This window comes from Lampetra planeri, chromosome 26 (genome assembly GCF_965212315.1).
Source record: "Lampetra planeri chromosome 26, kcLamPlan1.2.h2, whole genome shotgun sequence".
Classification (NCBI taxonomy): Eukaryota; Metazoa; Chordata; class Hyperoartia; order Petromyzontiformes; family Petromyzontidae; genus Lampetra; species Lampetra planeri.
Genome location: NC_136132.1, coordinates 7,472,261 through 7,544,349, shown reverse-complemented (window position 1 = coordinate 7,544,349; position 72,089 = coordinate 7,472,261). Strand labels below are relative to the sequence as shown.

The 72,089-nt window shown below is 49.1% G+C and overlaps 1 protein-coding gene across 1 annotated transcript; it reads left to right on the top strand.

The window, feature by feature from the left end:
• The first annotated feature begins 17,038 nt into the window (after positions 1 to 17,038).
• On the top strand, positions 17,039 to 59,909 carry LOC144727646 (uncharacterized). The gene is made up of 7 exons (XM_078606613.1): positions 17,039 to 18,401; positions 38,455 to 38,706; positions 42,215 to 42,419; positions 42,627 to 43,766; positions 45,039 to 45,143; positions 51,800 to 51,860; positions 57,238 to 59,909. The coding sequence occupies exons 1-6, from the start codon at positions 17,994 to 17,996 to the stop codon at positions 51,832 to 51,834; spliced, it is 2,145 nt and encodes a 714-aa protein (XP_078462739.1). The 5' UTR covers positions 17,039 to 17,993; the 3' UTR covers positions 51,835 to 51,860; positions 57,238 to 59,909.
• The last annotated feature ends 12,180 nt before the right edge of the window (positions 59,910 to 72,089 follow it).

The window sequence follows — 72,089 nt, the reverse complement described above, 5'->3', positions numbered from 1 at the left end:
ATGGACTGTTTAAACTTGTACGACCATTAAAATGCACAGCCACATTAAATAGAGATGATAAACATCTGCAAATTGCAGAATTAATTGGCTCCGCAAACTCCTGCATATATGTTTCTTAAGCAAAGATATTAATCCGTTTTTAGCAGGCTACATTAGGCAAACATTAGCATTAGCCCACAAGGGATAATTACAGTCGAGACCACACAAATATAGTTGTGGGTAGCATTTACTTTGTGAGATATATTACCCAACATTAATAACCTTAAATGGCAATAATTTAGGAGCTGGTAGACTCTACAAAGCACTTACACTTATTAAAATGTAACACACAGCACTGGACACAATGAGGCTTTATAGAAATCAGATTTCTCTTAATAAACTACAATGCAAGAGAGAGAGAGAGAGATTGTATGCGGCCAGGTGGCACTGCGATTAAAATGTTTGGTGCGCATACGGAATTTGCAAGGTCATATTTTGGTCATGGTTCGGCTGAGCCTACCTATATAATCATTCCTACCACTGTGGGAAGGCGACAGTGATCGTTATGTGGAGAGACCAGCCCCAGGCATGATGACGTGGAATTTCTAACAGTAACACAGGGCCGCCACTAGAGTTGACCACCACTGCGTTGCTCATTCTTGACTTTGGCACAGACATACAAAGACAAGCCTCAACCGACTTTTTTGACAAACGCTGTTAGCGAGCACCTATTAAGGCTCACACAGAACATAAAGAGGTGGTCAGCATCCACGCCTGGCCGTATTTGTCTCCCCAGTGCTGATGTTAAACACTGCATCAGTGTCATTATTTATGGCTGAGTTGACCTCGGGGAAGGCCAAGACAATTTCAGACGTGATTTTTTCCCCCTAAAGTTGAGCATTATGGATGGGATTTCAACCTAGATCTCTCAGATCGTAGCACAGAATACGAACCACTGCTCCACGACTCCAAAGACAAATATCCCGCCATATAAGCTACATAGGCTGATGGGGCAAGTGCTGCCAGCAAGCCCCTACAAAGGCCCGCACGAAGGGGTATTGTAGCCAGAAATATGCCCTGCCGCCTTTGTCTCCCCAGCGCCAGCCTTAACAGACTGTGGGGGAAATGCTTGTTAGCGAGCACCTATGAAGGCCAGAGCGGTACACGAGGGAGTGGGTGGTCAGAACCTCGCCCGACCGCATTTTTCTCCCCAGTGGCGATGTTTACACACCGCACCAGGTACTCATTTCATGCTGAGTCGACCTAGGGGAGGCCCAGGACCGGTTCAGGTCATCGTCACCGGTGTTGGCCGTGAGCGGGAATCGAACCCGGGTCGCCAGGTTCACAGCGCAGCGTGCTAACCGCTACACCACCGCTCACCACTACCCACACGCACACACAAACACGTGCACAAGGCAAGAGAGAGAGGCGAGTCACAATATGCCAGCGAAACAAAGACACTCGTTAATAAAAAAAAATCCTGAAATTGTGCATTTGCTCAAATTATTGGGCTCTGTTGATATCTGAAACAATGAACCCTCTGTGATGACCGACGACCGGGCGCTTCAATTCAAAGCACGGGGGAGCTGGCAACTTCGCTCACGTTTCCACGTGTCCACAGTATCACGAAGCTCGATCGTCTGAGGTCACAATGTGGGGAGCAAAACAAAAAGGCTGGGAAGAAAAATAAATCCGGGTCAGGTAACAAGTGGGGACTGGAAGGGCTTATAAGGCTGGGGTCTTCAATAATACTATTATTATAATGTATAGCACAATTTACTTTTGTCAAAATCATGAAAGGAAGGATGCTGATGTTTGATGATGATGCCATTTTAGGCCTTTGGGATTGTTCTCAGCAACTTTTTTCAGTAAAAAAATCGTCATCAGCAGCCACGGACAATCCACTGCTAGATGAAAGCCTCCCCAAGCCATCTGCATCTCTCACGATCCATCATCGTCAGTCGCTTGCCTCTGGCAGTGCCCCACGAGGTGCCATCAGAGCGAGTGGTTGGTATTTGTCGTCAGCATCGACGGTGGCGGTGCGTCCAGGTCAGCCGTGGCCTGCTCCGAGGTCGGCTGCAGTCCCGCCGGTAGCCCCGTCGCCGCGATCGATGGTGGTGTTGTTGGTGGTGTTGGTGGTGTTGGTCGTATTGGTGGTGGTGCGGGTGGTCGTGGTGTAGTTGGTGGTGATGTTGGTGGTGGTGTGGGTGGTGGTATTGGTGGTGGTGTGGGCGGTCGTGGTGTTGTTGGTGGTATTGGTGGTGGTGTTGGCGGTGTTGTTGGTGGTGTTGGTGGTGTTGGCGGTGTTGGTGGTGGTGGTGTTGGTGGTGTTGGTGGTGTGGGTGTTGGTGGTGTGGGTGGTGGTGGTGTTGGTGGTGGTGTTGGTGGTGGTGGCGTTGGTGTTGCATCTACCAGTCATCTCAGTCAGCCAACCCATGGCACCTGGGACACTCCACACACAAACAAATCCGTGTACAAGCCCATGCACTAGCACTAGGAGCATTAATTATGCAATTGATTTATACAGTATATAACGTTGTATTTATATATGTTTCAAACATACACGAATTAACCTATACGCTTATGCACGTCAAATTGCGTGTATTCGTGCACTCCACGTGGCCTTAACGTGCACATAGCCTGGCACAAGCGCCGTGGTGACGTCTCCGCCACTTAGTGGCGAATGGCGCCTGGAGATCGAACCGGTGACCTCTGGGTTGCAAGTCCGGAGCACAGTAGGTGCAGTGTGTTGTTGGACGTGCGATAATCCTTGTTGACAGTTGTTGTCGAGCAGTCGCCTCTGCTCTCCCCTGAACCAGCAGTGGAAATTCCACATTTCCATGGCAGGGTAACGCGATATCAAAAACGGACCACTACTGACTTCCGAAAAAGTGGTACCTATTTTATAGGCCTGAGAATTATGATAGGCTGGGTCGACCAAAAATCCGGAATGGTAATTTTAAATAATCAGAGTGTGGGTATATATCGCTCTAACCGTACAATTAGGGGTTAATAAAGTGACAAATTGCGCAAATTGTAACAGAAGTGAGAATTGAGAGCCCATTGTCAATCCACTGCTGGATTAAAATCTCCCTCCCCACGCCGTGTCGTTCATGGAGGTTGTTTGATCATACTTCACTACGCCGATTATGCGCGCATTGGTGAGGTAGGGGTGGAAGGGGTCGCTCCGGACCGATATCACTCGCCATTGATGTGAGCCGTGGCTTGCGCGTTCACAGCGCACTGAGCTCACAACATCGTCACGGCTCCCTGATGTGGTCAACCATTAATTTGAAAGACGTGACGTATGTGCATTTACGTGGCCTAACGATCAGTTATCGTCTGTTGCCAATGTTTACACGCATTGTATCATCTGTCCACGTCGAATTGTGTTGTTTTGATGAGAGCGTGATAATGAGAAGATTGTCCCGTGTCGGCCTTCTGCGGTCCTCGCTGGCAGCACTTGCCCCAACAGTCTGCTAAGGCTATACGGGCGATATTTGCCTTTGTGCATATGTACGTGTGTGTGCATGAAGTATGTATGAATAAGTAGGTGCGTAAATATCCACTGATGTATTTTCATGCATATACGTGTGCGCAGATGTATCCACGTGTGTGTACACACTCGCGTGTGTGCATTTGTATAATATCGATCATGATTGTACAACAACAACAACAAAACCTGAGGTTTATTTGCAAGTCTGATGATCGTTAATTAAACACGGTAAAAATCGGTTAGCCGTTTGGCGCACGTATATGTCTGAAGAAATAAAAATTTTAAAAAATATAATGTAACCTTCTAAACTCAGAAGCGAATGGAGTTGCCGTGGTGTAGCGGCTCGCACACTGTGACTTGCAATGGTGGCCTGTTCCAAAGTGTAGCAAATTCGAAATCGCGATCGATTTAAAGGTTCGGGAAAAAACCCACCAACCGGACATCGTTTCCAGCGGAATTGTCGAAATGAACGTCCCGAACGTACAAACGGCACGGCGGCCCGAGTCACCGCGTGGTTACATCTTGCCCTCGTTTCTCAGTTTAAAAGGGTGGAGATGTGCAAGCCCTGCTATTGCTCACGCCGCTGCTGGCAGAAGGGTCCTCCGCTGGGGCGAGGGTACTTGGTCTACTCTTTCACGCTGACCAGACGTTTTCGATAGGGAGGGCCGTTCTCACACTTTACCACGCCACACGCAACCTGCCGATATAATTACTGTGGCATATCCAATGTATCCTGCTGAATGGAACACGGGCGGGTGGGATTTAACACACTGGCTATACTGTTTCAACCGCTGCGCCGGGCGATAGGACCGAACTGGGGTCCTTTCATAGGTGCTCGCTAACAGCACTTGCCCCAACAGTCTGCTAAGGCTATATCGGGGTGAGATCTTTGTCTTTGTACTATAGTGTAGTGGTGAGCGCACTGCGCTACGAACCCCGGCGATCAGAGTCCACCTCGCGCTCTCAACCCACATCGGTGACGAATATTTGAACCTGTCGTGGGCCTCCCCTATGTCGACTCGGCCCTAAATAAAAACTGCACCTGGCGCGGTGTGTAGACATCGTCATTGGGCAGGCGAAGGCCACCCACACCAGCGCGTGCCACGCGCGCGCGCGCGCCGACCTTAAGAGGTGCTCGCTAACTAACACCCCCCCCCGCCCACCAAGCAACAGTCTGTAAAAAAACAAGGCTATACGGGGGATCTTTGTCTTTGTAATACATGGCGAGGTGGCTATAGGTGGTGGTGGTGGGGGGGGGGTCACACGAGAATAAATATCACGAGGGCGCTTTGGCTGGCGTGCAGCGTCACCTTTGGGTCACGCATCGAACACTGCCGCGAGCGCTGCACTGGGCGCGAGAGACAGACCCCCTCTACCTCCTCCTCCCATCGCAGTGCCTCTCCCCCACAACGACACAAAGATCCCCCGTATAACCCACGCAAGGCTGCTGGGTCAAGTGCTGTTAGCGCGCGCGCACCTATGAAGGTCGGAACGGCGCACGAGCGGGGTTGTGATCTCAAGCACGCCCGACCGCCTTTGTCTCCCCAGTGCTGGTATTTGCACCGGGTGCCACACGCGTTTAGCTATACGGACATCAGCGCAACCATCCGGCTCGCACGCGTGTGTGCTATGTTTGTGTGTATGCGTGTGCGTCTCACGTGTGTACGTGCGTGTACGTGTGCATCGTGGGGAGCGGTGGTGTAGTGGTTAGCGCACTGCGCTACGAACCCGGCGAACTTAGTTCAATTTATGCGAGTTAGATTCTGAGGTGCGTTCTATATGGACGTGTCTGTGGGCGCAGTATTGTGTACGTGTGTATGTGTACGTATGAGTGGGGAGCGGTGGCGTAGTGGTTCGCGCATTGCGCTACACCGGTGACGATTATCTGAACCGGTTCTGGGCCTCCACTAGGTCGACTCAGCCTCAACTTAGTACCTGGTGCGACGTGTGAACATCGCTACTGAGGAGACAAAGGAGGCCGGGCGTGCTGGCCACCCACCCCCTCGTGTACCGTTACGGCCTTCACAGGTGCTCGTTAACAGTACTTGCCCCTACAGTCTGTTAATGCTATACGGGGGATCTTTATCTTTGTATGTATATGAGACCCAAGTTCCATTCCCGCTCACGGCGAACATCAGTGTCAAATGTCTGAATTTGTCCTGGGACTCCTCTAGGTTAACTCAGCCTCAAAAAGAGTACCGGGTACGGTGTGTAAACATCAGCTTACAGCACTTGCCCCAACAGTCCGTGAAGGCTACATGGGGGATGGGGGGGTATTTGTCTTTGTGTATTTGTGGACGCATCCGTATGAAAAGTATTGCATGCGCATGGCCGTATATGTCTGTGCTTGTACGCAGTTCTTTTCATATCGAACGACAATATTGCCGTGTTTACGTTCCATGTACATACCTGCTATGTAACTTGCATGCCAAGAGGTCATCGCTAACAACGCTTGCCCCAACAACGCTCTATGGGGGATCTTTGGCTGGCTGCCTTGCATACATATGTGTTTGCGGCGGTGCAGCTATTGGTACCAAACGAGTTGTGGGTTTCTCGAGACGAGGTAGACTCAGCCTTAAATCAACATCTGGTTCGCTGTGTGAACATCGACACTGGGGAGACAAATTCGGCCGGCGGTTGGGTGCCGACCACACCACATCGTCGCGTCCTGTCAGCCCTAATAGGTGCTCGCTAACAAAAAAAGCAATTGCACTTACAGTGTATCAGGATAATCCGATACGAAGGTTAACGTGCACGTGGGTCTTGGAGCGGTGGCGCTGTGGTTTGCGCACTGCTCTATGAGTCAATGTAGCTGACCGAGTTAGATTCTCGGATGTGTCTTGAACTGGGAATAAACAAAGCCTCACTCACCAGCGTGGTGAAGTATGTTCAATCACCCCCCCCATTACCAATTTGGCACGGGGATGCCTTCATCCAGCAGTGGATCGATAAAGGGCCGTACGTGATTACGTGATTGTGTGCAGGTGTAGTTATACATACGTGTTTATGTATACGTAGTGAATATGCACGTGTGGATGTGTGCATACACATGTGGTACACAAAGATCCCCCGTGTAGCCTTAGCAGACTGTAGGGGCAAGTGCTGTTATCCAGCACCGATGAAGCCGACAAGACGAACGGGGGGTGTGTGGCTAGCACCACTCCCGGCCGCCTTTGTCTCCCCAGTGGCGATGTTTACACAACGCACCAGGTACTCATTCGATGCCCAGTAACCGTTTCAGATAATGGCCAATGGTGTTGGTGGAATCGAACTCGGGTCTCCGGGTTCGAAGCCCATTGCACTACCACACACACACTTACAAGCAAACGTGAACGTACACGCACGTCGAACATTTACTCAAAAGAGATGATCCATTGAGCCATTTAAACCGGATGAGAAAACGTGTGTTAGCGAGCATCTATTTGGGCGGACGTGACGCACACTACACAAGGTAATTAGTTCAGGCCGAGTCAGCCTAAAGGCGGCCCAAGTGGCCTGGAATCGTAGCGCATTGCGGCGTCCCACTGGACACACAACACGCGCGCACGCGCACATATCAGCCACACGGATTGAAGACTGCATGTGTGATGCTGCTGTTTATTAGATGACAAAGATCTTCCGTATAGCCTTAACAGACTGTTGGGGCAAGTGCCGTTAGCGAGCACCTATGAAGGCCAGAACGGCACAAGAGGGGGTGGGTGGCTAGCACCACGCCCGGCCGCCTTTGTATCCCTAGTGGCGATGTTTTTACACACTGCACCAGGTAGTCATTTGAGGCTGAGTCGACCTAGGAGAGGCCCAGAACCGGTTCAGACAATCGTCACTGGTGTTGGCCGTGAGCGGGAATCGAACCCAGGCCGCCAGGTTCATAGCGCAGCGCGCTAACCGCTACACCACCGCTCCCCACTACACACACGTACACACGCGCATGTAAATATGTGCACACGTGCCCTTGCATGTGTGATGCAGGTGTTAGGTGGATTATTGCATCGCGGGATCGTCAGAAGTGGCGTCGTCTTGGCGAGTGTTTCATCCAGCAGTGAATTGATCATGGCTGATGGTAATGATGACGGTGCGCGCTTACTACATGTGCACGTATAGCTTCACAGCGTATCGGATTCCTCCATCCTCAATGAAGATTCCGTATCTGTACGTGAGTCAAATCCACAGCTGAACGCGTCTCCCGCTGTTCGCTGACGCCGGGGTGCGTGTGTGAAGCAACTCTCATCGCCGGTTGGCGGTGACAAACCAGCGATGGCAACTCCACGTTCCCCTGACATTGAGCAATATAATGTACCTACAGTATACACAGGCGCTTGAATTGCAGTGCTGTGCCGTTTGCCCAATATCGCGTGGGTCGTCATTACGGCGGTCTTTGACATACATGGAGATGACGCGCTCGACATAGCAATGTGGAATTTCCAACCGCTGGCTCAGCGCTTTGACCTTTGACGCCGCATACACGCCTACACGGCAGATGCCACAATCCCGCTTAGCCAGAGGCTGCACGACTGTTGTGGGAAAAGCGTTGTTTGCGAGCACCTGTTACAACCTAACGATGGCGCGATCACCACCATCGTCATCACGACTACCACCAACCACCACGCCAGCAAGTCACTTGACATCTGAACCTGCGCCCACCACCCTCTACCTCGACTCGGACTGAAGTGAGTACAGGTACCTTCGTTGTGTTGTGCCAACATCGACACTGGGGATACAAAGGCGGCGAGGGCGTGATGCTAGCCGCAACAGTCCCGCCCGTGCCCGCCTGCCCGCTTTCATCGGTTGCTTGCGAACAGCGACTTGGCCCAAAAGAACCCTGCAATGTCTATGCGCCGACACACGTCGCGTGCTGTAGGTGCTTGCTCAAAGCACCTCTTGCGATGCGGCGGGCAGTATATTAGGCGGCTCGCTCTGTATGCTCGCTATTCAAGAAGGCGCCCCATTATTGTGACTTATGAGCCTAAATGCCAGGCGAGGCTATACTTAACAAGGGCGAGTTTGTGTCCCAAAATTATAGCTCTCTCTCTCTCTCTTTCCCCACTGCCGTCCCCGTGCGATCGATTAAGGACGAGGGGATTAGTGAGGGGCGGAGCGGAGAGCGTGTTACTGCACAGGGGTGAGACACGAATTTGCCCTGAAGACATTTGAACACAGACACACGCACTACACACATTACATTCTGACACACACGCACACTCACACCTGCGGCCACGCACATATATATACACAAGACAAATGTCCCCCGTATAGCCTGCGCAGACTGTTGGGGCAAGTGCTGTTAGCAAGCTCCTCTTCACACGAGGCGGTGGTTGACCAGTACTATGTCCGGCTCCATTTGTCTCCCGTGTGGCGATGTTTACACTCAGCACTAGGAACTCGTTTGAGGCTGAGTCAACCTAGGGGAGGTCCAGGATCGGTTAAGATAATCGTCACTGGTATCGGCCGTGTGCGAACCGGGTTCGTAACGCAGTGCGTTAACCACTGCACCACCGCTCCCCAAAGACAAAGATCACCCGTATAGCTTTCAGTAGACTGTGGGGGCAAGTGCTGTTAGCGAGAAGTATCGCTCACCACAAAGACAAAGATCCCCCGTATAGCCTTAACAGACTGTGGGGGCAAGTGCTGTTAGCGAGCACCTATGAAGGCTGGAACGGTACACGAGGGGGTGTGTGGCCAGCACCACGCCCGACCGCCTTTGTCTCCCCAGTGGCGATGTTTAAACACCGCACCAGGTTCTCATTTCAGGCTGATTCGACCTAGGGAAGACCCAGGACTGGATCAGATAATCGTCACCGGTGTTGGCCGTGAGCGGGAATCGAATCCGGGTCGCCAGGTTCATAGCGCAGTGCGCTAACCGCTACACTACCGCTCCCCACACACACTTGCATTCAAACACGCACACACACACAGCCACGCACACTTATACACAAAGACAACGATGTTTCCACAGCCTTTGACAGACTATAACTATTGGGGCGAGTGCTGTTAGCGAGCACCTATTAAGGGGGGGGGGGAGGTGTAAGCTGGCTACACACCCGACCGCCTTTGTCTCCTCAGCTCTGACCTTCAGCTATTCACACAGCACCACGTACTAATTTAAGTCTGAGTCGACCTACGGAAATGCGTTGACTCAGATATCAATTTCATCTGATAAAACACACATACGCACACACATAAAGCAATAAATAAATCTGTACTAGTAAAAGTGTATAAATATCGTTTATATAGAGTCAACGTGTCCCGGTGCCTCAACCAGCATCGGAATTTGCTCATATCTGTTACGCATTCACAGCTTCCTGGACATTCCACGTTTCCTATATGATGACTCGTACATCCATACACGTATTGACTGCCCTCCTGCATCAAGTGAAACAGTATCGCCAGTTAGTTGATACTCATCTTACCGACCGCTGATGGATTACAATAATTATTATTTGAAAGATGCGTTGACCATTGCTGTGGGTTTGAACTCATGTTTTCAGTCGTGGACGGTCAATTTACTCGGGAAGAGCTGACACATACACTGCATAGGCCGCCGCGGTGGCGAGATGTTAACTACCTCGCCTGGTATACAGGAGGTCGTGGGTTCGATCCCGACCCTGGCGCCTGTATATTTTGAGTTTGCATTTCTCTCTCCCCGTGGTCGCGTGGATTGTTCTCCGGTTTTTCCCTCCACATTTATAAACATGCCTTTAGAGTATTTGGCTACTATAACTTTCCACATGATAAGGCAGGCACATCGTTGTGGCTATCATTTGCGGCCAGGTCGCTTCTGAAAGAAAATCGATATAGCTCAGCGAGCCTTACCTAGTAAAATAGTTTATAATAATACACACACGCAAGACATCCCCATCTCCTGGTTCCAGTCCTAAGCCAGGAATGGAAATTCATCGTTCCTATGGTGGGGGCGAGTCCATCTATGAAGCAACCACTGTCGACTTCCCTCGCAAAGTAGTAGGTGTTTTAGCGACCCCTGGAAAGATCGATGGGCTGAGTGAACCCTCAATCAGGATTTGAACTGCTCACTCTATTGAGTCACCTCGCCGGCTATTAGCCCAGTAGACGTTGTTTAGTAGCGACGATTGTGTGACTTGTAAACTATGTTTACACTGGTAAGTATTTCACACGACATATACTATATAGACTGTATAGCACGAAGTCAATATCGCACACAGTCTATACAGTATATAGATTAATGTCTACTGTACTGCATACACAAACAATAATGTATATTGTATATGCAATGCCGTACATTAACAGTACTGTGTACTGTATTAAATATGCAATCATCTTAACACATGTGCACACATACTGACAGCTCCGTTAACGACACTGAGCCCAGTGATGTCAATTCCACGTTCTTATGCTGGGGTGCAGTACTATCCATTGGACGACCACTGTCGCCCAATTTCACGTAGATAAATCACACATTGAAGCGCTGATAAAAAAAAAAACATGTAAAAATGAATATGCACGCAGAGCGGTGGCGCAGTGGTTAGCGTCACCGCACTGTGAACACAGCGACCGTGAGTTTCTGCTCCCCAGTTCGGCAGCGAACATCAACAACGGCGGGGAGATGTCTAACGCCAAGTCAGCAAGCCGCGCAGGCCAGCGTGGTGAAGTATGGTCAGACAACGCACGTGATCGACACGTCGCTACGGAGCAAAGGTCAATAAATCACGCGAATTTATTTGTACACCCATCGAGAATACAACAAAAAACCTTGCATACACCATTCTGTACTAACGCCGTCTGTGTGTTATTGCATTTCAATTACGCGCAGACGACACAACTCACACACGGTGTAGGCAGTGTATTATGCAATCTTCATATTAATATCCTGTATACCCCCGCCATAGGAATGTGGAATGTTTCTCATTGGATGATGGCATGCCACGCAGCGCGTCTGCACGCTAAACATTTAGCGATAAGCGGGGCAGTCTCCTGCACACCCCCCTCCCCTCCCCCCAAGCCGACCACTGCTGATTTACCGCAATGAGATAGTGCGTGAAAGGTTCCACTAAGCGGCGCAGTGCGTGAGTTGGTGGACTACACAGCAGCAGCAGCAGCAACAGAGGGTGGCAGAAGATACCCATTGGCATTTAGCAGACGCTGTCGTACGCCGCAGGATCGCGTTCGCAGGCTCGATCTCCTGGTGCGGCAGTTGAAGCGATAGTAATACGATAAAAAAAAAGTTCTGCCCGTAAGTCGATCGGTATGCGGATGTGGTATGTCGTGTGTGGTGGGGTACAGTTTGTGTGTGTGTGTGTACTTTCACTCGTTCCGAGTCGTATTGGCTGGAGTTGAAGAGTAGGCCGAATACCAATCCGGAGGGTGCTCTATGGAATAATGAATAAGGCAGAGGCAGCCAAGGAGTGGCACGTGGACGGGAACACGTGCACCCGAGGAGATGGAACGGGTGAGATCAGCTCGACATTTGTGCATAACAGCACAACAAAACGACGCGATAGCTATGACAGTACTACGTAGTCACATACAACAGCATAAAACATGCCGTGTAAACAAAGCGTTTATTTATTAGAAGGTTAAACAAAACAGAATCGGCCATTGGTTAAAAAAATAACCCGTTACAAATACAAAACAACCACGACAGGAACTGGCTACAAGAATGCAGGACCGCCTAAAAAAAACATTGCCTTAAGACTTAGTGAAACTCTTCTAGATGAGCGAATATGAACGCGTTACGATACACCGTATAGATTACATTTCGCTGTCGTCTGCTGACCTAACATAACGTCGTCATTCCAGGGTCGATACAATTAGTACCAATTTGTGGAGAAATCAAGAGTTCCCGGAGACGACCTTACTGCTTCCGCCTCGAGAATGTGAAATATCATCCCACAACTGGCTCATGCAAAGTTCGTAACAAGCATGAGCGCTGAATAAGCTCTATAACTAGACCGCATTGCATAGCTTTTCGATAAAAGCCTTAACATAATCTTGATTTGAATCTTTACATAATCTCAAGCGGCCGTGCTGTATTGCGGGGAGCGTTGGCGTCGTGGTTAGCGCACTACGGAATCCTGAGTTAATTTCCTTCTTCAGCGATGATTACCTTAACCGATTTAACAACAGCAACACACGAGGATTCAGCACGTACCAAGAGCTCTGGGCCTTATCCAGACCATCATCTCAATAGAACTGGATGTGTGGTCGCGTTATTGTTTAGAACCCCAACTCAAAGGCTTGACACAACGTGGCCATCCAATGAGTTGCTGTTCTGCTACATATTTGTATGGTAATCTTAACCGCATACTCGGTCGACTCAGCCTCAAGTGAGAACCCATAATGCGGTTTGCAAACATCAGCACTGGGGAGAGGGTAGTTTCTGACCACGCCACTCACTCGTGCGCCTTAATAGGCTCTCGCTTACAGCACTCGCCCCAACAGCCCGTGTAGGGGGAGGGGATCTTCATCCTCATTGTTCGCGATGTACTGAAGCCGGCACACTCTCCTACGTAAGCTTGAAACACCTCAGAGCTTGTGTGTCTTAATCTTGATTTGTCTTGTCGCACACGTTTGAAGGGCGCGCGCGCGCGCGCGAGCAGGAAATACAATCACATCTGGTTGTCTCTCCTCGAGCATGCATTTCTCACGGAACATGATCGCGGAACGCTGGCAGACTGGAGTAGACACGTGACTGGTTGCTGGGAGCCACAGCCCTAACTCGACGTGGTGGGCCGGGTGCGGAATCTTCCCCCCCTCACTCCAGGCTCGCCAACCCGGACTGACTCGGAAGTCCCTGCCTTCAGTTTAGGTGGTTTATATAAGTTGCAATAACAGGTTACAGAGCACAGCAAGGCATACGGCTTGCTGTTCATACATTGCACGAGGCTTAGAATAGCGTTGCACACTTTTACCTGTGGAGTAGATAGATGCTATGGAATAACATAATCCAACCTGGGGCATTGCTTTGTTGTATGTGTATATATATATATATTTTGTATAACACGTAATTAATGAGTCCCAGGATTAACGTTTCAGGAGGTTCCTACATTGGCGACATCACTTTTGCAAAGGTCTTTTGTATATTATTAATTCGTAACTGTACATGGGTACAAGTATTCATTTATCAGCGCTTAGGTACGCGAGTGTGCATTTGCACTAATAGCAATCCCGCCATTCGCCACCACTAAGTGGCGGAGACGTCACCATGGCGCTTGTGCCAGGCTATGTGCCCGTTAAGGCCACGTGGAGTGCACAAAAACACGCACTTCAACGTACATAAGCATATAGGTTGATTCGTGTATAATTGAAACATAACAACGTAAAAACTGTAAAACTCAATTGCATAATTAATGCTCCTATGGCATGGCATTACACACGTACATGTTTGTGTATGAACGGAATATGCTTAAAATGTACAATATTACACATTATATCTGTATACATTGGGTATATATGAATGTGCGATATACTCAATTGGCATGACGTGCACCGATCATCGCCCCTACTGGAAGATTGCTGCCCACTTGGAGACCATGGGGGTGCTCTTTGAATGTTTGACATGGGATGCGATCTCAGGCGATGGGTTGCTGTGGCATGGTATTCGCATCGTCCGTGTACATATTCATGAAGTACATATGCTGTGCGCGGCTGTGACACATTGCCCGTTAATCAAGTATACATCCGTGTGTATGTGCCGTGAGTATCGATGGAAGGTATGATTGCCAACGGCCACGAATAATCACAGGGGGAGCAAGCCACGGAACGGAACGCGCCCGAGAGGGGACATCAAGGGGGGAGATGGAGCGATGGAATATGCAGGTGCTGGTATCGCAGGACTGTGAGAGATGGTGACGGAACGAGGAGGACCTAAACCAGCAGTGGATTGACAATGGTTCATGATTATGTCATTCCCATGCACACGTGTGCATATTCATACATACGCAATGTCCCATATCTCACGCACACGTCATCTCGTTTTCACGGCTGTGACTATCACAGCCGTCAGTTTCGATGCATACCAAACCAGCAACGTGTACATGCTCGCATATAACAACAGCAGACGCTACGCGCAGAGGTGTATAATGATATATAACGTGGGGATAATTATCTATTCATCATTTTAATCCTCTGGCACACAGAGTCAATGATCCATATACAATGCGATGCCTGTAGTTAAAACACGTTACATTCACACCAACATACTTCAACACGCTTTAAAATAAAATACATGATACGTATTATATCAACAGCACACGCGCGCGCGCACGCACAAAAGGGCAAAGAGCCCCATATAGCCTTACAGATTGTTGGGGCAAGTGCTGGGAGCGAGTACTTCTGAGGATCGGCACGGCGCGCCGGTAGCACGCCCACTGGCATTTGTCTCCCCAGTGCTGATGGTTTAACACAACGCAGCAGGTACTCATTTCAGGCTGAGCGAACCTACGGGGAGGCCTCCGTTGACGTTATGCATCGCCGGGAATGGAACTCGGCGACAAGGAACACACACACACAGATCACAAGTGGAGCTTAAAGACGGTTGGGGTAGAGTGCTGCTAGCGAGCGAAGCTCTCATGAAGACAGGATGACACACATGCACGAAGGTCCCTCAATCAACCCAACAGACAGTCGTGGAGAGGGTAGTTAGCGAGCACCCATTCATTTAGGTCGCTACATATATGTGTGTGTGTTTATTGGGGTGGAGCTGCGGGACAGCGGTTAGCACGAGTTCGATTCTGGGCCACATGCGGAACACTGGTCCAGGCCAGCCACTAGACGAGCGTGGTGAAGTATGGTTACACAACACGTCCTCGTCCAGCTGTGGATTGCTCTATGTATGTTGAACTTCTTTCGCACCGTACGTTTTCTTACCGCGCTCATCGGAGGTGCAGGCGAGTGAAAACAATTACAAACTTGCACACCCAACCGCCTTTGTCTCCCCGGTAATGTTGTTGAAATGCACACCACGCCACCAGGCAGTAACCTACTCGATATTCAGCCGACATTGAGCCCGGGGACTTTGAATTGTGATTGGCCCACTGGTGATCTTGATGATGTGCCATGCAATGCACGTCACTGGCAGGGGTCGAACTCAGTTTTCTGGGATTTGTAGTTGAATGCAAATGTGCTCGCAGCTGCACACATTCTTACACGAATCGTAACCTACGCTTAACCCTGCAGACCACAGGAGGCAATGCTGTTAGCGAGCTCCTATTATAACAGACATGGCACACTTCGCGGTGGTGTGGCTATCACCACGCCCGGCCGCATTTGTCTCCCCGTTTAAGGCTGGACTCACCTAAAGGTTGCCCAAGACGGGTTCGCTTGACACTGATATGTGCATGGTCAGGAATTGAACTCAGTTTGCCAGACACACACACATAACGTACACGCAAAAGCAAAGGATTCAGCATTTATCGTTGGAACCTCAGGGCAAATGCTGATTACACACGCACACATGCTCACGCCCATGTGCATTCATGCTTATACACACACTTACACACTGGTACATGCACACGCATCACACATGTATTTACACATGCAAATACAAAGACACACATACTTACACATATACACCATATATGCAGGCACTATACTAATACACACGCGCATACCCACGTACGTACACACGCATACTTGCACGTACATTATGTGCGTATGTGTACATACGGTGCATATATGCACAAAGACACACTTACGCACATACCGTATACACAAATGCATTCTGACACACGCGTACACACTTGTATACACGGGCACATACAAAGACAAAGATCCCCCGTATAGCCTTAACACACTGTAGGGGCAAGTGCTGTTAGCGAGCACCTATGAAGGCCGGAACGGTACACGAGGGGGTGGGTGGCTAGCACCACGCCCGACCGCCTTTGTCTCCCTAGTGACGATGGTTACACACCGCACCAGGTACTTATTTGAGGCTGAGTCGACCTAGGGGAGGCCCAGGACCGGTTCGGATAATCGTCACTGGTGTTGGCCGTGAGCGGGAATCGAAGCCGGGTCGCCGGGTGCATAGCGCAGCGTAGCGCTAACTACTACACTACCGCACCCCCAAAGGTATCTATACATACACGCCAATGCGTTCACACATACACACTAACGCGCACTTACACGTCTACACACGTGTGTGCGTGTGTATATGTATGGGCCAATATACCGTACGTACATACACACATTCGCATTTAGACACAAACGCATTCTCCAAAAAACGATAGCACTCACGTGCACACAATGACAAAGATCCCCTGTATAGCCTTAACAGACTTTTGGTTACAAGTGTTGTTAGCGAGCACCTATGAAGGCCGACACGGGAGCGCGGGGGGGTTGTCATGCACCACGCCCGACCGCCTTTGTCTCCCCAGTGGCGACGTTTGACACACCGCGACAGGTACTCATTTGAGGCTGAGTCGACCTTGGGGAGCCTCAGGACCGGTTCAGAACCTCGTCACTGGTGCTGTTGGTGGCCGCTCTAACCGATCCACGACGTGACACGCGCGCGCGCATACTTGCACACACCCACACGCGCAAGCCAGAAATACAAGCTAAACCGTCTCCACCCATCCCAGCACTAGAGGCGGAGCTGGTTTGTAGTAAAAAAAACCCGACGAGACCCCCATGGGCAATGAGACGCACACACACACAGAGAGAGACCACAGCAGTTTGCGCTGCATGCACAGTGCAGAGAGTAAGGGACGCGCGCTTAGAGCACACAGGCAGTGTAGCCCCACGCCGTACGCATCGTGTACACACGCGGAGTAGAACGCACGGGGACACGGGCGAGCTAGAGGAGGTTGGCGGTGTTGGTGGTGGACGGGAGCGAAGGGAGGAGAGGGAGAGAGAGAGAGAGGGGGGAGAGAGAGAGAGAGGGGGGAGGAAGGAGCGAGGCTGGATGAAGTCATACCGAGCCAGCAAGGCTGCGTGCGTGTTGTGTCAGACTGTACAATAGCCTGCACGGCAGCGAGGGAAGAGAGGACGCTGTTAAGGAGGGGCAGGAGGACAGGCGAGTAGGTGAGTGAGTGAGTGGCTAGGGAGGGTTATGTGTGCGTGCAGCCCTTTCTTTGCTCATAACAACAACACCGGGTCAAGTTGTCAGCGCACGACGCTAGCACGTTGCGAATAATCGCTACAGCGGTGAATCTACCAAATTGCAATTACAATAGCTATTAAGGACTCAATAGCCGGGCCGCGTTAGCACATCGGGGAGGCATAGCAGGGGCCCCCCCGACGCAGTGACAGCGCTCGCCACGCCGGGCAAGCGGTGCAGCACAGCAAGTAGCGCGGCTCGTTTTAAAGAGACTCTCTCTCTCAGTGCTGCTCAACGCCAGCCGCTCTGAGTGTACACACAGAGTGAGCGGGGGCCACACATGCGCACGCCGTAGCCGTGGGTTGTTACCCTGCCGTGCCCCCCCCCAGCCCCAACCCGCCCAGTCGGCCGCACGCCACTGTGCATGCTGTGCGCGTGTGGCTCGAGCCGTCTATGTAGTCGGAGCCACCCCTCTCGTTGCCCGCGAGCGCAGCAGATCGTCCGCCAGACATGTCTTACCAGCACGCCTTCTTGTACCAGTCTCCCGCCGCATCGCTCGCTGCGCTCTACCCATCCGGATCGTCGTCGTCGTCTTCGGCGGCCGCCGCGGCTGCTGTTGCAGCGGCGGCCGCGGCTGCTGCGGCCGCGGCTGGAGGCGCGGGGCCAGGGGGGGGAGGAGGAGGAGCGGCCGCGGCCGCGGGGCTCCTGATCGGCTCCGCAGCCGGCGGCGTGGGATCCGTGAGCGCCGGAGTTGGTGGTGGTGGTGGAGGGCCAAGCGGAATGCTTCACGCGGGACGAGGAGCCGAACTTGGACGTTCAGGGTCTGCGTTCAGCCCCTACCCCGGGCTAAGAGCCTCCCTCTACGCAGGCCCTTTCCAGTACGCGGCCGCCGATGGCCCCCCCTATGCGGCGTACATGGTGAGTGAGCAACCTTTACGCTCTTTTACACACGAGGGACATTGCCCGAAACGTCGACTGTTATATTTATATTTGGGGGGGGGGGGTCACAGTGTTATTGTGTTTTTTTTGTGCATGTACATAATTTACAACGCAGTATCATGCTACAATACACATTCTCGTTGTGTCATACAGGGCGATCCATTCGTAGATACCCCATCAAAATAAACAGGGGGGGGGAAACTAGAGAGAACAAGATATTATATTTCAAAGCCTCCGCATGACACCCGCCCAATCGCAATGCGTGTGTTCAATATTCCAACACCCTTCCGAAACACTTTGACCAACATCACACGGCTGCGTTTGGCCCAACGTGTTTAGAAGTAACAGGGGTCATGCGGGGGGGGGGAATCAGTGGGGTGTCCACAAATGGATCGCCCTGTACGCGGACACGCAAGTCGCGCAACATTATATCGATGGTCCCTTCCGAGGCCATCGATATCATTTAAACCCGTCTATCGTAGAGATCTGCAATGTTGCGCGAACACAGTCGCCGACGCTCATAATTTGGAGCAATCTGAAAAGGCAACGTTCAATTAAGGAACTTACAAAAACATTTTGCGAGCTCCCAGATATTGATGAGGGGGGGGGGTCTCGGGAGGTTGATCGGTGGCACTGACTCCCCCCGCCACAGCGTCAGAGTCTAGAACAGCGATCATTTGCGTTGCGTCTCGCCACACATCGACGCACCGTACGATTCAACTCGCCACGCATCGACGCCTCACCGTCGGCGAGCCGAGCCGTCTTTATCCGCCTCTTCGCGGAGCGTGCAGAGGGGGGGGGGGGAGTTGCGATCGGAGAGCGGCGCGGTGATTCGCGCACGTGCCGCTACGAAGCCGGCAACACAAACAAAAACAAACGAACCTGGGATCGAATCCTGGCAAATGTGCGCATGTTCCGTTAACGATTATCAGCGGTGCATGCCGAGGGCCACCTCTAGGTCGACTCGGCCCCGATACGCATTTGGTGAACCGTAAACATCGCCGGGCGTGCGTTGTTCCTCGCCACCAACCACCTCCTCGTGCCCGTAATAGGCGCTCGCTAATAGCCCGATGTCCCCACGGTGTGTGACGCCAATAGGCGGATTTGTTGTCGTTGCTGTGCGTGATGAACCGCTCCCCGGCGTGCACGTGGCGACGTTGATAGGTGCTCGCAGACAAGGGCACTTAACTCCGACAGGTTGATGCGGCTGCGCGAAGGCTTCCCTGGTTGTGAATACGGATGTAGCGTGCGGTGGGTACTTCGCCCGGGTTTATTCTTCAAATTACGACGCCTTATACCATGTGTGTGTGCGCGCGCGTGTGTGTGTGTGTGTTTTAAGGAAGGCGATGGATAAGTGGCATTCAGCTTGTGTTACCGAATTTGTTCTCGTATTTTGACAACACTTACACAGACGTGACTGGTCCTACATTCGTTGTTGATATTGACAACAGTCTACGCTGGCGTACACACACTGTTTTAAACACCCCCCACCCCCATACAATCACATACCCGTGCACGGTTAACGTCAGTGACGAGTGGTATCTGAACCGGTCCCCGCTCCCCTACCGGAGCGTGTTGACCAGCCTGGTGAAGTATAGTCTAACAATAGGGGGACGATGGGTCCCGTCATCCAGCAGTGGATTTAAAAAGGGCTGAACAGAAGTGCCATCATGTAAACATTGCACAATTCTATCCGTGTAAACTACGCGTTACAGCGTTTCAACAGATGTAACTGTGTTGGATAGTCGTACACGTGCGCAGGTGTGTGCGTGTGCGTGTGTTAATCGTAAGCAACAGTTGCGTACATGGTTTCATATAACTAAGACACCGTATGTGCATTACACTATATAAGCATAAACGTAGGTACGTATATACATACATACACAAAGATTCCCCATATAGATCCGGCCGGCTGCTGGGGCAAGTGCGGTTAGCGAGGGCTGAAGAAAGCCGGCAAGGCACACGAGGGAGTGGGTCACCAGCAACCACGCCAGACCGACTTTGTCGCCCCAGTGTTGATGTTTACGCATCGCAGGAGGTACTCGTTAATGGCTGAGTCGACCTAGGGGAGGCGCAGGATTCGTTCAGATAATCACCGCCGATTGTCAGCCGTGTCCGGGAATCGAATTCTGGGAGCGGGATCCGTAGTGCAGTGCGCTAACCACTTACGCCACCGCTCCCACGCCATACACAAACAAAGACAAAGCTCCCCCTTGTTTTCTAAACCCAGGCTATTGAGGCGAGTGCTGTTAGCGAGCACCTATTAAACCCGGAACGGCGCACGATTGGGTGATATGGCCCAGCACATACACAGCACACACACAGCACACACACACACACAGATAAACTCTGTACGGATATCAGTCACGTGCGCTCGTTAATTGGAATCATCTTACCGCCCAATAGTTTCACTTTGACCTCGTGGTCATTTCAAGTGATTTTTTTTTCAGGAATATATATTCCCCTCCCCACGTCAATCGGAGGAGATGCGACAATTAACACAGCGCACGGACACTGTATCGCTTCAGCAGTGGCATCGAATGTGAACAAGTGTGTATGTATGTGCGCGCAATGTGCGTGGTTACGTACATGGAATAGCGAATTGTGTAGCGAATAGCGCACTGCGCTACGCACCTTGCGCCCAAAGTTCGATTCCCGCTCATGACCAATAATAGTGGCGACTATTTGATCTGGTTCCGGGTCTCTCCTACGTCGACTCAGTATTAATTGTGTGTCTGGTGCCGGCCTCAATAGGTGAGCGCTAACAGCACTTGCCCTATTAGTTTGTTAAGGCTATACGGGGATCTTTGTCTTTTTCTCTACATGGTAGAATTAACGAGCTCGCGTCGCGTGTGTGAATGCGTTTCACGAATGTGCATTTAAATATTGTTGACATGTATATTCATTCCGTGTTTGGGTGAGCGTTAAATAGTGTATGCAAGGTGCGGCGTGTGTCTGTGCGTGCTTCAAGTGCTGTAATAAATGCCTTTTCGGCAGCATCAACCATTGTCGATTCATTGCTGGATGAAGGCCTGACCACTCCATGGTTTGTTATACTCATGCAACAGTTGGGTTACTAATTACCGTGTGCACACGTATTAAGTTGCAATCGATGTATGTGTTTGTGAAGTTATAGATATGCGTGTGGGGTTAAGCTAATCTCGTGTGTGTGTGTATACGAGTGTGGAATAATTCATACGCCTGTGTTTGTTTGAGAGGTATAAGTTACTAGGCGAGTGAATTCATTTATATTTCAAGCACATAATTTGATGGGCGTAGCGATACATTCAGTTGCCGCGAAGAAAGTCCATTTCCTGAAACGTCGGCTATTATATATTTGTTTCCTCTAAAGGCTTCATATATGTCAAGTTATTTCTGCGATATATATGTCCGTGCGAAGCAATTTGTACGTGGGTGTGTACGTGCATGAATGTGGACTAACTATATATATTCGTGGGTGTGTGTTTGTGTGAAGGAATGTCCGTATTGTGTGTGTGTGTGTGCGCGCGTGCGATTATAGGTGCTCGCGAACAGCACTTGCCTCAACAGTCTGTTAAGGCTATACAGGGGATCTTTGTCTTTGTTACGTGATTCTTCTCTGGAATATAAGGACGCTCCGAAAAAGTGAGATGCACTCAAAATGTGTGCTCGGCGTGACTCCAGTTATTATAGAAAGTTTTGCATTAAAATATGAGGAAGCAACTGCGTCTTAACGTCCTCGTTGCGTGGATATATAATAAATGCTGAGCGTTAATTAAATTATTCATAATAATCATCATCATGATCCGTGGGAAGAAAGCCCGAGGTGCCCACTGCACATTTCGTCATTTGTTCCCTACACTTATCATTCAATAATATTTAATTTTCAAAGCGCCTATTAAGTTATACATGTGTACGATTGTCACGGCAGGTTATTGTCGTGTGTGTGTGTGAAGTTGTGTGCGCGCGCGCGCGGGGAGGAGCGGTGGCGCAGTCGTTAGCGCCACGACCCGAGTTGGATATCCGCTCACGACCAATAACAGTGGCAGGAAAAAAAATGTGAAGTTGCCCCGCCCCTATCCCCACCCCTCCAGGTTGACTCAGCCTTAAACGAATGTGTAAAGATCAGCGCAAGGGAGACAAAGGCAGCATGGCGGTGCCGTCTATGGTTAATTGCATTGGTGAGCGATATCTAAATCGATCTTGAGCCTTCGTTTTCACCAATCCGTACTGACCGGCGTGGTGAAGTATGGTCAGAAGTCAAGATTACCCCCATTGCAGAGACGGCGTGCATGATCTAGTAGTGAATTGATAAAGGGCTGAAACTTGTTTTTAAAGTGAAGTTGTGTTGTGCAGTTTGGGCATGAAGTTATACTGTACTCAATATTAGTACAATAAAGCCGTGCTTCGGAACTATGTAAGCACGTATATGGCTTTATTGAACCAGATAATTCCTAAATGATATATATTCTCGTTCAGCCTATCCGTGTCATCCAACGGTAATTCACGTCGGCCTTAATAGGTGCTTGCGAACGACCAACAACTAACTCCGACTTTCTAAGTCTAAGCGAGGGATCGTTGTAAACGTTTATGTGTGTGTATGTCTATATGTGTGCGTGAAATGTGTGAGCGGCAGTGTAGCTGTGAGCGCTCTGCACTACGAACCTGGTGACCCGAGTTCAATTCCCCCTCACGGCACAACACCAGTGACCATTAACTGACCCGATCGTGGGCCTCCACTAGGTAGACTCAGCCTCAAATGAGTACTTGGCGTGGTGTGTAAACATCGCCACTGGGAAGACAAAGGCGGCCGGGCGTGGTGTTGGCCACCCACCTCCTCGTGTGCCGTGTCGGCTTTCATAGGTGCTCGCTAACAGCACTTGTTAAATAGACTAATCCCACCTCTTGCGGAATGTACAGGTGCTCGCTAACAACGCTTGCCCCAAAAAACAGCCTGAAACATAATTAGTGGGGATCTTTGTCTTTCACCTGTTAATTATGTATTGTGTATTTGTGCGCGAGCGTTTGTGTCTGCGTGTGCACAGACACTTACAGAAAGTTGTTCTACGCAATGTGTTGGAGACTATACAGTACACGTATGTGTGTGCGCGTTTGTATTCTGCGTATCGCTATGTGGGGGGAGCGGCGGTGCAGTGATTAACGCGCTGCGCTACGAACCCGTCTACCCGGGTTCGATAACCGCTCACGGCGACCCAACAGTGACGATGACCTGAACAGGGTCCTGAGCCTTGCCGAGGTCGACTCAGCCTCAGATGAGTTCCTGCTGTGGTGTAAGCATCGCCACAGGGGGAGGCAAAATCATCCGGGCGTGGTGCTCGCCAACCACAAGCCTCGTGTTTAGTGCCGGCCTTCATAGGTGCTCGTTAACACCACTTGCCCCAAAAGTCTGCTAAGGCTACACGGGTGATCTTTGTCTTGTGTGTGGTATGCGAAAATGTCCACGCGCGTGTTTGTGCAGACAATTGTTGTGTTCTGAAAGTGCGCGTTAAGTTATTTGTAATTCTGTGTATTTATGTGTGTATGTATATGCATGCAAATATAATTCTATATATATACAGGTCTGTGTCAAAGTATGTGTAGGCGTATGTGTGATGCCATTTAGTTTATAGATTTGTGTACAGGTGTGTGTTAATGTATACGTACGTGTGTAAATAAAATATAACTCACAATTAACTAATAGGATAAGTGTAAAGAAGTTGGTATGTACACAATATCAACCACTAACCAATTTTTCTGGAATGCGTCATGTACGCTTGCGTTTGATGCACCGTGCACAATTTGCATTAAATTACATTAATTAATCTCTGTTATATATATGGATGCTATTCGCGGCATTAATTATTCTGAACGTTGGTTTTATATTCACACGCTGTGTACAAAATCCAGCTCTTTATAAATCCACTGCTGTATGAATGCTTTCCGACGCCGTGTCGGCTCATTTGACCATACTTCACCACGATGGTCAGTGCTGGTTGGTGAAGTTCTGGGAATCTAAAAATGCGCTTCTGATATTACTCGCCACTGATGTGAACCGTGGCCTAGAATCTAACTATATTATTCTGTCGTGCAATGCGCTAACTACAGCGCCACCGCTCCTCATTTGTTCGTGTGTGTGTGTATAGACCGTGATACGCACCAAGCGGTTTCATACTGATTTTCCAATCATAATTTGTTTAAATTCCACCACGCAACGGAATAAAAACGGGATTTTCCTATTCTTAATCTCTACTTGCTAGGTTAAATACTTGTCAAAACAAATTTGTAAATATGTTTAAAATATGCACACGGTTTCGAGTTGAATATTTAAAAAAAAGTTATTTGTTCGGCCCCATCTCTTTTCAAAATTAATGTTGCTCAAATTATTCTCCTGATTATGCGATTATGATCCTCTGCCGTGTTTTAAAGCAGAACTTGTGGCTGCGTCTTCTAGTTAGATGTGTGACCAGATCTGTATAACTTTATTAATATTGGGCACGAGTTTGGGGGTACGTCTTACTGTCTGGGGTGTCTTACAATTCGCAGTCTAATGAAGTCACATTGATTATTCGGGCCGAACAAATACTGAAATGTGTTAATTTGTTTTATATATTCGCACATTTCAGAAGCTTATTTTCATTCATGTTGGCAATACGATCAGCCCAGTGTCAGCGGAAATAAGAACCGTTACTTCGGCTAATGTGTAGTTTTTTTTGCGGTTTAATAATTATTCGAATAATTTAGAGATATGCGGGATATTGTAATTATAGTATTGCTGTAAATCCAATATTGTACGTAATGCACGTCTTTACTCTTTTAATTAACACATTTGAAACCTTAGTTGCGTAACCCGTGTATACAGTATACGTAACATTTACCATCATGCATACTTTAACACCGTTATGCATAGAACTGAGCAAGTTGATCTGACAACAATCCTATTTATAAAAACACAGCTCGTATATACCATTACAATATGAACTGTCATCGCAAGCGGACGGATGCATTCAACGCTTGCCTACATTCGTGTGTGTGTGCGCGCACACTCTGTGGTGTATACGACAACGTGCAGCATTCAGATCTTGTGAACAACCCGTCGACCGAAGTTTGATTCCCGGCCGCGGCTAATGGCAGTGGCATTTTAAACCGGGCCAAAGTCTTCCCCTACACCACCCCGCACTGACCAGCGAGGTGAAGTATGGACTTAAGCGATCCCCGACGACCGATACGCGCGTGGGGAAGGCCTTCATCCAAACCCTGGATTGATAAGAGGGTCCTAGTTAGTTGCGTCGAACGCTTGTCATTGAAGCATTCCATCTCGTGCCCATGTGTTTTAAGTTACAGTATACACCACTGTTTAGCATGTAGACTGTCGGGGCAACTAACATTTAGCGAGCGCCTGTGAATGCAAATACGAATACCCTCCGTTTAGGCCAATGAGGTAACGCATCCGATAAGTACCTGCAGGGTGGAGATGGAGCGCACAAGTCAGTTCGTGGGCAGGTGACAAGTGGATTGCTACAGAGCAGGGCCGTCAGAGATAGCAGCGGTGGCTTGGAAAGTCCTCCACCAAGCAGTGGATTCACCATGGCCGATGATAATGATGATGAGCCGAATAGACCCGAGACGATGATGATTTGTTTGCGAGCACCAATTAAGGTAAAACCACCCCGCATAGAAGTGCTCCGAATTCGGAATGCCATATACAGGTGGAAATGTACTATACAGTATATTAAAGCATTCTTAGTGCCAGCCTTATACGCCATCATCACGAAATACCGTGTTTCGGAGGAATTAAGAGTGTATTAAAGGTTACGCTGGCTGTTTGTGATGAATGCGTATTAACGCTCCGTATGTGTGCAATTATGTGAATAGTTCGAATTCCTTCCGTGCAATTTTGCGCTGCGCAATTTTGTTGTTTGCAGGTGAACAGTACGTCTGTATGTTTGTAGTGCACGCAGCGAAATAGAAAGTTAAACGACATTTCAATCATTGTCAACTTTTGGGCCGACTTTTTTTTTCTTACGCCAATCAAGTGCAAATATTCGTTTACAATTACTGAAAATGTAAACGTATTTATTTTGTAATTATAAACGGAAATAAATGTATACGGCTCATATATGGTATACACACGTGTGCACGCAAAAATATACTTCGTGCAATTTCAACCATATTATTATAGTAATGAACAGGATAATAGTAATGAGTAATGTTTGAGGTCTTTGTTGTAATCCACTACTTCACCACGCTGGGCAATGGGGGCGGGTTAGGTATTACTCAGATGTCACTCACCGTCGATGTCGGTCGTGGCCGGGAATCGAACCTAAGGGTTGGAAAGTTCTATAGGAAACCGCGCTCAGCTCTGCACCAACGCCCCACGAACAACGCCCATACATTCGTGAGCTGTCGCGGAATGGACGTGGATCGATTAATTGTTATCATGCAGCAACAGCAATATTACCGTAGAGACAGTCCGGATTATAAGACGCTCCGGAAAGTAAGACGCACCCCTAAAAACCTGTGCCAAGAGAAGCCACACAAACCTAAATTTCGATTTACAGCTTTCGTGACTGCAGGGATTCATCTTCTCGGTTCTTTCGGTAAAGTCACGTAGTGTGGCCGAAACGTCGTGAGAATTATTTTATTATGTTTTATTTGTATTATTTTATTACTTCCCTTCTACGTGACTTTACTGTACAAACTTGTTCGCACACTCGCACCGGAATATAAGACGCAACCCCCAACTTCACAGGAGCGCGGTGCGTCGTATACTCCGGTGAACACGGGTTTTCCCACTCTTCTCGAGATGGATGCGAAACTTACTTTTCTTAATGGATTGTGGCGATAACGCAAGTTAGTTGACTTGACAGTGGTACACCACGTGGGTTGTATGTGTGTACTATACATGCATGCATGTATATTCATACATTCATACACAGACAAAGATGCCCCCTTCACGTGGAGCCGACGTAGAGAGTTGGGTTACAAGTGTTGTTAGCGAGCGGCTTGCCAAGCCGATCCTGGCGGCGGACGAACCGCCCGGCCACCTTTGTCTTCCCCCAGTGCTGATGTTTTACACTCATTTCAGACTGAGCCGACTTACGGGAGGCGCATTGCTGGTTGAGATACGTCATGACCAGGACTTGAACTCGGGTCACGAGCTACTTTGCTCAACCGTTCGCACAGACAAAGGCAAAGATCCCCCGTCTACCCCATACAATCTGTCCGGGCAAGTGCTGTTAGCGAGCGTACACTTCTGGGCCTACACACGAATACATAGCACCGTAAACATGTTATCACCATCGGCCATGCTCAATTCACTGCTGGATGAAGGCCTCCCCAAGCGGTCCGCATCTCTCACGATCCTGCGATATAACGATCCACCCAGCCACCTGCGCAAGGGCTGGGGTTCATCGCTCCGTCTCCACGATGGTCGTACCCTCGGATGTTCATTCGCTTGGCTTCTTACTCGGGCAATATTTTCCACACCCCGGGATGATCCTTGCAAGCGATCGGTAATCTTCATTAGCGGCCCTGAGCGAGCGGTGGTAATTCCACATTCCCATGGCGGCGACTTAGTTATATTCACAAGTCGACCAAATTCAATTCGCCACAACGTGGTAGCTGTTTTATGACCCCCCCCCCTCTGCTGTCGCGATGATAGGCCGAGTTTATCTCCCCAGGACCGGGGTTCGAACTCACGAGCTGAACTTTCTAACCGGACGGACCAATTACACAACAACAACAACTGCCGCCATTCGCCACCAAGTGACGACGTCACCACGGCGCCTGTGCCAGGCCACGTGCACCTTTGAGGCCACGTGAAGTGTCGAAGCCTCGCTGATAGGTCACGGGACAGGCCCAGGTGCCACGGGTTGACTGAGTTGACTGGCAGATGCACCAGCTGTGCCCCCCGACTGTGCCAACTTGCTGTAATTATCAACCCGGAGATCCGCTCGTTGTTGTGAGCGTCGCTCCTCTGCCCTCCGTTGTTGCTGGAGGGCGACTGCCTCCAACTGCCCAGTAGCAGCAGCAGCAGCGTCCTTCACGAGCCTCCTTCTCCACAGAGGCCGATCTTGACACCGCTGGTAGCGTTCTTCGGCAAGTCCACTCAGCTCCACATCCTCCCGAATCGCATTAGCTGCATCTCTTCCCCAGCCCGTGTCGTGCCCGTACACTCGCATCAACGGACGGCGAGGCGATCGCGACCGACTGATGTCAATTCTAATGCTGCTCTGGAAGGGGCTATAATGCCTGGCACGCGCCTCGTGACGTCTGTTCCTCGAACAACAAACCATCTGAAAAGCGACATTTTTCCAATTTGCATCTCCATCTATTAACGATCCGAGGCTTGATTGGTTCCGCTTGTTCTGGGGCTAATTTACTTGTCCGCGCTGACGCCCGATGTACGAGCGCAATCATTGAAGCTAATTTCGAGTACGGCAGTTAGTTCGCGTCCCGTATAGCTGGCAGTGTGACGCTAAAGCCGATAGAAAGCGGTTACGAGTGTGCATGCATGATTATTGTTGTTGTTGCACGCGCGCGCGCGTTCTTTGCGCGTGAATAATTCTTGCGCTCCTTGCAGCGAGGTCGACTCATTGTTTCAAGTGGATTTTGTTGAAGAAGCTGAGAACTCCAGAGAGACCCAATTTGCTCAGCGTGACCTGGAGCAGTAGCCAGTAGGAGGCGTTCGTTGCCACGCGTGGTCCCATTTAAGAACCCGCGCGGGTATCTTTTAGGGTCCATTTGAACATTTTGCGAATTTTGGACCCTGACGGCCCGCACCGCAGAGGTCGCAACCAGGTACCCGATACCCCTACCCTACCCGATACCTGGCTACCCGTACTCGGCCAGGTACGGGTACCCGTTTGCGACCCTGGTGCGGCCGGGTACGGGTAGGCCGTGAGTCACTGGTGAGTAACCGTTTGTCACTCATTTCGGGTAGGGTACGGGTAGGGAACGGGTACCCGTACCCGGCCGGGTACGGGTACGGGTACCCATTTGCGACCCTGGTGCGGCCGGGTACGGGTAAGGAATCAAAACCCGTTTGCGACCGCTGCCGCACCATGGACGAGACGTCGCGGAGTATTAATCAGGGCGGCCGCTCACAAAAGATCCGAACCGCGAACGTCTGCAACAACAAAGCGACGATCGTGGGGGCGGGGCCGAGTCGGCCACCTCACAATGCGCACAGCACGCGCCCTGGTGTGGTGAGGATTGAGCGGTGGGGGAGACAAAGGCAGCCGGGAGTGGTGCTGGCCACCCATCCACCTCGTGTGGCCGTGTACGCCCTCAATAGGTGCCCGCTCACAGCAAGGCTGTTCGTAAAGCGATACGGGGGGGGGGGGCGGGGTCTTTGTCTAATTGTGTATAATCTTGCGTTCCTTAGCACTGTTCAGCTTGACTAATTGGTAATTAGGCTTTTGAAGTCTGATTAACAGTGACGGAGATACGGGGCTCTTTGCGACACTGATAATACATTAATTAAACATTTGTTCATGAATATATTCATGAACAAATGCATTTGCATGAATATATATATTCATGCGAATTTCCTGGAAACTGCATAATCAATTTATGTAGGCATCTTCAGTAATTTGACAAATTTTGTTACGTTTAATGTGCCATCCACACTTGCAGATATGGGCTGTACGTACGAGTAAACCTTTTTTTGCGAGCAGTTATCAACGTCTGTAACTGCACACGCCGAGGAATGTGGCAAGGTTCGTGTTTGCGTGCCTGACGTCTTTGTTGCTCGCCACGTGCACACAAAGACACATCTCACATTTATTCTTGTCGACTGTCAGGGCAAGTGCTGTTAGCGAGCGCCTATTAAAACACGTGGTGTTGCCGTAACCACCTTGGTCGCTGTTGTCTTCTCAGTGTTGACGTTCACACGGCGCAGAAGGTATCCATTTAAGGCCGAGTCGAACTAGGGGAAACCCAACACCAGTTCACGTACTAATTGACTCTCGTGATGTACTTGCTCTAGAATTGAACTGAGGTGGCCCGGACTGCAAGGGCTGCCGATTTAAAGCTTTCGTGACTGCAGGGATTCATAATTTAATTATTTCTCTTCTATACGTGACTTTACCGAAAGAACCAAGAATACGTTGTGAGATGTATTCCGTACTTACAAAAAAAACAATGCACGTGATAACCTTAATTACATTTCCATAATTAAATACATTCACCAAATCCATTTACGGTATGGTAGCAAATGTGAAATGAGAATAATATACTTCTCCGCGCAGGACAAGTGCGGGTTGGACGGTTTCAGATATCACTGATGTGAGTCGTGACTGGGAATCGAAGTCAATTCGCCACCCCCCAGAATATATTTACCAACCTAAATAGGCGCTCACAACACTTTCCACGAATGCCTGGTGGGTGATGTGTTTATACCGTTCGTGATTTAAATTCCTTTCCAATGGAACAGCTCGCTTACAACACGTATTGCAAACACACATCGTAATGAACACGCTTATACTATCACGGTAAAATGTTCAAGTATGAATATGATCACTGAGATTCGTATATTGTACCTGGGTTCCATGCCATGTTATATTTGACCAAATATATACAGCGCGTAGCGTATACACTCTCAACCCAAGCACATAGATGCTGATTATTATATGTGCATACTGTGCTAATGTAAATCCATAATCTACAGCCCTTTGTCAATCCACTGCTGGATGAATGCCCGCCCCACTTGATCACTTGTCGGGCTATTTGACCATACGTCACGCTGGTCAGTGCGGGAGCATAGACGTTGCAGCACATGAGCAGAGAAGGGTCTTGCAGCACGGCCCATGGCAGTCACACATCCCAGGCCTTATCCAGGTTGAAATTCTGCTTAGCTTGCGAGATTTTTGCGAGGTCGGGCGCATCCCCCGGGTGATTTTTGTGGAATGTACGTATGTACGGAGCGTCTGACGCGTGTTTGACGAGCAAAGGTAAACATTTGAGTTCACATCCCGGTCTGTGGCCGTCCCATCAGTTGTCATCATGCCCGCCCGGGTCGCGAACATTAGCGACACTTTTGTCAGAAGCTAACGGCGGTTGTCATGCGAAGGCACGTGCCTTTCCACGAAGTTGTACGAGTTTTATCGACCCCCAAAGGAATGATATGAGCCGGGCTAATACAACGTAATACACTTATATACAACTTACATTGTAGGTCCGTAACTTATTAGAAACTGGTGGGCTTACCGCCTTTGTGGTGGTTTATACTGACGTCGTTACGATTGCGAGTGCGTCAGTACATTCACTATTACAGCAATGTCTTTATTTGTAGTACAGAATAAGTTAATTGGAGCGTTGGCGCAGTGGTTAGGGCACTGAACTCGGCTACGTGGGTTCGATACCCAGACGAGTGGTATGTGAATCGCTGTCACTACGCCGCACTGCGTGGTGGTATATGGTCAAGCAACCGCCCTGACCGCATGGAGGAAATTCTGTAAACATATTCACACCATGGGAGTCGAAATGTTATCTATTTGTACGTATGTATGTACCGCATTATTAATTGATGTTTGCATAGTAGTTGCAGGAGTGAATTCGTAATACTTTATTATCATTAGCGAAATATTATTTCAGTTATAAACCTCCTCCTTAGGATTATACTATACATTGGGATTAGTATTAATTGGCGTGACCTGTATCAGAGTGGCGGTGCCTTACACCAACAATTCCCGACTCCAAACCAGCCTAGCAGCGATGCGGAAAAATATCAAGGGATAAATTAAGCTCTGGCCATTGGATTGATCTCTGCGAGCCTGGTGACCAAGGGGGAATGAAGACCCAAGAGCAGATGGAGGTGGTGGGAGGTCGTCAGGGCAGGTCTAGGACGTCACTGTGCGTCCGCGGTGGTGAGATGTTAACTACCTCGCCTGGTATGCAGGAGTGCGTGGGTGTGATCCAGACCCTGATGCCTGCTGTATATTTGAAGTTTGCATGTTCTCCCCGTGGCGATTGGGCTATCATTTGTGGCCAGGTCTCTTCTGAAAAAGATATATCGATCTAACTCAATGAGCCTCACCTGATAAAATAAACAAAATGGTTGTTCAGTTGGGTCTATTTCAGACTATATCAGTATCAGTTTGTTTTGAACAACTATATCAGACTATATCAGTTTATTTGACAAGAAAATGCCAGTTCCCCCTCTGGAACCCTGTCTGATGGGTAGCCTGTACCAGTTTTCCCCCTAACCCAGGGGATTTGATGTTTTGTCACAATTCGGAGTTGCAATTACATCACAAAAAAAATCTGTAATTTTTTTGTCGGTACACTTTTTACCATCTCGTTTGTATATTTTTCTATTGCTCTGCTGCAATTGTAGCCAGCCATTTACTCGCTCGACGAGCCCCAATGTAACTCTTGCCGACAATTTTGCAGAATGAAACCAATAGAATATGTAGTAACAAGCGCTGTTAAGTGAGCAACATGCTAAATCTGAATGCCTAGCACATGCCCTGCTGCCTTTGTCTCCCCGGTCCTGACATTTGCACACAACACCAGATACTTACTCAGTCCATCGGGAAGCTCTGGAAACTGTCCATATATGCCTCTGTCGCCACGAATGTTGACTGTGGCACGGAGTCAAACCCAGGTTACTAGAATTGCAGCACGTTTCCCGAACCACTGTGCCACCGCTACCGACACAACACAGTGAGAGTGACATCACTATAGCGCTCGTGCCAGGCTGGGTGCACTTTGAGGCCACGTGAGGTGTGGAAGGCTCGCTGCTGGCAGGAGGTCATGGAGGGAGACCCAGGTGTTATGGGTTTGACTGCACGTGGTGACTGGTAGATGCATAACCTGTAGTCCCTACTGTGCCCAACTTGTGTTTTAATCACCCGGCGTGGGAGCATCGCCCCTTCGTCCACAAGCATTGGAATAAAACCACACACACACGTCCTTGCGCACACGCACAGACACACACATACATGGCTGTGCATACACACACACACACACATTATACACACACACACATTATACACACATTATAATCGCTCATCTGCCACAGCCTAATTGCCACAATGACAGTTAGTATTGTCTGGGCAATCACCTGCTCACGTCCCTAAGCGATTGCCCATAATTACGTTTCGCAGCACAAGTTAGATCACTGCAAGGACAAACACACGGGTTGCCGTTACATAACTGTGACCCGAACCAACAGAATTACGCGGGATACATAAATGTCGCCTATAAATAGAAGCCTGCACACCAAATGTCTGATAATCACCATGTGAGTAGAGCACCAGTAAAATAAATGAGACCACTTTTTTTTTATCTCGGAATAACTTGTTTAAAATTTTGTTCGGATAGATGCTTCCGCGTTTTAGGGCCACGTAATTGGAACAAAGCAAGTCTTTCGCAAAGTTACCTTCCTGGATATGTGCCTACTTCATCATGCCTATTAATTATGCGCCATGTCTTTCCATTGCTTCAATTATTTCCTGTTCTCGGCATACTTTTCTGCAGTCCGGTTACTGGGAACTTTAGGACATCTGAACAGCATCATTATAATTGTTTCCTTTCGACTGACATGTGTGTCACTTTATATGAAGCCAGCTGAAGTCATCATATAGACGGACGGACTGGCACCTTCCGAGGTAATGTGGAATTGCCTCACACTTGTTTTTGTGCGGAAGGGTAAAGGCGCTGCACTGCAATTGCCTGCTCGCGTCACTGCTGGCATGAGGACCTTCGCTCGAGGGAGCTCTAGAGAGTCCCTCCCTAGAGGTTGTTGAGCATACTCAGTCACACTGGAAAGACGTCTTTGACGAGGTGGGAGGATCTACACTTCACCCCACCACACACGACCTGCCCATTGACTAACGGCGGTGTACTCATTTATACGGCTGGCACGTTTGTGTAATTTGACTTCATACACTGAAACCCAGTCTCAATTAAATATCCATTATTTTTTACAACAGAAAATAGATGATTCACTGGAGTAACATTTTATTCATAGTTTGCATGCTTGTCTTATAAGTTATAATATGTAATAATACTGTTAGTACAAAGATAACTCGGAGAAAATACAATCTCATCACAGCAGAAACTAAAACAATGCACACACATTAACAATGTATAATTTCAAGAAATCCCCGTCACAAAAGTTGGCTCGGACAAATTCCTTTTTTAAATCATTGAGAGTCAAATTAAGGAACATAAACTTCAAAACAGGTGAGGGTGACTATTGCACCCCTCCGCGTTTCACGCGAACAAGTCACGCGCACACAATATGTGCCGAACTCTCCTGTCCACGGCTTGCGCCACCGACACGGACTTGTCCTGAGAGTGCAGACGAAGAGAGCGCTGCGGTTGATGATATGAACCACGCAGAATTGTGATTTCGGTTTTTTTTTGGGGCGGGGGGCGCAGCAAAAGAACGGATGTGGGGATGTGACAGGGTACAAGTATATTTGGGGGGGGGCAGTGGTGTTGGCAGGGGGGGCATTAAGGGGGGGTGAGGGGTATTGAGGGGGGGGGGACGAGAGCTACAGGGGAAATGGAGAGAGAGACTACATCAATTATACACGGTATCCGGGAAGTCCTTGAGTGTGTTTGATGTGAAATAACACGATGTGTAACACCCTGGGAAGATCACAGCCATCGCGAGCAGCAGGTGTGGCCTTTCTAAAACGAATCCAGGCCGAGCTGCTCAAATTATCCACCGGTGCCCCCTGTTGCTATTGCACTTTCAATAATGAATTTTGCCTGCGTGGCGGCGTGCGATTTAAGTATAATGCGCTGGCGGTATCGGCATTTAGAGTCCATTACGGACAATCAAGTTGGCCCTTCTCAAGCTCTCTCTGATGCCGATTGGTGTTAAATATTAATCGAGTAAAGGTGAAAGTCAAAGTGTGTCCTCGCAGCTCTGAACGAACCAGGGCACCCGTCTCTGTTGGTGTCCCTGAGCCATAGGCGCAAATTAGCACAACTTCCTCGTCGCTGTCGATGGTGTAACGGTGAACGCACTGCACTTGCAATCAATAGGCCCGCCGGTTCGCTTCCAACTTGGTGCGCGGGATTTGCGGCAACGGTGCTCGTTTCCACTATTCAACCCCAGCAGTATAAATGGGAAAACCACAGTTGGCCGTGACTGCCGGTTTATGTTCTTGTGGTGGGGTAAAGTGTGGGATCCCCCAGCTCTCTTCCACGACGCCTGGACAGCATGGAAGAGTAGGGGCTCTCTGGAGCACCCTCTGTTGGAGGTTCTTCCGCCAGTCGTGGTTTGCGCAAATAATTGTATGCTTTTTAGACTCTTTCTATGGTGGGGCCAGTCTCTCCCGGCATTGACCACTGTTGACTTTCGACGAGCCAGTACAGATTTTATCGGCCTCAAAGTGGTGATGGGTTGAGCCTAACCCTGCCTGCGAATCGAACTACTTTGTTCACGTCAATCGATGGTGAGTTAAATGCGTTGGCACAGCGCCACCCATCTCGATAATCCGAACGATAATCATCATGAAGATTCCACGTTCCTCTGGTGGGAGCTTTACCGCTCGGAGTAAATCAACCACAAAAGTCGGTGGTCGTTTTACCGACCCGAGATGGATGGTGATGATGGTGATGCAAACAATCGTAATAATGGACAGTCCTTTTTTAATCTACCGCTGGATAGAGGCGTCCCCATGCCTTGTTTGGCCTATACTTCACCACACTGGTCAGCGTTGGTTATTAAAAGGTTCATTATCATCAGGAGTATTTCAGAAATCACTGACCACTATATAGCGGGGAATCTATAACTCAGTTCGCCAGGTTCACAGGGCAGTGAACGAACCACTGTGCGTGTTACCTCTCCACCCTGTATTTAAAACCATTAAACTGTTTCAACTATATTATATTTAACTATCCAATGTTAAAATTGTACACATACGACTCGCACACTTACAATTCGACTGAGGCTGCCGGGCTCGTTAGACCATGCGACAACCACGATACAATAAGCGTGCAGTACGTTCTGTCGTACGTTGCAGATGGATGTGAAATAAGACACAAAGCTGTTATGACCAGAGGTGGGACAAAGTCATTGTTATGCAAGTCCAAGTCGAGTCGCAAGTCATCAAATTCATGACTCGAGTCTGACTCGAGTCCAAGTCACATGACTCGAGTCCACATCTCATAGGTGGGACAAAGTCATTGTTATGCAAGTCCAAGTCGAGTCGCAAGTCATCAAATTCATGACTCGAGTCTGACTCGAGTCCAAGTCACATGACTCGAGTCCACATCTCATAGGTGGGACAAAGTCATTGTTATGCAAGTCCAAGTCGAGTCGCAAGTCATCAAATTCATGACTCGAGTCTGACTCGAGTCCAAGTCACATGACTCGAGTCCACACCTCTGGTTATGACTTTTATTTTTCCAAACGTCTGTCCAGCATGGAAGAGTAGGCCAATTACCTTCTCGAGGTACTTTCTAGAGCTCGCTCTAGTGGGTGGCCCTTCCGCCAGCAGTGGCGTGAGCGGGCACTTTCAGCGCTGCGCCCTTCCCCTGCTCAACATCACGCACTGTGCAATTAACTGGAATTGCGGAATTTACTCGTAACTCATTAAAAGTGAACGGAGATCGTTGCTTAACATTAACACGTGGCCTTTGTTGCATGAAAAGGTGTTGCCCTGAAGTGTCTCGTTGCTGTCAAAAGTGTCTCGTTGCTGTCAACAGCTGCACTCCACTTATAAACTACTATATAAACTGAATTTTTTATTTTACCATGTAAGGCCCACTGAGCTTTCGAGTTGGGGTGATTTTGACTGATGGGGCTAATTGGATTGAATACGTTGGAGTGCTCAGGACTTTCCTTGGTGAATGTTCCACTTCCCAGCAGTTCATTAATGTAACATTCCCAGGGAACGTTGTCTACTGAAGAGATGGAGCGTCGAAATCCAGTTAATGTGCAGGTCAAAGTCGAAGTGATTTCCTGCTCAAATGAGCATCGAGGCACTGCTCGTCTCTGGTTTACAGCCCTAAAGCCATTGGTGGAAGTTCCACATTCTCGTGCTGTGGGCAAGTCCATCCATAGGACAACCACTGGCTCATGCCATTGAAGAGCCTCCACTTGTGCGATTTCTAGAGAGACCCTATACAGGGTATTGGCCTATTTTTCCAACTTGGCCGGATGTCCTGGAAGAGGTTGGAGTACACACACTTTTACCCCACCGCACACGACTTGCCGATTGACTTAACTGTGCTTGTAGCCAATCATACTGCTGGGTGGACAGAGGTGGCGGTGTGGGGATTAAAGACACTTGGCGATTTAATTTCGATTTAAAGCTTTCGTGACTGCAGGGATTCATATTATTGGTTCTTTCGGTAAAGTCACGTAGAAGGGAAATAATACAATAATAAAAATAAAACAATAAAATTAGCACGACGTTTCGATTGCAACACAAGCAATCATCATCAGGTGTGAAAACCACAGCAAGACATTTTGAAAAAAGTGCCGGTTTTTTCTTAACGTTAAGAAAAAACCGCCACTTCTACGTGACTTTACCGAAAGAACCAAGAATATACTTGACAATTGGTTCACCTTGTGAATCGGGAGATTGAATCGGATTGGCAAACCTCGAGCTCGCAAGTCTAGTGCGCTGACCATTACATCGCACGCAGCATCCCCAGGTTTTTCCCGTTGCCGGACGAATGCGTAATGAGGTCGCTCTCATTACACACAAAGGGCTTGCCACAATCGAACCACAATACCTCGCTGATCTCGTCAAGGAGCATAAACCCTCATGCAAACTCCAATCATCCTCGCAGCAGCAGCTTTTGGCTGGCACATTGCGCGCATTTGGATGCGCTTCTGCGGACGTCTGGAACTCTCTTCCTTCTGATATTAGGAAGCCACTGGAGCTTTTCACTTTCAAAGCATATAGATTGAAAACTCATTTTTTTTTAACTGCTATTTGTGTTTCGTTTGTTATCCTTCTTCCGCACGTCCGATATGCATCGTTGGCTACGTACGGTGCGAAAGAAGTTCAACAAACGTACAGACATACGATGTAACTTTCTTTTTCAACGTGCCGTCTCTCCACCGCGTTTCCCGCAGAGCTCCCCCTACGATGCGCACCCCCTCACCTACCACCCCTACGGCGGCGCGAGCCACCCGAGCCTGGGTCCGGTCGGATACCCATACGGGGCCGGAGGATGCGGCGTGGCGGACCCGGCGTTCCGCAAGAACGCCACTCGCGACGCCACGGCCACGCTCAAGGCCTGGCTCAACGAGCACCGCAAGAACCCGTACCCCACCAAGGGGGAGAAGATCATGCTGGCCATCATCACGCGCATGACGCTCACCCAGGTTTGTGGGTGGTGGTGCTCAGAGAGCCGTGTGTGTGTGCATGTGCATAGAAGGAAGCTACATGGGAGTTGTTGGGAGCCGTTGTTGGGAGCCGTTGTTGGAAGGAGTTGTTGGAGAAAGTTGTTGGAGGCAGTTGTTTGAGGCAGTTGTTTGATGCAGTTGTTTGAGGCAGTTGTTTGAGGCAGTTGTTTGAGGCAGTTGTTTGAGGCAGTTATTTGAGGCAGTTGTTGGAGGCAGTTGTTTGAGGCAGTTGTTTGAGGCAGTTGTTTGAGGCAGTTTTTTGAGGCAGTTGTTTGAGGCAGTTGTTGGAGGCAGTTGTTTGAGGCAGTTGTTTGAGGCAGTTGTTTGAGGCACTTGTTTGAGGAAGTTGTTGGAGGCAGTTGTTTGAGGCAGTTGTTTGAGGCAGTTGTTTGAGGCAGTTGTTTGAGGCAGTTGTTTGAGGCAGTTGTTGGAGGCAGTTGTTTAAGGCTTTTGTTTGAGGCAGTTGTTTGAGGCAGTTGTTTGAGAAGTTGTTTGAGGCAGTTGTTTGAGGCAGTTGTTGGAGGCAGTTGTTTGAGGCAGTTGTTTGAGGCAGTTGTTCGAGGCAGTTGTTTGAGGCAGTTGTTTGAGGCAGTTGTTTGAGGCAGTTGTTGGAGGCAGTTGTTTGAGGCAGTTGTTTGAGGCAGTTGTTCGAGGCAGTTGTTTGAGGCAGTTGTTTGAGGCAGTTGTTTGAGGCAGTTGTTTGAGGCAGTTGTTTGAGGCAGTTGTTTGAGCAGTTGTTTGAGGCAGTTGTTTGAGGCAGTTGTTTGAGGCAGTTGTTTGAGGCAGTTGTTTGAGGCAGTTGTTTGAGGCAGTTGTTTGAGCAGTTGTTTGAGGCAGTTGTTTGAGGCAGTTGTTGGAGGCAGTTGTTTGAGGCAGTTGTTTGAGGCAGTTGTTCGAGGCAGTTGTTTGAGGCAGTTGTTTGAGGCAGTTGTTTGAGGCAGTTGTTTGAGGCAGTTGTTTGAGGCAGTTGTTTGAGGCAGTTGTTTGAGGCAGTTGTTTGAGGCAGTTGTTTGAGGCAATTGTTTGAGGCAGTGGCTGGAGGCAGTTGTTTGAGGCAGTTGTTTGAGGCAGTTGTTGGATGCAGTTGTTTGAGGCAGTTGTTTGAGGCAGTTGTTTGAGGCAGTTGTTGGAGGCAGTTGTTTGAGGCAGTTGTTTGAGGCAGTTGTTGGAGGCAGTTGTTGGAGGCAGTTGTTGGAGGCAGTTGTTGGAGGCAGTTGTTGGAGGCAGTTGTTGGAGGCAGTTGTTGGAGGCAGTTGTTGGAGGCAGTTGTTTGAGGCAGTTGTTTGAGGCAGTTGTTTGAGGCAGTTGTTTGAGCAGTTGTTTGAGGCAGTTGTTTGAGGCAGTTGTTGGAGGCAGTTGTTTGAGGCAGTTGTTTGAGGCAGTTGTTCGAGGCAGTTGTTTGAGGCAGTTGTTTGAGGCAGTTGTTTGAGGCAGTTGTTTGAGGCAGTTGTTTGAGGCAGTTGTTTGAGGCAGTTGTTTGAGGCAGTTGTTTGAGGCAGTTGTTTGAGGCAATTGTTTGAGGCAGTGGCTGGAGGCAGTTGTTTGAGGCAGTTGTTTGAGGCAGTTGTTGGATGCAGTTGTTTGAGGCAGTTGTTTGAGGCAGTTGTTTGAGGCAGTTGTTGGAGGCAGTTGTTTGAGGCAGTTGTTTGAGGCAGTTGTTGGAGGCAGTTGTTGGAGGCAGTTGTTGGAGGCAGTTGTTGGAGGCAGTTGTTGGAGGCAGTTGTTGGAGGCAGTTGTTGGAGGCAGTTGTTTGAGGCAGTTGTTTGAGGCAGTTGTTTGAGGCAGTTGTTGGAGGCAGTTGTTTGAGGCAGTTGTTTGAGGCAGTTGTTGGAGGCAGTTGTTGGAGGCAGTTGTTGGAGGCAGTTGTTGGAGGCAGTTGTTGAAGTCAGTTGTTGGAGGCAGTTGTTTGAGGCAGTTGTTTGAGGCAGTTGTTTGAGGCAGTTGTTTGAGGCAGTTGTTCGAGGCAGTTGTTGGAGGCAGTTGTTTGAGGCAATTGTTTGAGGCAGTGGCTGGAGGCAGTTGTTTGAGGCAGTTGTTTGAGGCAGTTGTTGGATGCAGTTGTTTGAGGCAGTTGTTTGAGGCAGTTGTTTGAGGCAGTTGTTGGAGGCAGTTGTTTGAGGCAGTTGTTTGAGGCAGTTGTTGGAGGCAGTTGTTGGAGGCAGTTGTTGGAGGCAGTTGTTGGAGGCAGTTGTTGGAGGCAGTTGTTGGAGGCAGTTGTTGGAGGCAGTTGTTGGAGGCAGTTGTTTGAGGTAGTTGTTTGAGGCAGTTGTTTGAGGCAGTTGTTGGAGGCAGTTGTTTGAGGCAGTTGTTTGAGGCAGTTGTTGGAGGCAGTTGTTGGAGGCAGTTGTTGGAGGCAGTTGTTGGAGGCAGTTGTTGGAGGCAGTTGTTGAAGTCAGTTGTTGGAGGCAGTTGTTTGATGTAGTGGCTGGAGGCAGTTGTTGGAGGCATTTGGAGGAGGCAGTTGTTGGAAGGAGTTGTTGGAGGCAGTTTTTGAAGTCAGTTGCTGGAGGCAGTTGGGGGAGGGTGAAGCCGCCGATGCTCGCAACGATGGGCGGAGCGACGAGTTGGCACAGTCGCAACCCAGTCAACCCACAACACCAGTTCCATCTCGTGACCTCCTACCAACAGGGGTCCACCTGGTTAGCACTAGGAATGCACGGGTATACCAGGTGTTGTAGAATAGTCGATTGACAGTTCACGTATGGTGAGGTAAAGTGTGGGTTACTTCCACTTTTATCACGATGTATATCGAGCGTGGAAGAGGAGGCCAAAGTATCTTCAATAGTGGCTCTCAAGAGCTCCGTCGAGGCCCTTCCACAAGCAGTGGCATGAGCAAGTCACTGCAGGGCTGCACCTTCACCGTTTGTATTCCTTCTTAGCCTCATTGAAGCCACAGTTCAATATGTTTACACATGTATTTGATTCTTAATCCCTTTTCAAATACTTCGGTGTATGCAGAGTGGTATGAAGGTACAACCCTAGCCCCGTGGGGTTCATTGTTCTTTGTAACCTCAACTCTGGACCCACAGCATTTGGCATAGTCAGTTCTATCGCAGCATGGATTTGTTGTTGTTGTCGTCAAACTTTCAAGTGTCTGCCAAACCCATGTTTACAGTCCCTATTGGTTACGCATACACACAAAGAGTCAAAGTGATTTCCTGCTCAAGTGAAAATAGCAGCGGTTCTCATCTTCTGTTAACACCCCTCAGCCAGTGATGAAAATTCCACATTTCTATGGTGGGACACGTCTAACCATAGGACTACTGTTGTTTCCTGATCGCTGCCAACATCAGTGGCGGGTGATATATGAACGGGTCATTGGAATGAGCGTTCGAAACTTGTTAAGCGAAGCGCTACGAATGTTTATGTAAACATACCACGTGGCCTGTCCGTTATCTGACACGGTGTCGCTGGCACCACCACTCGCCCCAAGTGTGCCCTGACCACGTCGTCAACCCCCCCCCCCACATCCCCGCGCCCAACCCAGGTCTCCACGTGGTTCGCGAACGCCCGCCGGCGGCTCAAGAAGGAGAACAAAATGACGTGGGTGACCAAGGCGCGGAGCGACGATGAGCTGGAGGACGACGACAATGACGGCGGTGGTGGCAAGGAGCTGGGCGACTCCTCAGAGAGGAGCGATCGCGACGGAGACCTCATCCTCAACGTGTCGGAGCCGGCGTCGGAGTCCCAAGGTTTGTTCACCCAGCGCGCACAATCTCACACTGGGCGGTCGGAGCACGCGTGCTGGGTCAAGCGGAAGTTCCCCGGCACCTCCACCTTCTGGGGGATTGGGCGGGAGCAGTTGGCGCGGAGTTCACCAGCGACGCCCGCATCTCGAAAACTAAACTGACCCTCCACCCGTGCGCGACGATCGGTCCGTGTGTGCTGCTCGCGCGCAGATGACAGGGTCCATGGCATCGCCGTCTCGGGAGACAGTGGCACCTCGAAGTGCGACGCGGCGTCAGCGCGCCGCGCCGGCCCGGACTGTGACATGTCGGACGGGGATGACGAGCGACTCTTCCCGACCTCCACGACCGGCGGCATTGGTGGCGCCACCGTCGTCCTCGCGACTCCCCCGCCCGGCTCGCTGCAGCCCGCTAGCGCTCCCGACCGGCCCTCGCTGGTGCAGCACACGTCGGCCGCCATGAACGCGTCGCCGTCGATACTCACCACGTCGCCCGTCGCCGGCACGGAGGCGCCGCGGCTGGGCCGGGGATCGCCAGTGCTGGAGAACTCGAGCACGGGGCAGGCGCCGGCAAACGGGACCTTCGTAGCGTCGCAGTCGCCCGGCGCCTCCAGGATCAACGCAGGCGGTGCCGGCAGCGGCGGCGGCGACCGCGTGGGCGCTGCGGTCACCGCCGCCGCCGCCGGCGGCAGCAACGCCGGCAACGGAAACACCGGCGGAGGCAACGGCGCTACGCCCACCAAACCCAAGCTGTGGTCGTTGGCTGAGATTGCGGGTGCATCGGACGAGAGGAACTGTTCGGACGCTCAGAGCCACGGCCACCACCACCACCAGCACCACAACCACCACCACCATCACCAACAGCAGCAGCAGCAGGCGGCGATGCAGGCCGCGGGCATTCCCTGCATGCTGAGTGCGGCGGCTGCGGCGGCTGCGGCAGCTGCGGCGGCATCGCCCTCCTCCTCCTCCACGCAGGCGCACGCGTACTACGCGTGCGCGTCACCCGCGTACTTCTCGCGCTACGGCGTGGCGGGCTACGCCGCCAACTTTGGTGCGTTGCCGGGAGCAGGCGGCGGCGTCGTCGGTGGCGGAGGAGGAGGTGGCGCCGGTGGCGTTGGCGGCGGTGGTCTGCGAGGTTTGCCCGCGCCGCCGGGGAACGGACTGGTCTACCAGACGGTGTTCAAGTCTGGCCATCGCGTGCCACCGCCTGCGTACCTCTTCGCAGGGTACGGCGGCGGTGGCGGAGTTGGCGCTGGTGGCGTTGGCGCTGGTGGCGGTGGAGCGGAGGTGAGGATTTTGGAGACTCAGGAGACGCACGATGGCAAGGGGATGATCGCGCTCGACTGCAAGCGAGGTGAGAGGGGTCACAGCGATGTCGCGTATGTGTGTGTGTGTGTGTTGGGGGGGATAAAGCGCACCTAGCCAGGTACAATGGTGATGTCACCGCAATATAGCAGCTACTGGAGGTTGCTGTTGTGCTGGAGAGATTATGTGCGGAGTCTGTGTAAGTGAGTGAGTGTGCGTGTTGTGCTGGAGAGTGTGCGTGTGAGTGAATGAGTGTTATTGTGCTCGTGTCTTGGAACGAGCGTGTATGAGTGACGGTAAGAAAGTGACAGAGTGTATTCGTGATGTGTGTGTTAGGTATCTAACAATTAATCTCCCACCCCACTAATGCAATGAGTTCTTCAAAATGTTACTTCTGAAGAATTGTTTTGGTTGTTCTGCCATTGGTATAATTTTGTCTGCTCCATAAGTCCAAAATGTCACATTAGCATATCATTCGGAATGAATTTTGTTCGAATCCCAAATTGCCGCTAGCCATGATTCGTCTCTGGCCACAATGCACACGAGCGGCCGGAGCAATGTGAGGTCCGCTAGGGCTTCAAATGAGTACCTCCTGGTCTGTGTAACTTATCAACACTGAGGCTTTCAAAGGCATTTGATTGTGCCTTGCTATCCGCAATGACCTTCAAAGGCGCTCGCTAACAGCACTTGTCATTTTATGAGTAAAACAAAAAACGTCAAAGTAATTTCTTGCTCAAATGAGCATTGAGGCGGTTCTCATCTCCTGTATAAAGCCGTGAGCCAGTGGTGGAAATTCCACATTCTGTGGCAGGGGCAAGTCTCAACATAGGACAACTGCCGTTGATTTTTACAACAAGGTGGGGCACCTGGTGTATATACCCTGGAGGGTTGATGGACTGAGTGAACCCTCAACGGGGATTTGAACTCGCAACCTTTTGATTGCGAGCCGCTCGCTCTACCGCTGAACCACCGGGCCGGTTATGTTTACAATAGTTGTCTTGTTCTAATTGAAAGTAAGTTAGTCATTGTGGGGAGCAGCAGCAGCGGCTAACATCCGTGGCAAGTGATGTCCAATCCGGGCCTTAGCCACTCCTTTCGCCAAACCCACATTTGGTGAATTATGGTCAAATATTTGCCCGTAATGAACTCGGCATTGGGGAGGCCTTCATCCAGCAGTGGATTGATAAACAGCTGCTCATTCATAAAGTCTACATAACACACACTGGTCACAGAGCTGACCCTGGTTGCGATTTGAACCAAAGTATTTATGACTCGGATTCCTAATTGTGTACAGTATGTTCTGCGATATATCCTGTCCTAGGTCCACAAGGGGCAGGCGCTGTTAGCGAGCACCTTCTAAGGTGCACCAGGGAGTTGGTGTGGTCGGCACCACGCCCGGCCGCCTTTTTCTTACACACCGCACCAGGTACTCGTTTAAGCTTGAGTCAAACTAAGCGTGGAGAGGGGGACAAGTGGGCACGCACCTTGTGATTGAGCACGTGCAACGAGCTAACCACTGCGCCAGCGGCTTGCAGCACAAATAGAATCCCCCCCCCCCGCCATAGCCTTAACAGACTGTTGGGGCAAGTGCTGCTAGCGAGCGTCGTTCAAAGCTAACACGGTGCACGAGAGGGTGGTGTGTCCAGCCACGACGCCTGGCTGCTTTATTCGCGACCCAGTGGTGATGTGTAAACACCGCACTCAGATACTCCCTTTAGGCCGCGTTGACCTAGCCGAGGCCCAGGACTGATTTGGATATTCGTCAGTGTTGTTGGCCGTGAGCAGGAATCGAACTCCGGTCGCCAAGGTTCCGCAGCGCAGTGCGCACACACCTCCACACAGATCAGATTGCGTTATGCACATGTGCAAAGTACTACATGCTGAGTGCATGGGTATTTACAATACACTTAATACTAATGCCCTCTTGATTAATGACAGGTCAGATAATTTCTGAAAGCACTTAAAATTCTATTATGAATCTATGTCAAACACCTGTATAATTAGCTGCACATCAGATTCATTTAACGATGTCGTGTTTTGAACAATTAACTATTGATACACAATCCCATCAAAATAATTCGCTCCCGCAATGTGGAATTACCACCACCGGCTCGGAGTCTCACCAACGGTGGTGAGCACCGTGCCCCCTTGTTTGTGTTTGGGCAGGGTCATCGCGTACCGCACTTTCACATCGTAGTTAAAACGTAAAAGAGTGTGAGAGAGAGAGATAGAACAGAGGACACTGCCGGGTCGTGTGACGGTTCACAGAGCGGACCGGATCGTCCTCCCCATGCGGCATTTCGAAACGTCGGGGAAAGTTTCTGGAATCCCTCGCCGGCCCCCTTGCCCACCCAGCAGCGGCGTGAACGGGCGACGCCACAGCGAGTCCCGTCCGCGGGTCGCGTGCGACGGTTTCGCTACTGGGCGGGGTAGAAGAGTAGGCCAAACACCCTCTGGAGAAATGTCCCAGCGCCTCCTCTCGTGGTCGGCCCTTCTGCCATAAGCGGCGAGAGCAAGCAATTGCGAGGCTGCACCTTTGCACGTGTTTCTTTTTACCTATTACATACATTGTATGTTAGATTTACATACCGTATCTGCAATACATGCGCATTGTCATCGCCAATAATAGCCGGATACCATTGTTCTTATGATGTCGGATATGATTATCATGACACGTCACTCTTACTTATGTAAGAATAATTACATGCTAACAATCTCAAGCTTTCTCTGGGGGCTTTAGGTCGCATATAATCACCAGCGAGCAGATTTGAAGTCTCTAATGCATGACAGGGTACCTCCGAACACTTTCATAACAGGCAGCGTCTCTATGCATATCGCTGTGCTGCATACACACGATGCCAGGCACGCAGTGCATTGCAACATGCAGTACATCCCTGTACTCCGTGAGTGTAACACAGTCATCAATTACAGTCGGGAAGTCTTGTGGTTAAAACGTTATAGAGTACTCTAACCAGCCGTGGGCTACGCTCGGCCCATCATCTTCCCTCTGAGGTGTAGAAAATTGGGTATCCGCTTCATGGCAAAATCCAGGGATTTGTTACTGGTTGGTCCCTGGCCGTGGGAATGTGGAATTTAAATAAAAGTTGGCTCAGGACCACCGATGTGTTTATTTTGCGAGGAAATTTATCGTCTTCTTTGGTCGTTGTTTGTGTTATTAGAGTTGAGTATGTACGAGTTTTCATGAAGGTGCCTGATTATGATGTTTTGATCCTTAAAAAAATAAAGCATTCACCGTTAAACAATATAATTTGTCACGCGTTAACAACCATTCTAACATGATATTTGGTCGAATTATACACGCTTTAAAAGTAATCACACTAATAACTATGCTTTGTTTTTTTTCACTTGTAAATATGTATATTGTATTGGCACATTCGGGATGCATTCCTGTTAGAGCGTACAAGTTCAAATCCTGGTCCGGATTCGACTCATCCCATGATCTCGACAGGATTGAGTAGAACCACTGTACGCAAATCAACCAGTGGTAGTTCTTGAGCGACACTTACATCCCACCACTGGAATATTGAATGTCCACAGCTGACTTTGAGAAGTAAATAGATTAACAGCCCTCACTTGTATGGACCAATTGGCAATAACCACGCAAATGTTAGTGTTACCCCCGTTTTCTCTAATGGAAAGGTAGTAGTGTCTTGTGCATGCTTGTGTGTGCTTGGGGCTATATGCATTCTAGATTTCACTGTGTATGTGAGTGTGTGTTGGGGGGTGCGGTCGCGTAATGGTTAGCGCACTTCGCAACGAACCTGGCCCCCCCGAGTTCAATTCCCGTTCGTGACTAACAAGAATGGCGAATATTAGAACCGGTGCTGTATTTATGTATGTTGAACTTTAGCCAACCATGCTCATCAGAGGTCCTGGGCCTCCCCTAGGTCGACTCCGACTCAAATGAGTTCCTGGTGCGGTGTGTAAACAAAGGCACTAAGGGAGACAAAGGCGGTCGGGCAAGGTGCTGGCCACTTACCCCCTCGTGTGCTGTGCCGGCCTTAATAGGTGCTTGCTAACAGCCCTTGCCCCAACAACCTTTTAAGGCTATAATATGGGGGATCTTCGATCTTTGTTTATTAGCGTTGTAAATGTTACGGGGAGTGATAGCGTGCTGGTTAGTGCACTTTACTACAAACCCAGTGACGAGAGATAACTTCCCTACCACGACTAAGATCAGTGGCGATTATCTGAACCGGTTCTGAGCCCACTGAATGTCGACTAATGCGTTGTGTGGGTATAATTCAGCACCGGGGAGACAAAGGCGGCCTGGCGTGATTTTGGCCACGCCACACCTATAAACATCACGCTGGCTTTTATAAGTGCTCACTAAAAGCACTTTCCCCTATTTTTCCTGCAAGGCTCAACGGGGATCCTTGTCTTAGTTTTGACTTGTGACCTCACACACGTGTGCAGACCCACGTGCGTGGCTGTATTCATCATAACATATGTTAACTGTACGGACATATTTATACGGGTTCGTACATTATTTTGCCGATGTCCGATCGTTTCGCTGTGGGGTACCGTATTGTGGGGAGCGGCGCTGGACATTAACAGATCTCATCGTTCCATCTCCGCTGCGGTCCCCGCATCTCGAGTCAGTTTCTCTCCTTCGGCTGCCGTTCCGTCACCAGTCTCGTGTATCGGCCATCACTCCCGTTCGCTAAGTGTCCTGCCCAGTTACTGGGGCCACCGCCGTGGCGAGATGTTAACTACCTCGCCTGGTATACAGGAGGCCGTGGGTTTCATCCCGACCCTGACGCCTGCTGCTGTATATTTGGAGTCTGCGTGTTCTCTCTTCCCGTGGTCATGTGGATTTTTCTCCGGATCCCTCCGTTTTTTTTTTTGCTCCACATTTAGAATCAACGTGCATTCACAGTGTTTGGCAGCTGCTATAAATTTCCACGGGATAAGCCACTTCCTTGAGCTATCATGTGTGGCCAGGTCGCCACTGAAAAAGAGCTGCATAGCTCAGTGAGCCGGTAAAATAAAACAAAAACTTTTTATTGTTGTATAATTTCGTTTTTTGGTATAGTTCAGTTTTAGTTTAGTTTTTAAATAGTCACTCGGTGTTCCCTCAAGCCACGTGCTCCCCTATCTGCCTCTAGGTACAATTCTAAGCGTGCACGGCTCCAAGACTTTCTATCTTCGCCTTGGTCGGTGTCTCCGTCGTGATTCTTCGTTTTAGCAAGACGCACCGATTGCAAGCGTTATTGTTCGGTGTGCACGCTGATTTTCGCAAGTAAGCCCGGCTCGCCAATGTCACTCCCATCCTCCTGCGCTCGCTCATCCCCGTTATGTCGTCTATTATTTAGCTCATCCCAATCCGATTTCGGCAAACGTCACACAACTACACCGCGTGTGCGTCTGTTCGTGTGTGCGTGCACACATCGCTAAGTCACAATGCAACATTAGTACTATATGTGTTGTACGCATGTAGTCTATGTGTTGGATGCATGTAGTCTGTGTGTGCGCGTGTGTGCGATGGTTAGCGGACTACGCCTCGAGCCCAGCGACCTGAGTTCGATTTTCCCGCTCATGACCAGAATCGGTGACGATTATCTGAACCGGTCCTGGGCTGCCCCCCCATAGGTCGACTCAGCCGTACAATGGCGCGATGCGTAAACATCACCACTGGGGAGACAAAGGTGGTCAGGCGTGGTGCTGGCCACGCAAACCCCTCGGCCTTCATAGGTGCTCGCTTAACAGCACTTGCCCCTCCAGTCTGCCAAAGGCTATACGGGGGATCTTTGTCTTTTGTCTCTGTGTACACGCACGAGTGGGAAGCGGTGGCGCAGTGGCTCACGCACTGGCGTCACCTGGGCTCGATTCCCGGTCATGAACAACACCAGCAGTGGCAGATGGTATCTGCCACGTGTCCTGTGCCTCAGTCGGTCGACTCAACCTCGAATGGGTACCTGCTGCGCTGTGTTGCCATCAGCAGCAGGGCACACAACGACAGTTGGGCATGGCGATGGCACCATTCCGGAATGACTCGGAGCTCACAAACAGCACTTGCCTCATTGTGCCTTGTTGTATGGTTTGCACAGATGTTATTTATTTTCCACCGTGTATTACAATCGGATAGTATAGAGCTCTACAGGACACGTAGAATATACCATTATTTACAACCCCCTTTTCATATCCACTAGCTGGATGAAAGCCTTCTCACGCCGAATCGAAGGTTTGTTTTAACCTTCCTTCGCCACCACTGTGCGGGTTGATGAAGGGACGGATGCATGCCCAGGTCCTATTCGGATATCACTCGCCACTGGGTTAAAAGCACGGAAGCATCGCGTCGTGCGCGTCTCTCCTGCGCACCTACAGTGGCGTATTCGTGTGTCTACCGCGCGACTCCTACATTAACTGGCAGAGTAATCCATTAATTTGGAATAAAATGGAGGGGCAAACATTTTTTGTTAAAGGTATTCCTGGAGGCCAAGCACAAGTTAATGCATAATTTACCCGTCCAGGGTGGCGTGATAAATATTTCAAAACGCAGGTTTACCCAAGCGAAGAGTAAGTCACTTTGCCAAGAGCTGCGTTCGTGCGTGCGTCTGTCTGTGCGTACCCTCTGCGTTGATGGGGAGCGGTGGGGCGGCGGTTAGCGCACCGCTGCGTCCGAACAACGCGACACACCCCCCCCCCCTCCCTCCCCCGAGTTGGAATCTCGCTCGACGATTGTCTTGGGCCGGCGCTTGGCCCTCCCCGAGGTCGACTCAGCCTTAAAATGAGTACCCGGTTGCGGTGTGTGAGCGTCGGCACTCGGGGAGACAAAGGCGGCCGCGCGTGCTGCTGGCCATGCCTGCGCGCTCGCTCGTGCGTTCCGCCGGCCTTAGTGAGGTGCTCACTTCAAGCGCATTGCCCCGTCAGCCTGAAAAGCTTTTACGGGCAATCTTTGTCTCCGTGATTGTGTACGTGTCCACGTGTGCATTTGCAAATAGCAAGTCATGGGTATGATGCAGTGTATATCAAGTATATGAAACCGCATGTAGCCGTGCTCACGAACAGCAGTTGTCCCAAACATCCTGAAATGTCTATACGGGGGGTCTTTGTCTTTGGTATGTGTATGTGTCTGTTAGCCCATACACATGGCACTACATTAAACTCCATGTTATCAGCACCCACCCTGACTTACATCAAGAAACCCTCCCTCTTCCCTTCCCCTGGTCCACTCATTCATGAAAGCAATCAATTACTGGTGAAACGCCATCATTAAATAATGCGAAGCAAACGTGAAAATATAGCGTCAGTTTTCGTAGGGCGCTGTGCAACGCAGAATAAATCATCAAATGTTCCAACAGCACCCATTAATAACAACAAACCGTGTGCTGTATATATGTACGCTCGATTATAGACGATGTTATTGCACGAGGGTGGGTGGTGGTGGCTTAGCGCAGCGGTTAGCGTGCCGCGCTACGAACCCGACGGCTCGAGTTCGATTCCCGCTCGTGGCCAACGCAAGTGACGGGCGGTCATTGGGCTGTCCCCTCTTCACTAATCCGTGCTGACCAGGGTGGAGAAGTATGGTCACTCCCCCACGACCGATACACAATCACCCGTGGGGCTGCCTTCATCCAGCAGTGGATTGACTTCATGGTCAATTGCCTAAGCAGAGGTGCGTCAAGGCGGTGCAAAGTGTCATCGCGAACGCCCCGGATTGTTTTCGTCTCCCTCGTGCTGATATTGACCACACCTTTACACTGGGTGCCTTGCTTCATTTAAGTTGAGTCGACCGAGGTGGAGTCCAAATGTTGGTTTAGATAATCCCTTGGTCAGGAATTGACCCCGGTAGCGCAAAGCGATAAACCACTACACCACCGCTACACACCGACACGTACAAAGTGCACAACGTTGTATGCTCACAAATGTACACGTACTGGCACATTGTACGTGTGTTCAGCAAGCCTTGAATTAGGTTTGCGAGGGGATCCAAGCAAGTAGGATGCAGTGGTCGCCCTACGGACAACGACCCCGACGTGAGAATGTGGAATGTCCGCTGCTGGGTGAGAGCACTTATTTGCATGCCGCCCTCAGACAAATGGAACGTTCTCTTTTCAGCCTTCGACGATGACGACGATGCATGCAGTGTATGAAGCCCACGCCTGGGTCAAGTCAGCAGGTAGGCATGCACTGCACCGTTACACCGTTTTTATATCACCGCGTGTGCCATGACCAGGAATCCAACCTGGGCTGTCGGTGCGCTAATCGTTGCGCCAGCTCGCGTCCTTAATATTCGTCCGTAAGGTTGCGTATTTGTAGAGCGGCACTAGGCACACGTATGTTCACTCGTAGAGTGTAGGGTGCAAGCACTGTTGGGGAACAACTATTTGGGCTGGGGGATGTTGTGGCGTAATTCCGCACCACATATGCGCACCCACCCACCTTTGATAGGTATACATTTCAGGCCGAGATGACCTAGAGATATCACTGGGGAAATTCGAATACCGGTCGCCGCACTTTCGGTGCCCGTGCGTCCATGGCCAGGAATTAAACGGATCATCATTTAGTGGCAAACAGCGGAAAATTCCATATTCCTGTGACGGGAGCCGTTTGACCTCCGTACAACGATGGCTTTTGACTGTGCACAAAGTGGCCACGTGCTTTTATCAACCCCTGAGGGATGATGCCGAACCAAGAGGCATTTTTGAACTCGCGATGTCTCCACGTGTCAGTCCGGCGCTTTACCCACGACGACCCTCGGCCCCGCGGTAATGCCTTGCAAATGACACCGCGGCGTTCCCCGGCCGTTCGAACTCAACGCAACGTTGATGGCGCTCGCGTGCGCCGAAATCGAGTCGAGCCTCGTGTTGAGCGAATTCGCGCCGCCGCGCGCGTCCTTTCGTAGCGCCCGCCGGCTCGCCGTTCATGATGTGCACGGTGGAATCGTCGCAACGACCGCGGCTCAGACTCGTCTCGTCAAATAGACGCCTCCTGGTGCCTTCGTACAGTCGGGGTATGTACGGTGCTATTGACGTGTATCGTGTTAGGTCTACAGTGTCAGGGTGAGTGTAATGCTCAGAAGCTAATTGTTTGAAAATGTATTTTCAAGCCGAAGTTGGAAAATGTAGTTTTCGTACATCGAAAGATAACGGTTACATGTTTTCTCTACAATACGGATGCAGTGTATGCGTATGTTAATGTACGTTCTCATTGCATGTCCGTATGTACTCAATGTATGTATGTGCACATATGTTTCTATGTGGAGAGCGGTGGCACAGTGACGATCATATGAACCTGGGCCTCCTCTAGGGCGACTCGGCCTCAAATGAGTACCTCGTGTGGTGTTTAGACATCGTCACTGGGGGAGACAAAGTCGACCCACCCCTTTGTGTGACGTGCCGACCTTCATAGGGGCTCGCTAACAGCGCTTGCCCCAAAAAGTCTGTTATGGCTACACGGAGCATCTTTGTATAATCCTCTACGTGTGGAACGGCGGCACAGTAGTTAGCGAGCTGCGCTACAAACCCGGCGACTCAGGTCGCAGAGTTGTTCTCTGTTAATTGTTCTTGTAATTCCATTACAGTGGCATCTTCCTTGTCATGTATACACGAAACAATGCGTTTGAGTGTGTGTGTGTGATGTGCACGTGCTGTGCTTGTGTCCAGTTAATGCTTGGCTCTGTGTCTACTTTAATAGGTGATTGGTTTATCCTGTGACAGTGAACCTGGTTACTTTGTAACTGGGGGCGCGTCACTGTTCATGTTTAACGCGCAGAATGCATCAACTCTCGGACTCCTTTACGTGAAAAGTCAAAGCGGGTGACCCCCTCTGCTCACACGACCATTGGGCGTGGTGGTGCCGAGCGAGTGGTGGAAATCTCCAAGTTGCATTGGTCTTCTTCTCCCTTCGCGTGGCTGATGTTGATGCAGAGGAACGGGTCGTATCGTCATTGTTACAACATCATCTATTTGTCCAGGACAGATTGAGTCTCAGAATTATTAGCCACGAGAGTGCTGCATTTGGGAGGTTTGGCAAACTCGTTTTTGAGTCGTTGGGCCAGCAGAAGTACTACATGCATCACAATCAGGGGATGCAACTCTTTTTTGTGTACCGTTCATGCCCATTGTCTACACTGAAGCAATGGGGGAGACATTGCACGTTTTCGTGACCAGAGGTAGTCTCTCCAAAGGATAATGTTACTTATCATGCTTTTTCTTATGGTTGCTGATCACAGGGCCAAAAGCACAAAACGTCATCTGGCAAGCAACGCACAGCCCGATCAAAGTTGTAATAGATAATGCGTTTTGGTGAATTTAGTAACGTTTGACTCAAGAGCTTGGGACAAGACACAATGGCAAGGAATATAAACGAGAGCAGTCGCAGGGAATGAGCAGAAAGAGACATGTGATGAGTGAGTGAGTAGTCTAGTGAGTGAGTGAGCTGGTGTTTGGGTGAGGGTTTGAGTGAGTTAATGGGTGTGCATTGTTGTGACCTCCAGTGTGGTGAGTGTGTGAATGAACTAGTGAGTGAGTGAGCTGGTGTGTGGGTGAGTGGGTGAGCGTTGTTGTGACCTCCAGTGTTTTGACTAAATACAGTGTGGTGTACGAGACGAAAGAGTCAGTGTCTGGTGGAGCGAGTCTCAACACGGGTAGAGAAATCAACGGGGGAAATTCTGAAGAACAGTAACTGCGGTCGTGGTGATAGAGAAAGAGTTACTTGCGTGGAATTATTTTGTTGCTGCTTTCGTCTGTAAATTATTTAAAGAAAAACAAAACATTGAGTTGATGGGATTTAGGAGTCAAAGAAACCACCCCATAACGTGTTGATTTTTTTTCCCCCCTATAAAATTTCACAGCGGCCATATAACTCACAGCAATCCTATAACTCACGGCGGTCCACCAAAGGGGGCGCGGTGCTCGGTGGTCGTGCGGAGTAATCGGTGGCCGGGTCGCGGGCCTGGTGTGATCAGCAGCCCGCCGCGTATCCCACACGCACTTTACAATCAAGAACTAACTCCAAGCGTCTTTTGCAGAGAGATCTGTAAATCAGTGGCAGATTCCAGGAAGGGGTGGGGAGGTGTGGGGGGGGGTGAATGCTCTTTTTCTGAGCTCGGAGTGGAAATTCCACATTCATATGGAAGGCGTTTAGGAAGGGGAAAAAAACAGATACCGATTCAAGATTTTTTATACTTTGGTGCTCGACTTACAATTGGAATGTTGCGAGTACAAATCCGGGTAGGGAAACATCATCCCTTAGGGATCGATAAAATTAGTACCACTTTGTGGGGAGTCAAGAGTGGTTCTCCTGTGGATAGGCTCGCTCCTGCCATAGCAACGTGGTATTTCCACCACTGGCACAGCGCTGTAAACAGGAGATGAGCACCACCTTGATGTCTAAACAAAAACTCGGCATTCTTTGGGGGATTCAGTTCAGCCCATCATCTCTTTGTGGTAGGTACAGCATTGTAAATGAGGTACCGCGTTGTGAAAATTCAACAGATCCTCAGTCATGGGAACGTGGAATATCCAATATTTTTTCAGTGCGTGGCATGGAGTTAAACGCTGTACCGTTGCTTGATAGACGAGGGAGGTGGGAGACCCAATTCTAAATGTGGGGTTTCTAATAGCTGCAACAACAGACTGGTGATAAATTATGTTAATGCCGCTTCAGCCTGTGGTTATAAACCGAACGTAAGCTACGCTCTCCGAGCACGTGCAGCACACAGGCAGGAGCACGCGGTCACATGGAATGGATGAAGTCAATAAAAACATGAAACACTAAATATTGTGTAAAAAAACAAAAAATGAAGCCAAGTTGAGATCACAACATACCACCACCACCACCACCACCAAAAAAATCACCACCGCCATCGCCAGCACGGCACAAAGCACACGTGCGATGTAAATTATCCACGTACAATTTGAAGCCGGTCGTATAGCACTTCATACCGACGCTCCTTAAGCTGGGATTTAAGCTCTTGAAGGGCCATCGATCACGCGGAGAGGTCTGTTCCGTAACACGTTCCACATTTGTTTGGGAGGCCCACGGACGCAACGGCGTGGCCGCCGGCCGGAGGCGCCGCGTTTGTGTGGCGTGACGAAGGGCCCCCGTCGTAGCTGGAACTCGCGCGCGTGCTCTGATCATACAACAACCTCCGTTTGCTACTAAGTGGCGGTGACGTCACCAAGGCGCTTGGGCCAGGCTATGTGCATGTTAAGGCCACGTGAAGTGTCGAACGCCCGCTGTCAGGAGGTCACAGGACAGTCGACTGACTGAGATGAGTGGCCGATGCACCACCTGTGCCCCCTACTGTGCCAACTTGCTGTGTTTTAGCCACCCGGTGCTCCACTCGTTGTTATGAGTGTAGCTCCTCTGCCTCTGCCCTCCGTTGTTGCTGGATTGTGACTGCCTCCAACTGCCCAGTAGCAGCAGCGTCCTTCACAATCACATACACACGCACTCATTCGTGGAGTCGGCCAAAGCTTCCCAATGTAGGGCCGCAGAGGTTGAGCGATTGTTGGCGCTTGCTGACCCCACCCATACTTGGTCATCTGTAAAAAAAAGAGCTTCATAGCTCATCGGATTCCTCCGGTCTAAATAACGATTCTGATTACGTGGTTTCCCACGCCTCTGAATCATTCTCTCTCTCGAGTAAATTTAATCTATGCGAGTTACAAAATCTTCATTATTAATACCATGTATCTGCTAAATTGCAATTCATATGATGTTAATATAGTAACAGTGGCGACGTTTACACACCGCACCAGGTACTCATTTGAGGCTGAGTCGACCTTGGGGAGGCCCAGGACCAGTTCAGATAATCATCACCGGCGTTGGCCGTGAGCGGGAGTTGAACTCGGGAGTTGAACTCGGGAGTTGAACTCGGGAGTTGAACTCGGGAGTTGAACTCGGGAGTTGAACTCGGGAGTTGAACTCGGGCCTCCGGGTTCGTAGCGCAGTGTGCTAACCGCTGCACCATGAGCCAATGGTACAATTACAGCTGATAGGACCTACGACCAGTATGATACACCGCCGAGTGGTATAGCCAGCATCACGCACGGCCGCCTTTGTCTCCCCAGTGCAGATGTTCTCACACTCAAAGGTTTTTTCAGGCCGAGTCGATCTTGCGGAAGCCCGTGGTGGCGTCGTGAATTACAACCTCAGGCGTTGTGAGTCGTGGGCGGGGATGTAACCCGGCTCGCCGTGAACCTTCTTCCCACACACGGCACGTTTTCTGTTTTCGATATAAAGCTTTCGTGACTGCAGGGATTCATCTTCTTGGTGCTTTCGGTAAAGTCACGTAGAAGTAAAATAATAAAATAATAAACATAAAACATAATAAAATAATTCTCACGACGTTTCGGCCACAACGCAAGCAGCCGAGTCTGAAACTCTGCCTTCTCGACAGACCTGTCCTCCACCTTTTATTATTTTCCTTCTACGTGACTTTACCGAAGGAACCAAGAAGAAGGCACGTTTTTTGTTTATTATGAACAGACGCACAGGAGTGGTGCGCTGTGATCTAATTAAAATATCTGTTCTTTTGTCTCTCGCAGCTGGGTGTCGCACTCGCTCAAGATGGCTTTGAACGTCGTCGGGCGGAGGATGAGTGAAGCTGAGTGTATCGCAGAACTCCGCAACGTGCGTGAATATATAACTCCCAGCCAGTGCACGGGGGGGGGGGGTAGTGGGGGGCTCGGGAAATCCTCCCGCATTCCCTCCCTCCCTTCCCTGTCCTCTCCGCCCGCCGTCTCCCATCGTCAATACACCCCGGCCGCTTCGCGACAGCTTCGTTCCCGACGACGACAGCAGCAGCAGCAGCAGCAGTCCACGAGTCGCGTGACGTCAACCACCGCCCAGTCTCTGAAACCGCCGTCCACCTTCTGCGCTCACCGCCCGTGGCACGGTGGCACAACGGAGACACGTGCACGACGCACGCGTGCCCCCCTGCTTCACATCGGTCGTTCTCAAGGTGCCGGCCGCGAAAACTCCGTGAGCCACTGCCGGCAATGAGCTTCCTAAAGGGCGATGACGATATCGAAAATGAACATGAAGAGGCAGGCATATGCCCCCCTTCTCTCCCACCGCCCCCCCCTTTCCCATTACGCACATGCCTCACCACATTTTAATATGATTATCATTCATTACAGTCAATCCTCTCCTGCATATGCGCATCCGGCATTTCGCTTTTCGCGACGTATTTAACAAAGGCAACTTAAAGTTCTATTTAATTCGGCAAAGCAGCCGCGGGCGACCCGGGCGAGTCGAGCGCCGCCAGCCCCACGCGGAACTCTGGAGACGCGGCGAGAGCGGCAGGCGGGGTTTTTGGCGTCGCAGAGAGAGCCTTTGCCGCTCATCCAACGGCTCCTTCGGGGACGCGTGCCGACGACGGCGCCGATGCCGGGTGACGATGGCGGTGACGATGGCGACTTCGATGTCGGAGGCATTTGTGCGCGCGCGCGCGCGCGCGCGGAGTTACGCAGGAGCTCTTTCGCTCGACTTAACGCAAACCTGTTTACCCTGTACTTTATACATATATATGACTATATAAATGTACATACAGTAATCGTTTTCGACGATTTTCTTGCAACTGCACGAGTCATTTTGTTTTTCCCTTCACGGCGTTCGCTATTAAAGCCCCCCCCCCCCCCCTTTTTCAAGTTGTGTTTGGTGTGCGTTAGATGCTGCGGGAAATATAGCACTTTAATGACTTCGTATGGACCGGGTTGCGCTGCGGTGAAGAGCACTTTGCTTGGTTCGCAATCGGGAGGCCGCAAGTTCAGTTCCCAGTTGCGCGCCGGCTCAGCCCATCATCCCTCCGCGGTAGATTAAAACTGGTATCAATTTGTGGGGAGTCAACAGCGGTCATCCGTAATGGGTGTGAGACTGGCCCCCAGCCATGGAAATGCAGGATTTCAACCACTGGCTTGATGTCCACCGTCGAATCGCTTACACGAACAGGGGGACTGACTTTGACTTTGGAAGAAGTGTTTGCCTGTTTTTCACGCTGCAGATTGTGTGTTGACTAACGGATAGAGTGGATTAATAGTGAACGCAGAGGGAAACGCATCGTGTGAAATATGGTCAGTCGGAAGTTTTTCATGTCGGTGTTTGTTTTGAGGCCGATGGCCACAGTTCAGCTCTGAAGGTGAGAACTTGCGGACAAGAGGTAATAGTGGAAAACACAACGACAAGTCCAGCTGTAGTGCAGTTTATTTCCTCGTTATCAAAACTAATAATGCCTCCCTCCAGCATTTATTTATTTACGTCTTATCGTTACCAGACTAAGTCGCCTTTTCTACAAATGCAACCCTGAAATATAAAGAGAAATAAAAAAGATAACGACAAAAATACTGAACGCTTATATTTTCTCAGAACCTGTGCGAACATGAAAATGCATGCAATGACGTGGGATTGTCTCGAGTCAATTGTAAATACACAGTATGTGTGTCTGTGTTTTTTGTTTGTTTGTGCGCTTTGAACATATATGCAGACTTGTTGATTTCGACATTTTGCTTTTGTATATATCTGCTGACGTGTACATACATAACGTGATAAAAAAAAAAAGAAACACACTTATCAAACCTCAGGTTCAGCGCTATGTATTTCGGATTAAGAATGTGTTTATATGCTTGCAAACGTGACGGCAGATCGACTGCATAAACTATATCTCCGTACAGATGCATCAACAAAAACGTGGAAACACATGCGAGTATATGTACTCCACAATAAAGTTAACTCAAATCTGTTTTCTTTTTCATTCGTGGGAAAGATATTTTAGAATGAAAAAGTGAGTCTCTTGGACTTTGCGTTTCTTTAGACAACGTAAGAGCTTGATGCTGATTTGCAGAATTTCTAATTCTCTCAAGCGAATGTACATATTTGTAACATATTTGGAATACAGAGTTTTAGCTCCGAACTACTGTCATGTGTATAAACGTGTGCTGAAAAACAATTGTAAAGTTTCAATAAGATTGTGTGTGTGTGTGTTCTATTCACGAAAAGTCGTTTGCTGTGTAAATATAATTATATAAGCATTGGTAAACTTAAGCTTTTAAACTCCTAAGCGTATTGTTTTACTCTTTGTATGACACATTGTATCGAGGTTTTTGTAACGGCATGCACATTATTACTCTTGCCAAAATATATTATGCTTTTTTTTTAAAACAAAAATGCTCTTTTCAAATACACATATATGACGATTAAAAACATTCGGTAGTTGACACGGACACGCCTCTTTATGACTTTCCAGAGCTAGGCTTAAGAAAGAACATCGACTTAACTGAGCTGTACAGCAGCAAACACACGTGACTAAACAGGCAAGGGTTTTTTTTTTAACTGCCGAACTAATGCCACATCCACCAGCCCATCGTCCCCGATGAGGCTCATAAAACGAGTGCCGCTTTCGTGCGAAGTCAACGATTGTTCGCCTTGCGGAGAGATTTTCTTCCCTTGACTGTGACGAAGATCCGACGACGGTGAATAAAAGTGCTGCTCGGTTTGAGCAGAGACTCGTAGTTGGTCAAGGCAGCCAGTGATACATGCGGGACAGATTTTACGCACAGCGTAGCCATGAATATGATTAGAATAAGCATATTCCCGGCACATTTTTATCATACGTTATTATTCTGCTTGGTTACCCAGGAAAGCCTCGCCGAGCCTCAAGACTCTTGTAAGGAGGATCCTGCCAAGTTGTGTGTGTGTGTGATCCCAGTTGGGTGATCTGCAGGCACATTTTCAGCACGTGGGATGTTTGGCCAATGCCTGTAGCATTGCGTGTCTTGGAATCGCGACTTTAGGTTTTACATTGAGAGGCAAAAACAACGAGGAACACGTGTACGAGGGAACATACACGTGTCACAATGGTACCATTAAAACTGTTCAGTAAGTGGGCTTAGGTGGGACATGTCACTCCAAGAGATGATGAGAAAAGAATAGTCAGTTGTGGCCCTATGCATAAGCAAAATAAGCAAGCGTTTAGGACCCCAAGCGGTGAGTGGATGGGTGAGTGAGCAGGTGAAGCGTTGGGTGGGGTGAGTGTGGCGTCACCAACAGTATGGCAATTGAAAACAGCATGGATGAGAAGAAACTGCCTGGTCTTCAACATAAGTGGTGGAACCAGATGTCTAATTTAGTTCAAATTCACAAGGTAGAGAGTTCCAATTCTGATTGGGGCTAGGCTCAGCCTATCATCCACCTGTGTTTGATAATTATAATATGACTACCACGCTGTGGGAGGGTAAGTCATTTGTGGACTGGTCCCCACCATACTAAAGGGAATTTTTAACAACTGGTTCAGTGCTAGCAATGAGGAAGAATCACTTCCATGCTCAATTGTACCGGAATACATTTGAACCTTTAAAAAATAAATTGCACTGAGACATTTTAAATTGTCATACATTTCAAGAGTGAATTACACAGCGCTTCTATTGTAGCACAAATAATTAAGCCACTTCTACGCGTAACCTCCACTTTGTGGCATGTAAGTAAAAAGAATGCTCAAGTCTGTCAGCCTTTTGGCACTGCAGACAAAATATTACGCAGTAACATTCTAGATTTGAAGCTTTCGTGACTGCAAGGATTCATACTCTTAGGTTTTTTCGGTAAAGTCACGTAGGTAAAAAATAAAATTTAAAGTTAATAATGATTTATTATTTTATTTTATTTCCATTATTAACTTTGAATTTTATTTTTTACCTACGTGAATTCACCGAACAAACCTAAGAGTACGCAGTAGCATTTTTTAGCAAGCACATTCTTGACCGGTTTCCGTCTTCTGGGTCTCATCAGCAAGGTCAGACTTGTAAAAAAAAAAACAGCTGCTGTTACCACACCACATGTTATTGGCAAGAGCAACTCATCTAAAGTTATGGGGCCCTATTCAATGCAAAACGCGATACTGTATTGTAATAACAACTCATCCGTTTACGTAGAGCATTTATGTGTGAAAGAAAATGAGTGAAACTATATTCTGTCCCCAGATATAAATACAAACACTTTGTCTATTGGTACAATTGGGTTCTCCACACCGATATACCGTAGCGTTTCTTAAAGCAAGACACATCTGCGCCAGAGTTTGCTTTTATCCATAATGCGAGTCGGGAGAAGCAACGGCATTATATCAATTACAAAAAAATTAATATAGGCTGGGCCCCACCATAGGAATGTGGAATTTACCACCGGTAAACGCCAACCAGTGGAGATGAGCACTGCAAATAATACTCATGGTAGAAGCTTTGGCTCGCACGTCCAAAAAAAAGATTGCTTTCTGATTTGAACCTGGAATATACATGCGGTTCTACACAGTCATGAGGAGTTTCAATTACATTTAAAATAAGGTTGGTCACTTAAAAAAGAAACACACAAATCTTCAGCTTGCACAATTTGTTTTATAATGCATCAGCGTTCCGCTTTAACCCTGTATTTACATGGGGGGGGGGGGGGGGTCCTACCTGCCCATAAGGCTTTTAAATTATATTTTAAAAATCTAAATAATCTGAGGATGGTCACTTGAACAAAAAAAATTGTGTCAGACAGGTCTGCAGTGTTTTTCCTTATGGGATCACACCAGGTTTTGCCACGGCGAAGCTTGCGCAACACATGTTGGAGTGCTTAACACCCCACTTTCCGCTAGCTTTTGTGCGTCTAGGGGGGAGTGTCAAGTTTAAAACCTGACTCAACTCAGACCTTGCAGCCTGCAAACATCATACGCCCTCAAATTTTTAATTTCCTTTCTTCACGAATTGCTAAAATAACACATGCCTCCGACCGCGCTTCCAACATTTCAACCCAAAAAAAATGTTTGAAAATTATTTTTTTGGGTCACCCAGGAAAACCTCACCCGAGACCCGGGACTCTTGAGTCTCGGGACTTGGTGATGTCAGGTTTGTGAATATAAAATAGTGCACTAAGAATTGATTGCCTTTCTGTGGTTTCACACTTAGATTGCTTGAAATTAATAACAGGCAAAGGTGCAGCCCTGAAATTGCTTGCTCACGCCGTTGCTTGCAGGAGGGGCGTTCACTGCAGTAAACTCTCGAGCCCCTGTTGAGGGATATAGGCCTACTCTTCCACAATGACCAGATGACTTGGATGAGGTTGGAGCACTCACAGCCCACCACACGCGGCCCTGCCAACTGACCTTTGTGAACCCACTGAAACTTGTCTCAGTGTTTCAACTGCGTGGTGACTCAAGGGGTTATACTACCATCTCTGAGCTGGCAACACTGAGATTCTGAGTTCTACTCTGGTTTTAAGTCACCCATGCTTAGACTGGAATCTCAAAGTTAAGTGAAATGATGGTCTCAGCTCTGTCACCAATGACTGAACAAACGAAAACAAAGCCTCGGTACATTAATTTTGGTTTTCACTTAAATAAGTACATGTCAACTTTGAAAATAAAATTAAACATGTCAGTTTCATTTATTGAGGTGAACAACTCATTTTCAAAGCGACCAAGAAGGCGCATAACCATCCAGTGTGGATACGTCGTCTATATATTTATTATTAATGCATCTTAAAAGTAGTTCTATGATGACGACGTCTTCCAGATCAGTTCTCCAACACGGCGAGGTTATGCTCGGCAATATTTCTGCTCAGAAACCTGCTTCTTTCACGGCTCAACTTCGGGGGCAGCGCTGCTGGAATATAATTTTCAGGAGGATGAAAAAAAAGACTACGAAAGGAGATTGCCTTCAAATAAATTTGAATAACATGTACACGGGGTGGGGGGGGCAGGTGGCGGTTCCGAATTTTCAGCGACTGTTTTGGGAGCGCGTCTCGCCATCAGGCCTGGGGCACTCACGACGAGGAATCGGGCACGCGCGTAACGACTGAAACAACAACAACAGCAGCAGTAGCAGCAGCGGCAACAACGCAAACAAAAAACGCAACGCAACGCCATTTCTGTTTGCCGTGTGGTGTTGACTCGTGCCGCCGCTGGGAAAAAGTTTCGCGGCGTGCCGGGATGAGACCCGCGTTGGCTGGGAGCGCGGGGGCCTTGCGGTAGAAATTGCTGCCGTATGTTTTAACGTGGGTTCGTGATGGTGGTGGGGGAGAGGCAGCAGAGATGTGATGTGTGGGTTAAGGGCTGTCTGAAACACATGGGCGGAGCGGTGGCGCCGTGGTTGGCGCAGTGCGCTACAAACTCAGCGACCCGTGTTCCATTGGGACACCGGGCGTGGACAAATTGAGTGGCGACCGAAGCCGTCTCGGGCCTCCCCCTCTCCTAGGTCGAGCCGGCCTTAAACGGTTGCCTGCTGTGGGCGTGCAAACATCAGCAGTGAGGGGACACCGACGGCGCCGTGGCGGCTTTGACAGCCGCTCGCTAACGTCACTTGCCCCAACAGTCGAGAAGGCCATGCGGGGGTAGCTTTGATGGAGGAAGGCAGGGCTGCGTTGCGATGTGTGGGTCTGTGGCAGTGTGGTTGAGGGGGCCTGTCTGACACAGGTGGTTTCATGCTGTGGAGGAGAGCAAAGGGAGGAGGAGGAAGCAGATGAGAGAGTGCCGGGGCGAGTGGTGGGGGGGGGTATGGAGAGACAGACAAAGATGAGGAAAACAACGAGAGGTGGAGGGGGAGGGAGGAACGGTTTCAGTGCTAAGAATTGAGGACAGGGTTGGTGGGGAGGAGAGACGGATGTCAAAATTCAAAGTGAAGTCTGCGTGAAGTCGCGAGTGTCAACGCATTTCCCGTGCTCGCGTGGGCGCTGGGGGCAGCGGCTCGCTTCTGTCGGGCGGGGCTCCTTGAGCCCTGGGACGGTGGACAAACTCCGCAGAGAGTCTCTCTGTCTATTTCTAGATTTGAAGCTTTCGTGACTGCAAGGATTCATATTCTTAGGTTTTTTTCTGTAAAGTCACGTAGGTGACTTTAAATTCACTTGATACAGCTATCGTGCCGTGACGGTTCCACCTGAAGACGGAAGCTTGTGTTGCCTCCGAAACGTCGTGATTTTTTTAAATTCTTATTTTACTTTTATTAATTTTAAATTTTTACCTACGTGACTTTACCGCAAATAACCTAAGAATATCTCTCTGTCTATTTAGTCGACACGCGGGAGGCGCACACAGACGCATTGATAGGCGGGAGAGGCCACACAGACAGACGTACAGACAAAAGGGACAGACAACGGGGCAGACAGACGAGCAGAAAGACGGTTAGGTAGACAGACAGACGAGTAGACAGACAAGCAGATAGACAAGCATACGGAGAGACACGTTGAGAGACAAACGCGCAGACAGACAGGTAGACAGACAGACAGATAAGCAATCATACAGACACTAAATATACAAGAGGAGCGAGATACAAGAACGAACTCTAGGTGTTTTTGAAGTACAGCACCTAATATCGTAATCCAATACCCATTGTCGTCGTTACTTATTGGAGGACTTTCACGAGCACTTTCTTTAAATCAACAAACACGAGGATGCTTCAACTTCCAAGAGGACAGCGCCACAAATTATCCTGGGTAGGCTCCATCCGTGCAGATGTATTCGCTGTTTAACCCAACACGCTGACGATAACGACCGCTGCCCTGTGTTCGTTGGATAGCCTCTTATAAAACAAAATGAATGTAATCGTAAAACAGTCGTCACCCAATACGTGTTCAGTAAAAGTAATCCGACTGCTTGAAATTGGAGTATGATGGGATTACTGCTGCCGGTCTTGGGTACTCTGATTACAGTGACAGATTACTTCCCAAGACTGAGTAGAGAGGATGGAAACACAAATTGATGGCAGGTGAGGCAAAGATTCACACCTGTAGCATAGGTTCGTAGCCCGCGCTACGAACCGGCGGTACCCGAGTTCGATTCCCGCTCTCGGCCAACACCAATTTACGATTATTTGAACCGGTCCTGGGCCTCAACCTCGATTGAAACCTGATGCGATGTGTAAACATCGACACGAGGGAGACAAAGGCGGTCAGGTGTGATGTTGGACACCTAGACCCTCGTGTGCCGCACCTCCGATTGGCGCGGTTGGCTACTTACGGTGCGAAAGAACGTCAACAAACATATGTGTACATGCTGCGCCGTGCAGGCCTTCATAGGTGCTCGCTAACTTCATTTGGCCCCAAGACAACAACCCACACACAGACCACATTGCTCTGCTCTTCTGCTCAGTCGTTAACAATGTCTGTCGACAAAGGAGGGACGTGCCTCTGTCTGGGCGTCTGTCCATTCGTGTCTCTGCGATGTGGGGGTCACAGCAACTCTCCAATGCAAATGTAATATCAGTCTAAAGTTGGTGTCGCTATTGCGGACTCGCTCAATGGAAAATGTGGCCACATTGATCTCAGAGTTGCCCGCAACATGGCCATAGATAACGGCCATCGTCAACGAAGCTCCGTAACTCACGCGAAGACGTGACACGCTGCTCCATGTGGCCAATGCGCGTGACATCGCCGAGCAAATGCCTCCGAGGAACGAACGCGCATAGCAGAATCCACGCGTGATCATCCATCCTATAGCAGGAGGGACATTGCCTATGTACAACACAGGTGGGGTGATGGAAACGTACTCCGATGCTGGCGCTTGTAGAAACCTAGACCCATGAGTGAGTGAATCTGTTTACTCTGTGTTTATTGTCTCGGAGAGCATTTCATTATTTATTTAGCGTTGACCTTATCACATGTGCAGCGTTTTATCTTTCAATGAAATGCAGGATACGTATGAAATTAATAATAATCATCATAATAACGGATGTATTTCATCCAGATTGAAACATAGGCTCCTCCGTCTATACAGACCAGCACTGCATTTCACTTCTGAGTAGCCTTAACCAATGCATCAATAATACATGAGGGAATGGACATTTACGAAGACGCACACTGCGCGACACGGCCAGAGACACACGCACACACACGGAGAGCAGCAGTTGATAAGCTCACGGGATAGAGAGATAGACGGGGGAGAGCATGAGCCCAGCCCAGTTGGAAGCCAAGTCCATCGAGCCGTGCAAGCCGGCGAAATAAAGGGTGCTTCAAAAACAAATGTTAACACTTCGGAGAATTTTGCAACAACAGCACAAGAAATGTGACTCCGGGCTCTGGAGAACACCTGGAGAAGATCCCAGGCACTCGTTGACAACGATGGCGAACAAGTGGGAGACCAAATTTCGATTTAAAGCTTTCGTGACTGCAGGGATTCCATCTTCTTGGTTCTTTCGGTAAAGTCACGTAGAATGGAAATAATAAAATAAAATAAATACAAGATAATAAAATAATTCTCACGACGTTTCGGCCACAACGCAAGCAGCCGTCCTCAGGTGAAGAACAGGTCTGTCGAGAAGACAAAGTCTAAAATGTCTTCTCGACAGACCTGTTCTTCACCTGAGGACGGCTGCTTGCGTTGTGGCCGAAACGTCGTGAGAATTATTTTATTATCTTGTATTTATTTTATTTTATTATTTCCATTCTACGTGACTTTACCGAAAGAACCAAGAAAAAGTGGGAGACCCTTTAACTTTTTGTTGAAGCTATTAACGCGTATTTGTTATGACGCTACGGTGTATTATAAATCCGTTCTTTTCCCATGAAAAAAAACCCGATAGTCCCGTCTAAGTGTTACCATTTTTTCTTGAAGCACCCTGCATAAGGCCACAGCCCACATGCTGCCGACAGCGATTGACGGCGTGACCAGTCAAGTCAGCTCCTGTTCACCTCTCCGCGGCGGTAAAGCGCTCGTCGCAACAACAAAACAAAAATCCTCACCGCTTGCCACGGGGCCCTTGCTGGTGGTGTCCAGTTCAAATGTTGGAGTAAAAGAACGTGTCCTTTAGGGTGCAGCCTCTGCGTAACGTAACGGGCCGATGGTGTATCGGTGCAAAAAAAAAATGAGATTTTTTTTTTAGTCCCGTATTAATTGACATTTCTTTTTTTGCATTTAATTCGTTTTGTCAATAGCTTCGCTCGCGAGGCCGTGACGATACGCTGCCGCAGCTCGGAAGGTGCCGCGTGCCATTCCCCGACTCGCAATTGGTCACGGGTCAACCCTACGACGGAGTACTATGCGAAAGTAAAGAAATATACGAACATGCCGTCACATGTTTAGGTTGTTTCCTCTTGCTTGGGCCGCGGTGTGGTGCGTCAGAAGGCTGTGACTTGCCATGCAGAGGTCGCCGGTTCGATTCGATGTCTTGAGACAACGCTGCGAGTTTCATAACCCCCCCTCGCCCACCGACTGCTGTCCACCCAACAGCATAAATGTCTACACCGCCCGTTAGTCGACCGCCGTGTCGCGTGTGCTGAGTCAAAGTGTGGGTGCTGTGTACTCCCACCTCTGCCGACACGTTTTGGCGAGCGTGAAAGAGTAGGCCAAATACCGTTTCGAGGATATCTCTGAAGCTCCCTCTGGTGGAGGCCCTTCCACCAGCACCTTACAGGTTGGATGAAAATGTAAATGTAATTTTGAACATACTGGCGAGCGTGCTCTAAGTATGGTCAAACAAGCCAACGACCGATACGGCATGGGAAGGCCATGTTCCAGCAATGGCTTGGCAATGCCATTGCTATAGTAATAGGTTTTTACCCTTTCAACTGGTACAAAAACTGACACCTTTATAACCACAACACAAGCAGTCAAAATGCAAACAAAAAGAAAAAACTCGAAAATGATAATGATATGCACTCTCCTTGAAGTTGATTGGTCCACACCCTAGACAGCTTTTCTTAGAGCCTAGTCTCCATTGGTGTTAGACTAGATGACGCCAAAAGGCGTACAACTCAAAAACAGCGCACTATCAGAATGTTGAGACACCTTTATACAAAGGTGTCAGTTTTTGTACCAGTTGAAAGGGTAAAAACCTATCACTATATTTTGCCACTGGTAAAACGAGGTCTCATAGTGTAAATGACATTGCTATTTGTTTTATCACTCTTTTTTTGTAAAGGGCATTAAGGATGCAGTGAGTAAGCTTTAGTCTAAATAAGCTACGCGTGATGGATTTCATCCAATTACAAACGTCTCTAATCAGGACGCTACTGCAAAAACAATGCATTAATCACAACACACCACTCGATCGGTGGCCATTAAAGAGAATCAATTCCACCGCGTAGGTTTTCATGCTAGTGCTGCTCTCACGGCTCTCTCCCGCTCTGATGTGTTGTTCGGCACGATGTCCGACGTTTCGCCCCATGTGCTGTGCACTCCTTCGTGAAGTTTCCGTGAAGTTCCTGACGATATAAACATGCTTATTTGTGCATCATCGGCAGCATCGTCGTCGTCGTCGGCCATGTTCAATCTACTGCTGGATGAAGGATCCGCTAAGCTGACGCCATCTCCCACGATCTTGTGTTGTAATAATCCACGCAGCACCTGGGCACGAGCTGAATTCATCGCTCCGTCTCCACGGCGAACGATCTGCCGGAAACGTTCCATTCCTTGCCTGGCGCTCCACCTTTATTTACGTATCTCATGTTCATGATCGGCCACGGGGCTGTGGTTTGTAAACTTGTCTTTTCATTTAGAAGATCGGAAGGCCAAATTATTAATTCGGGTCAAATCACAGTCTCGGCGCATTGGGCAGGAGGGTGGTAACGCAGTGGTGACGCTTGTGCCTTACAGCAAGACGAGGCCTGGGTTCTACTCCCAACTCAGACACCTTTCTGCGTGCAGGTTGTATGTCCTCTGCCTTGTCTTCATGGGGTTTCCTGCAGACTCTCTGGTTTCCTCCGATATAAAACAAAAAAATCCATGCAATGTAAATGGTAATGGGCAGTTATATTGTATAGAAAAAAAAATTATCTGTCACATTACTCAATGAGAATTACACATAGCAGAATCAGAATCCGGTTATTTCTTTGGACTGGAGGAATCCAATGAGCTACGAAGGTTTCCCGTAGAGGCGGGTCGGCGAGTTACCTCAACACGCAATAAATGTAACGATATTCGAGCAAAAACAGAGAAAACGTAAACAAAGTTGCTAAAATAAATACATTTAAATTCAGTGTACAAGCACAAATCACACAACTACATAAAGTCCCACACAATGACATTGCCCATTAAAAAGCCACCTGGCATGACCATCCTGATGAGAAAAGAACGTTGAGACTCAGCGAGACCTTCCTGAGTAAAACAAGCATTATCATTCTAGATTTGAAGTTTTCATGACTGGAAGGATCCATACTCTTTAGTTCTTTCGGTAAAGTCACGTAGCTGAAAATAATCATGATATAATTTTAAATTTAGTTTAGTTATTTTCATTTTTATTTTAAATTGTATTATTATTTGTATTTTTATGTTTATTTTCACCTACGTGACTTTACCGAAAGAACAAAACAGTAAGCATTATCATGTATTTTGCATGAATGATAATAATCATGATAGCTCATCATCCCTGCAGCGATTGAAACATAAGTAGCACTTCATGGGACGTCAATAATGTTTTTTTGAACGAGATAATTACTAAAATGTCGACTGCAGCCGGTTCAATAGCAAACATAGGGGCCGTCCATAAATTAAGTCACGCACCTAGAGGGGGGGGCAGATTTTTGTGACGATGTGTGACGAGGGGGGGGGGGGTTGAGAAATATGACGTCACATCAAAATGCACAACTTTATATAAATATGGAATTGTTATAACAACACTCCTACAACATCAGAGTGCAGCGCCACATAAAATACGCATTACAATGACAACAGTTTAAAGCTATTTGAAGCATGTTATATTTTAAAAATGGAAATATGGTTTGGGGGGGGGGCAGAGTTTCGTGACGTCACATTTGAGGGGGGGGGGTCTGACTTTTTGTGACGCCGTGCGACGAGGTGGGGGGGGGGTCAAAAATCGTCCAAAATCGCGTGACGTCATTTATGGACGGCCCCATAGAACAGGCGAGGCATTCAGCTCGACTGAGCAGGAGAGACAACGTCGCTCTGACAAAGATCGTCAGGATTACGTTGTTTTGAACGTTGGTACGTAAACAATGAACGTCCAGTCTCTTGCTGCCTTGAATATTAATCCGATAAATGGGTCTACCTCTCTGCCACCCACTCATCCACGACTCACACGGCTCAGACACACACACGGCCCGATTATCTGTTTGCAAGTTTTATCTGCGCTCCCTCCTGCAAAGGCATCCACATTCGCGGGTTCGTGTATTTCCCTACCACACCACGCGGAAACACGTGGAAAAAAGTCGTCGGTTATAATTGTAACAGTCGATTAAATCAACCTCATCCACTCGCCGTACCAGTAGCAGATAGACATTGCGTTTCTCATCACGCGGTCGCAAAGTCCAATCTCCTGTCAGGTGAGATTCCAGACTAAATTAAATGTGCTCTCCAAGCATTTATAATATACACTGCAACGTCGCACATCCGACCGTCACCTATCTGCCCTGACCAAATTAACTGCCCACGACCCAGTGCAGGGTGTTTCTTGTCCTTCCCCGTCACCCCCGATGAACACGGCTGGCCACGTACGGCGTAAAAGAAGTTCAACGTACAAACGTGTGCGCGGTGTAACAGTCATTTCCAATACAGTAGATGTTCACATATCTGACCTTTTTCTCACACCCGCCTATACCTCGGTCGCCAGCGAGTCGGATATGCGACGTTAGGCCGCATGCACACAATTCATCTCGTGCGTTTGGCCTCCATAATTCGTCTTTGCACTCTTCCCTGAGTAACTCGCATCGCACCGGCCTGACATTGATTCACCGTGCCGAGTATGACGAGGGGCAGCCCGTGGTCGAGAATAACCACGGAGTGGCAGCCAAAGGGAGGGCATCGCCCCGCAGAGACGGAGCGACAGAATCGGCTCCTTCGGGTTTCATCACCTCGCGAGACAGCGATCCTTGGCGACAATGTTTGCCGGATGACAGGTTCATCCAGCAGTGGATGGATCATGGCTGATTATGACAATTAATGATTACGTGTGTTTAGTGATGCTGTAACGTGTAAATGCGTGGAGTGGATGTGTGGCCATAGGCACAGCAGCATGAGGCCACGTTTTCTTCACCGCTAAGTTTGTAAACACTTTTTTTACGTGAACGCCATTTTAAATAAATACTTTTTGAATGGCTTCGTCTTAACAAAATAAAAACTTTGTGAAATTGATTTGGTTTTCTGGGAGGCAAGTAAACAATATTAGATACTGTTTGACGCCACACTTTACAGGAGGTAGGAATTTACTAGAAACAATAAATAATATACTGAAGAACTCTTATCTAGAACTGAAAAGTAAACTATTTTTTTATTTTATCAGGTAAGGCCCACTGAGCTATATAGCTATTTTTCAGAAACGGCCTGGCCACAAATGATAGCTCGACGAATTGAATTATCACGTGAAAGTTTATTGCAGCCATATACTCAGCCAAGCACATGTTTCTCAATGTGGAGGGAAAAACCAGAGGAAGCGGAGAAAAATGCACGCGACTATGGGGAGAACATGCAAACCCCAAACACACATTC

Coding starts and splice junctions, on each gene's coding strand:
- LOC144727646 (XM_078606613.1), top strand. CDS start 17,994: ATGTCTTACCAGCACGCCTTCTTGTACCAGTCTCCCGCCGCATCGCTC. Junction 43,767..45,038: donor CGCGCTCGACTGCAAGCGAG/GTGAGAGGGGTC, acceptor ATCCTGTCCTAG/GTCCACAAGGGGCAGGCGCT. Junction 45,144..51,799: donor TTTCTTACACACCGCACCAG/GTACTCGTTTAA, acceptor TTCTCTTTTCAG/CCTTCGACGATGACGACGAT.